The following is a 72,089-nucleotide window of genomic DNA, read 5'->3' as shown; positions in this document are numbered from 1 at the left end:
CCTCAGAGTAACACTCATCTACCGATCTCCTGGCTTACATCCACAATTCCGCTAAGCCATCAACATGTACATCTGCACGCACACACTCACCTCTACAGGGTACATGTGGCTGGGGGCCAGTAACTTCTTGCTGGAGGAAAACCACACCACCATCCTTCATTGGTCCATCAACATTTGAATCACATCTCCAACAAGCAACACACTGCCCCACACCCCGCTACCGATACCCCAAAGATGCTTGATGTAAGTCACCACAGACAAGCTGTGTGGGACACTCGAAACAACACCACAGCCACACCCTGCAACCTCACACACTGGATCAGCAACTGATCCAACAATCTTGCCACATTGACGGACTTTCCTGTGAAGCACAACAACAGTTAAGGCACCTAGGACAAGGCAGACCTACTGGACTCCTACAGACCTAGCCGGACTCTTGTGCAAACCTTGCAACACAAAGAGCCATCATTTACCTTACAGCCCTGGAAAACACCACACACAGCCATCACCATATCATCAGCAAGGACAAGTTGAGATCATTCAGATAGTGCCGAGACACCTACACACAGGACATCAAGGAGCTCATCAGCATTGTGAGTGAACTGACAGAAGATCTCCATCCAAGACACCCCACCCTTGCAAGGCAGATCACATCCCTTGCAACTTTGTACCACTGCAAGCTCATGGCCATACACGACAGCCTTGGCACACAGAGGCAGACAGCACTATTATCCGCAGGACAAACCCCCCTCAGGTTCTGGACTCCCGTCAGCAGCAAGTACACAACCTGGGTCATGTGCACCATCCACTCTGGCTCTCCATCAGGCCTCTTCCCACACAACATCTCAACCACATCATTCCCCACCCTTGAAGCCCACGTCCAGCGCGTCATGAATGTCTCCTTTGAGTTTGCCACATTCCATGGGTGCTGGAGGCATGCAGAGACCCAGGCCCTTCTTAAACAACGTACGGCAGTACCGCAGGATTTCCTGGAACATCACTCTGCTTCCCTACCCAGCAAATGTCATCACAAAGACACTCAACAAGCAAATTACAAATTTCCTCCACACAAACTGCTCCAGGCAACCGGCACCAGACCATCTTCCACAGTAATCAGCACTGCAACCGTCATCATTGCCACCACCGACGACAACTTTGCCCTGCTCAACAATGGTGAGCCCACCCCCCTTGACCTCTCAACGGCATTCTACACCATGTGCTACCACACTGTCAGCTCACACATCTCCAACACTGGTATCCAGAGGAGGGCCCAGGATGAAATCAGAAAGTAGCTCACCAGCAAGGCCCAGGGAGTCTGCCTCCACCCTGCAGCATGTAGTACACTGGGGTCATCTGGCCCATGCCCCAGGGCTCTTCTCTCAGCGTGACGATCTACAATGTCTCCATGACCCCCCTCTCCAGCATCACATGCGCACACGACCTCATCATCATCTCGTATGCCATTGACACCCAGCTGCTCCTCAAACTCACCAAAGACCCAGCCATTGCCAGATCCAAACTTCAAGAAGGCATGAGATCCGTTGACGAATGGCTGAACATCAGCCAAGTGAGGCTGGACTTGGACAGGACTGAGGTCATCATCTGAGGATTGTCCCCTTACAGCTGGGTCAACTCCTTGTGTCTCACCGGCCTGGGCACCGCACCAGCACCCAGTGGCCACGCACGCAAGTTGGTGTTCATCATGGACCCATCGCTCACAATTACCATGCAACTCACCACCATCTGTACCTCATGCTGCAACACCCTCCACATGCTGCAAATGATCCACAGATAGATCCACTCCAAGGCAAGACAGACCGTCCCCCAGGTCCACGACACCAGCCGGCTCAACTACAGCACCGGCCTCTACGGAGAACAACAGCAAAACTACAGGAGAACTTGTCCACATCCAGGGTGCATCCGCACACCTCATCTTCAACATCCCCTGCCCCAGCCACATCACCGTCCACCTGAGATAGCTACAATGGCTCACTGTCTGCTGCTGGATCACCTTCAGACTCCTCAACCACACTCAGGAGGCAGTCCACAACCCCAGACCCAAAACCGACCTTGGACGTCTGTCATCCAACACCCAGTTGGCCCAACTCCATGCAGCCCACCTTGCCCTGGCCACCATTCATCACATCCACATAAAAACTGCATGCAGGAGATAGTTCTCCCACCTTGCCAAACAGACCTGGGACTCCCACCCCAGGCACATCAACATGACCCATGACCTCTACACCTTCATGATACTCTTCCAAATTGGTCTGTCTGAGCAGTATTGCAAGCCCCGCCTCAGCAGCTTGAGGCCACCACTGGTTGGGCTCCATGTCTGTATTTGGTGATACATTGCGACTCATGTGTGTCCTCGACCGGACTCAGATCCAAGTGTATGGATGGCTGGAGTTAGTTCCACACTCAGGCATACTTTGACATATCCCCACACGTATATTGTGGACTCATGCTAAATGACTGCAACATAACATTTCAAGTATTAATTTTTTTATTCTAGCTCTGGGACGTGATTTGTGCACAGAAAAAGGTGCAATGCCGGGACCATAGGATCCAAAGTTCACAGGGGGAGATGGGATCCTTGGCATTTGAAGTCATCAGAGTCCAGACCACAGTGTTTGGCATCATTGGTCAGACTGTGACCAGCAGGTCCATGTGGCAGATGATGTCAGTCAATGAGGTGAAGCTGTCGTACATGAAGGCCAGGTGCCAGGCCAGGTGACCTGGAAGATGTGGATGGGCCGCTGCCTCTCACGGTCTTTTCTGTGGACGACCCACCTTCCTCGCGGGACCCTCAGATGCAGGCCTTGATGATGCTTGGGACGCTCCGTTGGACGAATCCTCCTCCTCCCTCCCTGTGGCTGGTGGTGGTCTGCGCCTGGTGGCACAGGGAGGGTTGCCCATGTTGTCGGCGATCCGACGGAGTGAATGGCTTATGTCCCTTTGCACCGCCAGGAGCTCAACCAGTCTTGCCTCCATCCGTCCTTGGTGTTCTTGTTGACTGGCGTGTTGCTCGGCCTGCTGGTTCTTGATCTCTGTGAGGGTCACCACTACCTGGCTGAACTCCCTGGTGTCACGCCGGTATGCATCCATGATGTTGTGTATGTGTGACATATCGGTCCCTTCAGCTGGCTGGTCAGGTTCTCGCCTCCGCCTGCCTTCACTCCCACCACCCTGCCCACACGAGCCTGGCCTGCTGTTGAGGGCACATCAGGTCTACGGGACCCCTGAGGGATGGCAGTGGCGGTGTTGTCTGCCTCCTCCTGGGTGCCCGCCGCACCTTGCCCCTCCTGGTCAGACTGGCTCTGTTGTTCACTGCGGGCAGGACTCCTCGGTGTCTCCTGGGATGTGGCAGGAATGGGGGTGGTGGTTGGCACAGATGTTCCTGAACCAGGTGCTGCAGGGGCTTGGACACCAGAGGGTCCAGGTCGGTCGGGGTCATCCACGGTGTGTTGAGAGGCATCGCTGCCGGTGGGATCAGGTTCCTCCCGAGCCTGGGACTGTGATTCTTCCCCCCCATTATTTGGGGGAGATTCATCACGTTGCCCTGTGTGTGAGAGACAGACAATGTTAATGCTGTTTCATGCAACATGCATGTTTCATGCACATTCAAGTTGGCACTGTTCCTCCAGGTAGTTGTATGTGCCTAGCATTCTCCTCAATGTTCACTTGTGTATGGGTATATTGCGGGGGACAGATTGATATGTTCTCCTGAGTCTTTGACATGTAGATTTTTGGCTTGGATGCTTCTTCGGCTATGTATTGGTCTTGTTGTGTTACATGTCCATTGTGACAGTGGGTAAATCCATTGCCTGTCCCGGGGCTGTCTGCTTGTGTAAAGGGTGTGTGTGACAGGGCCTGCTGGTGTGTGTAGTGTGATTTGGCCCTGGGTCTCCCAGGTGATGTAGCTGTCCCCCCATGGAGCATGCTGCCATGACAGTGAGTGTGAGTTCCTGTCCTAGATATCTGACCTTGTTGTCTTGGTGTTTGTGTTTTCACTGGTCACAGGAGGGCCTTGTGCTGCCTACACCAGGGCCGAGTGTGAGCTATCTTGTCAGTACTTTCCCAATCCCTGTGCATTGCGCATGGTGCATGGGTATGTAGCTGGGCCATATGGGATGAGGGCAATTGTGTCTGATTTGGAGTTGACCAATGCGTTTTGTGACACCCACCCTCCCAGCATACCGGACATCCATTCTTGGGTTGGTGCTTCATGTAGCATGGGACATAGCATGGCCTTGCTTTCTCAATGGGGCATACACATGTTATTGGCATTAGCGTTGTTTTTGACTGTGGTTCTGGCCTGTGAGGGCTTGGGGGTAGTTGCATGCATTTGGTGTAGTTGTGGTGTGAATGCCATTACCCTCATGTTACGTAAGTTGTTTCTGTACTCACCAGGCTCTGGAACTCCTTGTAGTCCATGTACTCCCACCGGCGGAAGCATGCCCATCACCTTCTCCTCCCAGGGATGGAAATGTACTGGTCTGCGGGGCGCACCACCTCCAGTGATGTTGCTCTGGGCTTACTCGTCATTCATTTTTCTCTTGGCCGCCCTCCGCAGATCGTACCACCTGGCTTGGCATTCGGTCCTGGTCCTTCTGATGGGTGCAACAGCATTCACCCTATCGACAATCCTCTGCCACTGGCGTGATTTTTCGGTTATGCGGGACTGTCTGACCAATGTTCCAAACAGCTATGGCTTGACTCTGATGACTTCATTGACAAGGATCTCCAGCTCCTCCCTTGTGAACTTTGGATTCTTGTCTGTGGGCATGGTGTGGGGTGAGGGTGTGGATAATTGTGGGTGTGTGGGTCTGAATGTGACGGTGTGGGTCTGAATGTGAAGAGGGGGTATGTGTGAAGGAGGTTGTGTGAAGGTGTATATGTTAAGGTGGATGGGTGCAGTTTGTTGGTGTGTGCACTCTAGTTGCAGTGAGTCTGTTGCAAAGGCTCATGGTTTGTGTGTGTGGGCCATTGTTATTGGTCCATTTGTGGGTGGGGCTCAGTTTGAATTTTTGGTGGGTGTGTTATAAGGGGTGGCTGTGAGTTTGCCCCTCTGTTTGCCTGTTTGGATGTGTCCAGGTCAGTCCTTTCCATTTTTTGTGCAGTGTAGACGTGTTTTGTGGTGTTGTGTGAGTCGAATGGACCCTCCTTGTGCTATTTTACAGTGTCTGTGGTTCAGTAGGTACATGGGTACGAGTCGTACAGGCACACACCCCCATGCGTTGTGTATGTACGGTGCGTACGCGGATATTGCTATGTATGGTGCGAACAACGCCATTGCTTATGTTTGGTGCGTACACCGACATTGCTATGTACGGTGCGTACACCGCCATTGCTATGTACGGTGCGTACACCGCCATTGCTATGCACTGTACGTACACCCCATTGCTTATGTACGGTGCGTACACCGACATTGCTTATGTACGGTGCGTACACCGACATTGCTATGTACGGTGCGTAGTACGGTGTGTACACCGCTGTCAGGGTTGTCAAATCTAATCAAGTAAAAGGGCTCAGGGTAAACATAATAGACCTTAGAGCTAGATTCAAAAGAAAGAAAGGCAGAACGTACGCTAAGCAAATGCACAACACGTACCAAAACCAAGATGGCGGCCAGAAATTCGTAACTCGAGCAATTGGTTGGCGCTATAGCGCTGGGCCGCAATCATCAAGATCCAGGTGTCGTGCCGGAGCTGTGGCGCACTTCACCGAACTTTGACGGTTGGAAGGAGGTGTTCAGGCAAGCGTCGCGAAGTTAGTCAGGGAATGTTTAACTTCGTCACGCTTGAGCATTCGTCAGAGTTGGAGTTTGGGAACACGCTGTGCAGACCTATCCAAGTAAGACTGTTCCGGTTAAGTGAGAGAGCATGCGCTATGCAGAGACAGAACTGAAGTATTCTTTTGAGAGCATGCGTATGGAGTTGAATCCTGGAGGAAACTCCCACAGGTTATAGCGGGTAGAGTCTGCACAAGTATCCGAGTTTTAGTTTACCCTTGAGAAAAGTAGTGGGAGACTTGAGAAGATAAATACGAGTTTAGTTGAAGTGAAGTAACTTCCATGCTAGACAAGTAATAATTCACTGGGTATCTCCTAGGACCATTATGAGGAAATTAACAAGGCAGAAGGAACATTGTAAATAGATTACTCACCATTTAAAATAGGTTTAACATCACAGCTGTGCACGCATCAAGGTGAGGAACCTGCAAGAGATTAGAGAGATTACATAGGTGTAAACTGAGGACAGAGAATAATAAGAATTGATTTTTAGTTCACAGCACACTGAAGCAAATCACTAAAGAACAATAGAAGAGGAGCATAGTGTGAGACCGGCCTCACGGCGTATGCCCTCCCGATCATTCAGCCAACCTGCAACCACCCCCAAGACACGGCCTCTCCGACTCCGGCCGCCCCAGCCACACAGACCCAAGGGCCGGCCAGAGCCCCCGACAGACTCGACACCCTATCACGCATGTCCGACCGAGGGAGCGGGAACCCCCGAGCCAGACCCAGAGGCGCCAGCCCAGTCACACCTCGGGTCGCCTTCCCCCGGGAGGACTCGATCGGCTACCAGGCCCCTGGGGAGCAGGCGCCTCGCCTGCCGAGCGTCTGGGGTCCCTCCCAGACGCACCTGAAAAGACCAAAGAAACGAGCAGCAGGAAATCCCGCCGAACCCCCGCAGTCTCCCAAGGCCCCTCTCTGCGAGGACCCCGGACTTCAAAGGGCAGGGGGAGTATAATAAGGGGTGCCGGAGGAATGAGTGGCAGAGAAGACCTGGAACCATCGAAGCCTGCTGACGCTGTCACGGCTCCCGAACACCGAACCACCTGAGCCTGCTGAGTGACTCGCGGCCCCCAGCCATTGAACCATCTGAGCCCTGCTGACGAGGTCACGGCTCCCGAACTCTGAACCACCTGGGCCTGCTGAGTGACTCGCGGCCCCCAGCCATTGAACCATCTGAGCCCTGCTGATAAGATCGCGGCTCCCAAACTCCGACTACCTGTGCCTGCTGAGTGACTCGCGGCTCTCCCCTCGAGGACAGATTGGCAAGAGATCGCCCAGAGAAACAACACCCTCCAGCTCGAGGATTGTGAGCTATCCGCAGGGTACTTCGCAGAGACACTACCACCAAAGACTGTTCCGCTACCCCCATTCCCCTACCACCGATTTGTAGACTCTTGTGCCGCTGATGTACTCCTTACGCTTTGGATCATAAAGATCCCTTGAAACCTTCGATAAAAGAACCTATCGTCCTACAAAGAATACGTGTGGTGTCACTCTGTTCGTAGTGTAAGCTCAGGGTGTGCGCGCCTGGTTCGGCCTACTTGGGAGAGGTGGGTCAAAGGGGTGGGCAAGACGTGCATCGAACCCCCCTCCGGCGAACGCCTTTCCAACATTTGGTGGCAGACGACGGGATCCGAGCCGACACCAGAAGAGAGCGTGCAGTGAACGACTGACGCACTACCAAACAGAGATGGAAGGAGAAACCTCCCTGGGTGCCGCAGGTACCGAAATGAGCTTGACGTTCCGAAAGGATCAATTGGACTATTATACGCATAGAGAATTAAAACAATTTTGCAAAGACCTTGGAATCGCTACCACCGGATTAAGCACAAATGAAGACTTCCAAAAAGTATTGAAGACCTGGGTCGAGACGGGGGCGCCCCCGGCCCAAACGGAAGGAGACTCCGCCCATGAACCACAAAGCATCCCGGTGAGAAACAGCGGGCCAGAGGGGAACCTGTCCCCCGAGGAACTAGCAGACCGAGAGAGAGGCCGCAACCACGAACTTGAACTGGCCAAGCTGAAAATCGAGGGGGAACTAAAACTGGCCGAGAAAAAGCTAGCCGTCGAGCAGTTACGGCTCCAATGGGAACTCGAGGAAAAGAGACGCCAAAGAGAGCACGACGAAAAGAAACTCCAGCTGGAACATGAACGCAGCCTGAAAGAGATCGAGTTGAGGGCTAAAAGCGAAGAGTCACGACCTTCCGGGAATCTACCATCCGCTTCCACCGTGGAAGCCAAAGTCCACATCCCCAAGGATGTAGTAAAGGAGTATTACAAAAACGACGATATCCAGCAGTGGTTTAAGGCCTACGAAGTCGCCATGACCTCTCACCGAGTCCCGCAGAAGGATTGGGGGGCTGGGCTATGGGGCCGGTTCTTAAGCGAAGGAAGAGATACCCTGCTGGATCTGCCCTCCACGGTCATGAACTCCTACAGCCACATGAAAGAAGCCCTCGTGGGCCGGTATGGACTCACTCCCGAGATGTACCGGCAACGGTTCCGAGATTGCAAAAAGATACCGGGCACCACATGGGTAGAATACGTGAACTTTTACAGCCGGGCCTTGGACGGGTGGATCAAGGGCAGCAAGGTCTCCACCTTCGAAGAGCTGTTTGATCTGATCGCCTGGGAACATTTAGCGGCCAATTGCTTTGTAGAACTGCGCCAACATCTCCTGGACAGTAAACTCACCGACCCTCGGAAGCTGGCCGCCGAGGCTGACCGTTGGGTGAACACCCGGGCCACCCGAGGCCCCGTGGGAGACTACGGTCACCACAGTCAAGGACCCCCCTGCCAGAGGGGCGGAGGAAACCACGGCCGACCGAGAGACTTCCCAGGGGGGCCCCCGCACAGCCCTCCCAGCAGCCCACCAGCGGCAGGTCCAGCTCCGCCCCCAGCCAGCACCGGAGCCCAGGGGCGGCTAGGGCCACGAACCAGGATCACCTGCTTCCGCTGCCAACAGCCCGGACACTACGCCAATGACCCCCAGTGTCCCCAGTATCAACGAACCGCAACGACCAACCCCCGGCCCGGCAGATGGCCTCCGTGGCCCTAGGGGAAGAGATCGAGGACTCCGAAGAGTGGGAACCAGCTGCCATGGCCCTGGTCTCCCTTGGTGATCGAGAGATGGTCCCCGGGACACCCTTGCCCGCCAACACGAAGAAGTACCGACAGCAGGTGACCATCAACGGCCACCGAGTCGAGGGCCTCCGCGATACCGGGGCAAGTGTCACCGCGGTCCACCGCAACCTAATCTCGGAAGACCAAATCCTACCCGATGCCCTCTGTCCGGTCATATCCTCCGACAACTTCGAGAGCCTCTGCCAGATGGCTCTGGTGCCCTTCGAGTGGGGAGGAGTCTCCGGAGTATTGAAGGTAGCCGTCCGAACGTCACAGCCCGTAGACTGCCTCCTGGGCAACGACCTTGAGAGTTCCCCGTGGGGGCAAGTGGAACGAAGAGCCCATCTCGAGATGATGGGCCTACCCGAATGGGTCTGTGCCACCACGCGCTCCATGACCGCACGATTGCCCCTCTCCGAGGGCGGTGAGGCCCTCCCACCGAACACTGACCCCGAGAACCGGGGCACCCTGCCAGAAACGGACAACCCTCCTTCGGAAGGAGAAGAAGACACTAACCGGGAGAAGGGCCGGAACCTTCCGCCCCTGAGGCGCTGACGGAGCTCGGAGAACTGCCCGAGATGGCCCAGTGGCGCTGTGAGGGAGGTCCCTCCCGTGAAGAGTTCTGCCAGGAACAGGCCACCTGCCCTTCCCTCGTGGGACTCCGACAACAAGCAGAAGCACAGACCGCCGGTGACCGGACCGGAACCCACTGGGTCTATTGGGACAATGGCCTCCTATACAGTGAACAAAAGTCAGCCGAGCTAGGCGCAGCCCGAGTACTGGTAGTACCCCTGCGCTTCCGAAGCCTCCTCCTGGGCCTGGCCCACGATGTACCCTTGGCAGGACACTTAGGCCAAGACAAGACATATCAGCGATTAGTTACCCACTTCTATTGGCCCAAGATGCGAGCAAATGTAGAAGTCCACTGTAAATCCTGCCTCACGTGCCAGGGCAGTGGGAAAAGTGGCGGAAAGCGCAAGGCTCCATTACAACCCTTTCCCATTGTGAGTACCCCGTTTGAGCGGGTCGGCATCGACATCGTGGGACCCCTGGATCCGAAGACCGCCCAGGGCCACAGATTCATCCTCGTCCTGGTGGACCATGCCACCCGCTACCCCGAGGCCATTCCCCTCCGCACCGTGACGGCTCCCGTGGTGGGCCGGGCTCTCATGGGGATCTTCTCCCGTGTCGGATTCCCTCGCGAGGTTGTGAGTGATCGCGGCACTAACTTCATATCCCGCTACATGAAGTCCCTGTGGCAGCAGTGCGGAGTAACATATAAGTTCACGACCCCCTACCACCCCCAGGGCAACGGCCTGGTGGAACGCTTCAACCGAACCCTGAAGGGGATGATCCTGGGCCTCGAGGAGCCCCTACGCCGAAGATGGGACGTCCTCCTCCCTTGCCTCCTGTTCGCGTACCGGGTAGTTCCCCAAAAGTCACTGGGGCTCAGCCCATTCGAACTACTATACGGACACCCCGTCCGGGGGCCCCTGAGCCTGGTCAAGGAGGGCTGGGAGACAAGCCCCCGGGGGACCCCTCCTGATGTGTTCCGCTACATCCTGGCGCTCCGCAACCAGACCCGGAAGTTCCGAGAACTGGCAGAGGCTAACCTCGAGGCCAGCCAAGAAGAAATGAAGCGCTGGTATGACCAGAACGCAACTCTGGTCGAGTTCCAGCCGGGCCAGCAGGTTTGGGTCATGGCCCCGGTGAAACCCTGCGCCCTACAGGACAAATGGACTGGCCCCTTCAAGGTGATCGAGCGAAAGAGTCAGGTCACGTACCTGATCGATGTACAGTCCCCACGGAACCCCCTCCGGGTTCTCCACGTGAACCGTCTCAAGCCCCACTTTGTGAGAACGGAGTTGAGTTTGCTACTGGCCACCGATGATGGGGCGGAAGAAGACACGGAACCCCTGCCCGACCCCCTGTGCGCTAAAGAACTGGATGGTTCCGTGGAGGGAGTGAAACTGTCGACCACCCTCACTCTCCAACAGTCCGATGACTGTCGCCAGCTGCTCAGACATTTCGCAGACCTCTTCTCCCTCATCCCAAGAGTCACCGACTGGTGTGTCCACGACGTGGACACCGGCGACAGCCCACCTGTGAGACACCGAGCCAACCGGGTGCCTGACCGGGTCCGCACCTGCATCAAGACCGAAGTACAGAAGATGTTAACCCTTGGAGTGATCAAACCCTCCGATAGCCCCTGGGCCAGCCCGGTAGTCCTGGTCCCAAAAGCGGCCGCCCCTGGGGTCGCCCCCGAACTAAGATTCTGTGTGGACTACCGGGGGCTCAATGCGGTCACCCGAGCGGACGCTCATCCGATCCCCCGCGCCAACGAGCTCATCGACCGCCTTGGGGCCGCTCGTTTCCTCAGCACCTTCGACCTGACCTGCGGTTACTGGCAGATTGCACTCACGGAGGGAGCAAAAGAACGCTCCGCCTTCTCCACACCCGATGGACACTACCGCTTCAGGGTCATGCCGTTCGGGATGAAAAATGCCCCGGCCACTTTCCAGCGGTTGGTAAACAAGGTCCTGGCCGGACTCGAGGAGTTCAGCGCAGCGTACCTTGACGATATAGCCGTATTCAGCTCTCAATGGCACGAGCATCTCCAGCACCTCCGGCAAGTACTGCTGGCCCTGCGCCAAGCCGGCCTAACAGTGAAGGCCAGCAAATGCCAGCTCGGGCAAGGCTCCGTGGTCTACCTGGGGCATCAGGTGGGCAGCGGGCAGGTCGCCCCCCTCCAACCAAAGATCGACGCCATCAAGTCCTGGGAGCCCCCCACCACTCAGACGGAAGTCCGGGCCTTCCTGGGCCTCACAGGATACTACCGGAGGTTCATTAAAAACTATGGTAGCCTCGCAAGGCCTCTCACGGAGTTGACCTCCAAAAAAACTCCCGAAGAAGGTGCAGTGGACCCCCCCGTGCCAACAGGCGTTCGACGCCTTGAAAACCGCCATGTGCACCGCACCAGTACTCAAGGCCCCCGACTACTCCCAAGAGTTTGTGGTCCAGACCGACGCATCCGAACACGGCATCGGAGCCGTCCTCTCGCAGTTCAACGACAAAGGCATAGATCAGCCCATAGCCTTCATCAGCCGAAGGCTGCTGCCTCGCGAACAGCGTTGGAGTACCATAGAACGAGAGACCTTCGCCGTAGTCTGGGCCCTCAAGAAACTACGGCCCTACTTGTTCGGAACCCACTTCCGAGTGCAGACGGACCACCGGCCCTTGCGGTGGCTGATGCAGATGCGGGGAGAGAACCCCAAGCTATTACGATGGTCCATCTCCCTCCAAGGGATGGACTTCACTGTCGAGCATAGCCTCGGAACGGATCATGCCAACGCCGACGGCCTGTCCCGGTTCTTCCGCTTCGGCGAGGAGAACCCCCCAGTGGATGGGTAGTTCTCCATGCCTTTCAGCTGGGGGGGACGCGTGTGAGACCGGCCTCACGGCGTATGCCCTCCCGATCATTCAGCCAACCTGCAACCACCCCCAAGACACGGCATCTCCGACTCCGGCCGCCCCAGCCACACAGACCCAAGGGCCGGCCAGAGCCCCCGACAGACTCGACACCCTATCACGCATGTCCGACCGAGGGAGCGGGAACCCCCGAGCCAGACCCAGAGGCGCCAGCCCAGTCACACCTCGGGTCGCCTTCCCCCGGGAGGACTCGATCGGCCACCAGGCCCCTGGGGAGCAGGCGCCTCACCTGCCGAGCGTCTGGGGTCCCTCCCAGACCCACCTGAAAAGACCAAAGAAACGAGCGGCAGGAAATCCCGCCGAACCCCCGCAGTCTCCCAAGGCCCCTCTCTGCGAGGACCCCGGACTTCAAAGGGCAGGGGGAGTATAATAAGGGGTGCCGGAGGAATGAGTGGCAGAGAAGACCTGGAACCATCGAAGCCTGCTGACGCTGTCGCGGCTCCAGAACACCGAACCACCTGGGCCTGCTGAGTGACTCGCGGCCCCCAGCCATTGAACCATCTGAGCCCTGCTGACGAGGTCGCGGCTCCCGAACTCTGAACCACCTGGGCCTGCTGAGTGACTCGCGGCCCCCAGCCATTGAACCATCTGAGCCCTGCTGATAAGATCGCGGCTCCCGAACTCCGACTACCTGTGCCTGCTGAGTGACTCGTGGCTCTCCCCTCGAGGACAAATTGGCAAGAGATCGCCCAGAGAAACAACACCCTCCAGCTCGAGGATTGTGAGCTATCCGCAGGGTACTTCGCAGAGACACTACCACCAAAGACTGTCCCGCTACCCCCATTCCCCTACCACCGATTTGTAGACTCTTGTGCCGCTGATGTACTCCTTACGCTTTGGATCATAAAGATCCCTTGAAACCTTCGATAAAAGAACCTATCGTCCTACAAAGAATACGTGTGGTGTCACTCTGTTCGTAGTGTAAGCTCAGGGTGTGCGCGCCTGGTTCGGCCTACTTGGGAGAGGTGGGTCAAAGGGGTGGGCAAGACGTGCATCGAACCCCCCTCCGGCGAACGCCTTTCCAACACATAGGCCACTTAATATCAGGGTAGGTGAAACAGTACTTTGTTGCTTAAGGAAGATAGATTAGAAAATTGCATGTAAACTAAATACTGTGTGGATTTTCCTTATAGTTGCATACATACCTGATAAGCAAGAAAAGAAATCACGAAGAAAGAAGACAGTGAAGCAGTGAAAGAAAGAAGCAAGCAGTGTGGCTGTCTCTTCTCTGTCCATTCCCCTTTCCCCTGTGAGATTATATTTACTGATACGCTGTCAATTGCGTTAGGTGGAGTGATCTTAGTGGGGCATTGGGAAACTTGCGGCATTCTGCTCCTGCACCTTCTGAATAGGGTTACGCACCTGACAACCGCCATTGCTTATGTACGGTGGGTACACCGACATTGCTTATGTACGGTGCGTACACCGACATTGCTATGTACGGTGCGTAGTACGGTGCGTACACCGCCATTGCTTATGTACGGCGTGTACACTGACATTGCTTATGTACGGTGCGTACACTGACATTGCTATGTACAGTGCGTACACCGACATTGCTTATGTACGGTACGTACACCGCCATTACTTATTTACGGTGCGTACACCGCCATTGCTTATGTACGGTGCGTACACCAACATTGCATATGTACAAGTGATTCCCCGTGTACGGGACGTTTTCCGTACAATTCGTAATTCGGTAAGCCGGTCCGGATCGTACTTGTACGATAGGACTGTATTTTTAGGCTTCACATGGAGAAGTGTCCGGGCCCGTCTCGTATAACTTTTCCCGATCTGAATCGTACGGATAGGGCAGATCCGTATGTATTTTTCACATATGAATCGTACTTCATGGGTCGGACGGGACTTGTACGATTCGTATGGAAAAATCGGCCCCTAAATAGAGGAATCGTTCTGAATTGATTTACGTGCTAGACGTGAATTCACAATCTTCACAGTTATGGTTCCATTTATAAGTCAAACCAAATAATTCATTAATATTCATATCTTCTTCCTCTATTAGTCCTAGCATCACCATTAAAAATTCTTGAGCATCCTGCTGAAGATTTTGAGAAAACACTGCTGATACAGTACAGGCATCTGTTATTGTTCCTATTCCAGTAGCAGAATGTTTAATACTTCTGTCACTTCATAATTCTTCAAGTAAACTACATAGCTGTGAAGACATTATTTTATCTACTTTTTCTTTAATAGAATTCGTAACATGAGGCAAATGATACAGTCCATTTAACACAAACATTTGCATAACAATTCACTCCAGATTTATTATCTAAATGATAGCCTTCCATTTCCTCATTGTGCTGTAGTTTTCTTTCCTTAGGTCCTTGTCGATTTTCTATTTGTTCATTTTTCTGTTCACATCTGATAGACTGCTTTGATATTTTCTGCTTTGAACACATTATCAGTTTTTCAAACACTGGATGCTAGCCTAAATGAGGAGCATATTGACCTTCTTAACCAATTATACTCTCTTACACAGTTCACATAAGCTCTTACTTTCCTTTTTTTTCTTTATTTTTTTTAGAGTTTTATCAGTGGCGGTGTGCCCATTGGGGGCGTTGGGGCATAGCCCCCCCACCCGTAGCTCCCTTGGCGTTTCTAAACTTAAGTAAACTGAATCAGTTTACTTAAAGTTCAAAGACGCCGAGGGAGAACCGACTGACAATCATGTCAGTCAGCATGACGTCGGACCGCCCACCCCCTTCAGAGTCTGAAGGGGGTGTGCGGTCCGGCGTCATGTTGACTGACATGATTGTCAGACCAGGGGCAACAGGCAGCAGCACAAGTGCGCATGAGTGGGGAAGGTGAGCGAATTTTCCCCCGTGCCCAGTCATGCGCACTTGTGTTCGCACTGGCTTGCGCATTCCCATTAGGAGCCCCTCGGTCTCCTAATGGGCAGGCGGCGGGCGTAGCATAAGCTGTGCCCTCAGCCAATCCTGGCGCTTCTGGCAGTGCCAGGATTGGCTGAGAGGGGTTGGCAGGCCCCTCCAGTGCCGTTCGTGAAGGCGGCAAGGCGCCCAGGGTAGCAGAGGTCTGTGAGGTGGCGTGGACCGGCTGTGAGGTAAGTTTTTTGTGTAATATTTCTTGTCTCTTGTTTCTGGAGACTTTTTTGTTTGTGGGGTTCTCTCTTGATTGTTTTTGTTCTGGAGTTTGATCGTGTTATCAGTGCCATTTTATGTCATTGTGCTTGCTAATGTTTGTTGAGTTTTTTTATAAAGCCTTTTTTAAAATTAATATTTAATTTCCAACCGGGTGCTTGGACTGGCAGCCTTTTCTCTCTCAATTGGCCCGCAGAATAAGATACTAGATAGATGTGTCATCGTCCTACTTTAGTCGAGCCAGCTACCAACGGAAGAGAGAGACATGCTGTCTGGGAAGTGCCGAATAACCGCAGCCGTTAACAGCACTGGGTTGCGCTTACAGGGACACCTGGCTAGACCTCGAAGTGCGGCTGAAACATGAATATGATTAAAGTACTGGTTTACGGAAAAGCCTGTAACCAGACCTCGGAATTTTGTTGACGTGACCGGCTCTGATTAGGGAAGTGGCGGATTGGGGGGGGGGGGGTGCAAATACTGCTGAGCACAATTGGAATTGTCCAAAATGAATACCGCGCTAGTCGAGAAAGATCAAGATACCGCTCTAATAGGACACATCCTGGGGAGGGCCGAGAGTACTGCTGAGAAAACGCGGCTCCATGGGGCAGAGGGTCGTGTACTGTTACACCTGCTGATCAGGCCTGGGAGTATTGCAGCAGCGGCTATTTATGAAAAGCCGATATTACAGCAGGTCTGAACGGGCGGGCACGTAGGAGCAGCTCAGTGAGGCAGGAGTATGCAGTGCAAAGGAGGCAGTGAGCAGTAAATATTCAATAACCGTAGGCCCCTAGACAAGAGGTAGGGAAGCCATCAAATTAAGAGTCGAGCCAAGGGTAAGGGTTGGCTGTAAGAGTCAAAACACAAGCCAAGTCATCAATGTATTTGGCATGTAAATTATGCAACAAACGCCGTATGCAATATGAGAAAGGCACTTAAAATGTGTTTCTTTAAAACATTGGAATTGTTCACTTTAGTGACAATTGGAAGTGATAGCTTCTAAAGATGAACTTAGAGACATTCATGAGATATCCTGGCCCTGATGATGAAGCTATTAGTGACCCTAGAAAGAGGTCAGTTGTCCTGTGGCCCCTGCATGCACCCTATGTTGTTGTTATAGATGGAACAACATTATAATACATTGCATGCATGCATCCACCACCACCAATCCACCCATCCACAACTGGGAAATTACTGATTTCTGAGCAATGAATGCATAAAACATTAAGGTATTCCATGTCAGTGATATAGTTTTTGTTTATGTTTCACATGTTTTACTTAATCTTGCATTCCTTAAGAGTGCCCACTATTTCCAGGATGCTGTATTTCTGTATTTTGTTGTGTAGCATATTTCTTGTACAGTGCATTCTTTGAACTGAGTTGCATTCAGGCATTTTTAATGGGCCACCATTGAGAGCTTTAGATCAAAGGCTGAAGGCTGTGTCAATTTCTCACAGTTCCTGTCAGTGGGTCAAAAAGGTGTTTAGAAAACTTAGCCATCCAACCCCTGGCCTCTCTGCTGACAATCAAAGCAAAGGTCACTTATTTAAGTTGCGATTGTGATTCTGTGCAACTGTGTGTGAAGGAGGTACACAGTTGCCAAAATATTGAGAAGGCAATTGTAAAGGAAAATACAGTGCTTACAAGTGAGTCAGTGCGTTGTGTTTTTGGGGGTTGATTAATGTTGGACTTTGAAATTTTGTGCTGTTTTTGGGGGTTGAAAAGTGAAGTTCTCTGATTATACTGAACAAGCGGCTGGCTACCTACGTCAAATCTCTACTATTGATTTCATAACACTTTCGCAAGTGCTTTATCAACCTTCCTGCTTTCTCAAATTTGCTTGAAAGTGCTCCATTTATCCACTCTTTTTCTTTTTTGAAACCCCGGTAGGTTTTCGGCCTCGCTCGCTACGCTCGCTCGCCTCAGTGCAGTACCACGATATCTTTCCGCCTCACCACTTTCAAATGTCACCAGCCGCCACTGAGTTTTATATAGCGCAAACTAGACCCAAGACATTGGGTACCAGAGCGCATTACATGAGCACCAGTTTGTTTACAGAAGGACACATTCATTTTTTTTGGCATGGGAAGATTAAGTGATTTGCCCAGAATCGCAGGATGTTGAGCGTCATTGCCAAGACTCTAACCCGGTTCCCCAGCTTTGAGGGTGACCGCTCTAGCCATAAGGCTACATCTTCTCCCCAAAGTCAATCAGAAATAAACCAGACAATGTTGAATTTGGTAAACAGTCTAAATATCAAGTTTTTTATGTCGACTTGCACTAATATCGAGTGCAGAATATCGTGATACAAAAATATTGACTGTCCGAATATTGTGGTCAAGAATATCGAGTCTAAGGTCAGTAATATCAATTTTAACAATATCGAAGTCATTAATATTGTTTGCAAAAATATAGTTGTTAAAAATATCTTTTTTTTTAGTTAGTGTTATGCATTTTAGGATGTATTTTAAATTTATGAGTTCTATTTTGAATTCTGAATTTTATTTTAAGTAAATTTTGCGTTTTAGTTCCGTAGCGAGTTGTGGGTTATTAGGGGAATAGGGTGGGAAGTAATTTAATCATAATTAATTTATTAATAATTTTTAGTAGTTATTAATTTTATTTTAATTAAATGTTGCCTTTAATTCTGTAGCGGGTTGTGGATTTATAGGGGAATAGAGTGGGAAGTAATTTAATTATAAATAATTAATACATTTTTGTCATTAATTAATATTTATGTATTTAATATTTTATATTGTGAATTGTGGGAATTAATTTATTATTAATGATTTATTAATTGTTTGTTAATCATTAATGATTAATTAATAATTATGTTAATTGTGTCATTTTTTTAGGAGTGTGTTGTGGGTTGATTGGGGAGTAGGGTGGGAATTAATTTAATTTTAATACATTTTTAAATATTTATAATATAATTTATATGTAATTTTATTTTATAGAGTTAATTGTGTGAATTAATTTATTATTAAGTGTTTTTATTTTGCTGCTTGATTGATATTAAATAATTAATTAATTGTTTGTAAATTATGTTAATTTTGTCATGTTTTTCGACATTGGTGGTGTCATTTATAGGAGAATGTGGTGGGAGTAAAATATTTATATTAATTAATTATTGGTTAATGATTGCTAATTAACTAATTAAATATTAAATATGCTAATTGTGGAATACATTTGATGTGTGAGTTGTGGCATTTATAGTTTTATATGTTGGGAAGGAATTTTTTTAAATCAATTAATGATTTGCTGTTCATTCTTATTAATTTATTAATGTAAAATAAGTTATGGAAATTGTGTAAATATTTTTAGGTGTGTGTTTTTGAGTTTATTGGGAGTAGAGGGTTGAAAGTAATATACTTTAAATAAAATAATTATTAGTTTGTCAATCAATATTCATTTAATAATTGATAAATATTGTTAGTAATTGTTTTGTTTATATTTTGTTTGGGGTTTTAAATTGAATAGCTGTAATGTTTTGTTTTATCCCCTCCGCTATACAACACTTTCCCTACTGTTGCACCCATTGGAGTGGGAATAGTAATTCATTCCCCTCCACTATCCAACACTTTCCCTACTGTTGCACTCCCTGGAGTGGGAATAGTAATTTTTACCTTTACGCTATCCAACACTTTCCCTACTGTTCCTCTCCCTGGAGTGAGAATACACATTTTATCCACCACGCTATCCAACACTTTCCCTACTGTTGCACTTGCTGGAGTGGGAATAGTGATTTTTACCCCTATGCTATCCAACACTTTCCCTACTGTTGCACTCGCTGGAGTGGGAATAGTAATTTTTACCCTTACGCTATCGAACTCTTTGCCTACTGTTGCACAAGCTGGAGTGGCAATAGACATTTTTATGTCTCCGCTATCCAACACTTTCCCTACTGTTGCACTTGCTGGAGTGGGCACAGTAAAAAAATTTCTTTGCTATCCAACACTTTCCTCACTGTGGCACTCATTGGAGTGGGAATAGTAAATTATTCCCCTCTGCTATCCAACACTTTCCCTACTGTTGCACTCGCTGGAGTGGGAATAGTAATCTTTACCTCTACGCTATCCAACACTTTCCCTACTGTTGCAATCACTGGAGTGGGAATAGTAATTATTTCTCCTCTGCTAATCAACATTTTTCTACTGTTGCACTCATTGGAGTGGGAATAGTAAATGATTCCCCTCCGCTAGCCAACACTTTCCCTACTGTTGCATTCATTGGAGTGGGAAAAGTAAATTATTCCCTTCCACTATCCAACACTTTCCCTACTGTTTCCCTTGCCAATGTGGGAATAGTAATTTTTTACCCCTATGCTTTCCAACACATTGCCTACTGTTGCATTAGCTGGAGTGGGAATATTAATTTTTAGCCCTCTGTTATCCAACAATTTCCCTACTCATGCACTCCCTGGAGTGGGAATAGTAATTTTATCCCCTACGCTATCCAACACTTTCCCTACTGTTGCACTTATTGGAGTGGGAATAGTAATTTTTACCTCTATGCTATCCAACACTTTCCCTACTGTTGCACTCGCCGGAGTGGGAATAGAACGTTTTTCCCCTTCGCTATTCAACACTTTCCCTACTGTTGCACTCATTGGAGTGGGAATAGTAAATCATTCCCCTCCACTATCCAATACTTTCCCTACTGTTGCATGTACTGGAGTGGGAATAGTAAATCATTCCCCTCCGCTACCCAACAATTTCTTTACTTTTGCACTCGCAGGAGTGGGAATAGTAATTTTTACCCCTCCGTTATCCAACACTTTCCCTATTGTTGCACTCGCTGGAGTGGGAATAATAAATTATTCCTCTCTGCTATCCAACACTTTTCCTACTGTTGCACATGCTGGAGTGGGAATAGTAATTTATTCACCTCCGCTATCCAACACTTTCCCTACTGTTGTACTAAATGAAGTATACAATGTAGTTTTAAAAAATAATACATATTTTAATATTTTAATTCATAACATATATATATATATATATATATATATGAAACAGTCTCGTCTCACCAAGTTTCTCCAAACAACAAACGAGAGTGGACCCAAGTTAAGTGCTGGTTTTCTATTTTATTTCTTTAGTATGTCGCCATGACGCGTTTCGACAGCTCCCTGCCTTGATCACATGACAGCATTACTTCGTGTGCTCAATCTATTTAAAGTGACAGTGTCCAATCAAACAATTCATAGACATAAAAGACATAATTTGCATGATGTTTGCGAAAGTTTGAATGATAATCGCATGAATGCTTAAACAAGTGCTGTAGCTAACAATCATATAATGTAAATATATAAATACAAATAATACTAAGTTAGCAACACACTATTGTACAAAAACATAATCGGAATTTAATAGTTTGCATAAATGCTTGGTTCCTGAATTATGTATTGTAAGACATTTGCCAGTCCCATTATATTGTTGAATATTTTTTCAGAATAGTTTGCTTAAATGCAATAGAGGGCCGGTATAGCCTAATGCTTATTATGTTGAATGGACCACTTATTCAAGTGCCTAAAATGTGAGAAAATTAATAATTTTAAAAAAATCCCCATATTACCAACAGCTATATTTTACCCTTATTTTTCCGATGTTTTAAAGTGCCCGTGCCATATTTAATAAAATATTGTCATATTACCTTTACCTCATCTGACTCTGATTAATATCTTGTACACAATTAAATTTTTAGGAGGTAATAAAGGGTATTTGACGTACAAGTGTATAGACCAGGGTTCAAAAAAAAGAGGAATTTATGGATGTATTTTAGAGCAATTGATTCCCACTATTGTACTTTAAAATTAATATAAATATGTATATAAATATTAAATACATAAAATGTTAATAAATACAATTCAATTACTAAAATCCACTCCATAAAATCTTTCCAACTTTACAATATAAAAGCAGCATAAAAGGAAGAAAATACATAGAGGATAAAAGGTCACAAAACTCAGTAAACGTTTAATCAAAAACCATGGGTATAAAATGTATATGTTTGTTTTGTTTGTTATAGATAATGCCAATGATATCATTCTTAATCTAAATAAGTGTGCAAATCCTCACTGGTGTTGAGGCCCCCCGGCTGCTTTGTATCCATTTCTAAAATGTATTTAGTTTCAAGGCGCCTTAGCTTGTGTTCCCGATCACCTCCTCTCTTTAGAGGAGGGATAGCATCAATGACAAAATATTTCAAATATTTAAGATTACTATCATGATGCAATTTAAAGTGCCTCGCTACCGGGTAACTTGGGTCATTGTTAACGATGGCCCTTGTGTGTTGCAGAATGCGTTTGTGGACAGATAACTTGGTGCTGCCTATATATGATAGATTGCAGCTGCATTGCAAAACATAGATTGCAAATTCCGTCCGACATGTCAAATGTTGTTTTATATCAGAGACTTTACTACTGAACGCAGTGTTGTATGAGGTTTTATTTATGCCATACTGACATGCTTTACAGCTAGAGCATTTGAAGAAACCATTCCTGGCCACTAACCATCCTGTCTGCTGTTGCTCCTCAGGGTTTTTCCGAACCAGAGCATTGGCCATTGATAATGATTTTCTGTAAGTTATAGCCGGATGCTTAGGGAGCATTGCTCCAATTACTGGGTCATCCCGGACTATAGGCCAATTCCTTCTAATAATGGTTCGCAGCTGTTGTTCCTGCCTGGAGTAAGTTAGTATCAATCTAGTTGGTTCCTTATCCGTCTTCCCTTTACTTCTGCTCGCTATCTGTGATTCGCTCTCTACCTTAAGTAAATCATGTCTAGAGCGTTTCCTAGACTTGACTATAGCATTGTCAATAGATGCACTCCTGTATCCTCTTTCTAGGAATCGCTTTTTACTTTCTAGCTGTTTCTCATGCAAGTCGTGATCCTCGCTGCAAACCCTACGAATATGCAGCATTTCTCCGTATGGGATGCTTTGTATTAAATGTGGAGGGTGTGCACTGGATGCATGCAACATAGTGTTCCCTGCCGTATCCTTGCGATATAGGGATGTTGTCATGTTGTCATTTACTATGTTAATTTGTACATCCAAAAAAGTTATATTTGTCTTGCTAACATTGGAGGTAAATTGCAAATTCACATCGTTATTATTCAAAGATGCCACAAATTCATGTGCCTCATTTTCCGATCCACTCCATATGACAAACAAATCATCTATGAATCTAAGCCAAGAGACAACATTATCCATAAATACAATTTCATGCTTTCTCATGAGGACCAGCTCCTCCCACCACCCCATGAATAAACAGGCATAACTGGGGGAAAAGCTGGCCCCCATGGCTACACCCTGTATTTGTTGAAACATTTGATTTTTAAACATGAATAGGTTATTTTCCAAACAAAATGCCAGCATGTCCAACAACATTGTATTGTGTCGTGCAAATTTAAGAGGTCTATTAGCTAAAAAATATTCCACGGCTTTAAGACCGTCTGCATTTTTTATGCACGTGTATAAGGAGGAAACATCAAGAGCTATTAAGAGCCAACCCTTTTGCCATTTTATATCAGCCACTTTTCTAATAAAATCACTGGTGTCTTGTACAAATGACTTTAAATTTTTAACGTGATCCTGTAAAAAGTAGTCAATATACCGAGACACATTTTCCAAAAGTCCATCACAGGCCGATATTATGGGCCTTCCTGGTGGTTTGTTGATGTTCTTATGTATTTTTGGGATAAAATACAATGACGGCGTTATGGGATACCCTTTCTTCAAATACTTGTACTCCTCCATGTTCAATAAACCCATGCTTTTCCATGCTAATAATTTAGAGAAAAGAAGATTCTGCACAGATTTATATTTCATTGGAGTGCTCCTTCGGTAACAGTTAGTGTCATTTAACTGGGAATATGCTTCCTCCAAATATTGCTTTAATGGCCATAACACAATGTTCCCTCCTTTGTCAGAATTTCTAATAACGACCTGGCTCTCCTTCTTCAATTTCTCGATAAGTTGATTGTATTTTCTCTCATGATTTGTTATTTTTCTTTTGGCCTTGTTAACATTCAAATGCAGTTTTTTCACCTGTGCCACAACCTGCTCGTTAAAAACATCAACAGAATCTCTTGGCATAATGGGAGTGAATTTTGATTGTCTTTTAAAGGGTGTGTCCGGCTTGGACCCAGTACCCATTCCTGGTGATTGCCCGGTTTCATTGTTCGTTTCCATACAACCTTCATCAAATTCATTCATGTTGCTGTTAGCCTCCTGTGCCAATTCCTGTATTGTTCTTAGTGTATCAAGGTCAGCAACCATTAAATCAGACATATTGTTATTGTCATTATTGGGGATAGCCCCGATTTCTGTTCCGGATATTTGGGGGCGTAAAGCATGGAACTTTTTTAGCTTTAATTTACGGATGAATTTGTAAATATCAGCCCGAGTCTGAGGATAATCAAAATTCGACTCAGGACAGAATGAGAGACCCAAAGAGAGCAATTGTTCCTCTGCCCGTGTCAGATCTATCTGGGCCAGGTTAATTATGGTCATGGTCTGAGGTTCCCCGGGTGTGGTCTTCGTTAAACTTTTTAGCTTTATTTCTTCCTCCATCCACCCCGACCTCGCCCCCGAGTTTGGCGCCTGTTTGCGGCGTTCTCGGGCTGCTTTCCTCCGTTGTTTTCGGCTCTCAGTTCTTCGTTTTTTGCCGGTTGGTTACGGGGGCGCAGCGTTTCCTTTCTGCTTCTCCTTAGATAATCCAGTTCTTCCCCCAATGTAGGTTTGATTGCACAGTTTGCTCTACCCTCCGTGTCTGATCCACTTTCTACTGCGGAACTCAGGTCCGATGTTGAGGGAGTGTCCACTACCATTAAATTACTGGATGAACTTTGCCCCTGCTTATTTATTGTTGCTGACCTATAGGCATCGAATTTACGTGCAAATGTAAAAATCTGGCCGCTTGCATAATCATCCTTATCTCTGCGAAATTTAAAAGTCTTTCTTTGCTTGATTTTTTCCTCCTCCTTACTGAGTCTTGACACCATATCCTCGTGTAACTTCGTCCTCTGCTGGGAATCACTGATAGTTTTTATTTCAGCGTCTAGGGCATCTATTTTTGTTTGGAGCTCACCACGATCGATATCCGCATATTTCACCAATATCTGGACCAATTTACGCGATGACTCCAGATTCGTCTCCACCCACTCGGCCATCATTCGGAGGTTTGGGGTGTCGTAACTTGGGGCAATCATTATTCTCAGCCCCCTAGGTATCCTCCCCACATCTAGATACCGCTGCAAAGATTTCGACTCCCACCATTTAGCCTGTTCCTGATGCATTAATTTCTCCAAAATGCGATATTTCTCCTTTAGACCCTGTTCTCCACTTAATTCCTTGTTAATACCTTTGTCAATAAGCTGCGTTGTTACCGGAGAGTCTGAAAACATCTCCTCTGCGGCTGTTTCTCGATTCCGTAACGCTGCGGCAGACATTTCAAAAGAAAATAATAATATTCAAATCAGTTCCATAAGGACGCCTTACCGAAAAATGCAATGATCCTGGCGGTAGGCTCCTCGGATGCACACCTCCCCTCCTGTTGCTTTGTTTGCTTTTCAATTACTCTCCGGGTTTGCGAGATGAACAGTGCGCTGCCGCCCCCTCGCTGAGCACCACTCCTCCGAGTATACCCAATTCGAAGAGCTCGACTCCACGCTTGTCGCCTCCTTCCCGGATAGAATTCCGCATCAGCAGTGGGCTCCGCGTTTCCGTTGCCGGTTCCTTTTATGGTCGCTTCCGGGACGCCGGTTTACTCGAGGCCTCGAGGTCCGCCGGATTCCACCAAGCAGTGACTTTACCAACCGCAGAGCCAACTTCACGGGGAGGGGGTCCACAACACCGGGGAAAGCCAAGCCGGTGAATATATGAAACAGTCTCGTCTCACCAAGTTTCTCCAAACAACAAACGAGAGTGGACCCAAGTTAAGTGCTGGTTTTCTATTTTATTTCTTTAGTATGTCGCCATGACGCGTTTCGACAGCTCCCTGCCTTGATCACATGACAGCATTACTTCGTGTGCTCAATCTATTTAAAGTGACAGTGTCCAATCAAACAATTCATAGACATAAAAGACATAATTTGCATGATGTTTGCGAAAGTTTGAATGATAATCGCATGAATGCTTAAACAAGTGCTGTAGCTAACAATCATATAATGTAAATATATAAATACAAATAATACTAAGTTAGCAACACACTATTGTACAAAAACATAATCGGAATTTATTAGTTTGCATATATATATATACATTTTTATGTCACATGTATATGTATATATATATATATATATGTGTGTCTTTATAATTTTTAATATATTTCTAACATTTTATAAATCATTAAAATAATTATTTCTTAATTATTATTAAGTAAATATATATATTACATTTTATATATGTATGTTTAATTTATTTTTACATTACATTTATTACTTATAATTGGTAACATTTTCTAATAATTCTAAATATTTATTTAAGTTGAATTTATTATTTAATTCATTTTAGATTATTTTTTATACATTTAAAAAACGATATTTTTTATTCGATATTTTTAACAACGATATTTTTTCTCTCGATATTTTAGTACTTACCATTATAAATATAGGATGTCCATATTTTTGACATCAATATTTATGTCCCAATATTTTGGGAACATGATCTTCCGTCCCTCAATATTCTGTCAGTGATCAGTTAAATTTGTGACAAAGCTACATATGGCATTTCTTCTTTGAATACACTACTACCAATATTAACATGAACTCTATATACACTTAAACCTTGTGATTTGTGGATAGTTACAGCATACGCTAAAGATACTGGGAACTGCTTTCGCTGGACATATAAGTATTTCACTAGTAGGAAAAACGTGCAACGTAGCTACCAATCTGCTTCACCAGCACCATCAAATTGTATGGCTAAGTATTTCACATAATTTCTGTTTGGATAATTAATAAATGTTATAACTTTAGCCATTGTGCCATTTACTAGCCCTCCTTCAACATTTAAATTACAACGTAAGATTACACAATGATTTTTACAGATACGTAACTGTTTTTCAAATCCTGCAGTTTTTGACACTGACTTTCTAAACTGTCCAATGTTGATTGCAGTTTTTCTGTTAGTTGCACTATAACTCCTTGATGTGCCATTTTATCATTTGCTCTCATTTCAATGACCTCTTCCTTTTTCAGTTGCAATAATTGTTCATTGAATTTGCCACACTCCTCAAGAGTTGGCATCAAACAAACAATATACTTCTCTTCCTTAACAAAATTTTTACATTACTTCTGCAGCTGATACATTACTTGGAAACAAATTTTTGATAAGACGGGTTTTTAATACATATTTCCTTTTTTTGTGAGGACTCCCACTCTTATGTCCTTTAGTATGTCTCCATAATGCATATCTGATGCATGGCACATATTTTTGAGTACCTCTTTGTATTGAAGGTTTTCCCAAATGTTTACATTTTCAATACTTCCTGGTGAATTCATGTTTTCATTATGTAGTAGTTTCTTGAATACAGGTTGTCCTTTTACTAGAGGTAGTTGTAGCAGGTCTCCAAAGACTATTAAGGGGCCGATTCCGATCCGTTAAAAATTTCCCCCGTACGAATCATATCCGGTTTTTTTACCGTACGAATCGTACAAGTCCCGTACAAACTGGCAAGTACGATTCGTGTGTTAAAAAATCTATACGAATCGCATTGGGAAAATACCACGACACGTCCTCGGGTCGGAAAAAGTGTCCGACACGTCCCCGGACATTTTTACCTACAAATCGGGAAACTGAAGTCCGAGCACGCAAGTACGATCCGTCCGTCCGAATGCACAACCGTATGTAAAAAACACCGTACGGTGCGAACTCCCATAGCAACTATGGAGACGTCCAAATAGTTGCCCGCATATGCGCCGAACACCCCCCAGCACACCCCCCACGTACGCGTTGTAGCCCAGCACCCCCCCATGTCTGCGCCGTACCCCCACCCCACCCCGTAGGTACGGAGCGTACCACCACCCCCGTAGGTACGGAGCGTACCACCACCCCATAAGTACGGAGCGTACCCCCACCCCGTAGGTACAAGGCATACCCCCACCCCCCCTATGTGCGGTGCGTTACGCGCTGGGGGGTCCACAGCGTACCTACGGGGGTGGTGTTACGCTCCGTACCTAGGGGGGGGAGATGGGGGTACGCTCCGTCCATAGGAGGGGCTGGGGGTACGGAGCGTACATACGGGGGGTGGGTGTACGGCGCGTACATACAGGGGCTGGGGGTACGCACCATCCATACGGGGGTGGGGGCACACACCGTACCCCCAGCACCCCGTATGTACGCCCGTACCCCCAGCCCCCCCATGTACGCGTCGTACCCTGGGTTCACGTATGTACGGCATGTACCCCCAGGCCCCCACACCCTGCCCGTGCCTGTACGCACTCTACCCGAGGCCCCTACACCAGCACCCTCACCCAGCCGTGCACATATACAAGTCGTACCAAGCCATAGCAAATGTGAGCACTGTACAACAACATGGCCGACGTACGCACCGCACAGACGCGAAAAACACACGTTCTGAACCAGGACACTGCCAAACTCCACAAGGAGAGTCGATTCGAATCGCACAACACCACAAAACACGTCCAACAAGCCCAAATACACCCAATACACTGACCTGCAACAGCCAAACAGGTAAACAGAGGCCCAAAACACAACTACCCCTTATAACACACCCACCCAAAGTTCAAACACAGCCACACCCACAAATGGACCAATAAAAAGGGCCCACACACACAACCCATGAGCCTTTGAACAGACCCACTGCTGCCAGACCCCACAGACAACACACAGCACCAGACTTGAACCTTAACTACACCTTACACTTGCACACCTTCATACAACCAACTTCACAAACACCCCCTCATCACATTCACACACACACATTCACAACCACACACACACACCCACAACCATCCACACCCACACCCCACACCATGCCCACAGACAGGAATCCAAAGTTCACAACAGCGGAGCTGGAGATCCTTGTCAACGAAATCATCAGAGTCGAGCCACAGCTCTTTGGAACATTGGTCAGAAACAGCAGCGTATCAGAAAAATCAGCCATGTGGCAGAGGATCATCGAGAGGGTGAATGCTGTTGCGCCCATCCGAAGGACCAGGCATGAATGCCAAGCCAGGTGGTACGATCTGCGGAGGACGGTCCGCCGCAAAATGACCGACGAACACAACCAGGCCAACATCACTGGAGGTGGGCCGGCCCGCAGACCGGCACACTACCATCCCTGGGAGGAGAAGGTGATGCGCACGCTGCCGCCGGTGGGAGTACACGGACTTGAAGGACTCGCCGAGCCTGGTGAGTACACATACAAATCACGCCACATGGGGGGAACCGCATCCACAACCCAACTCCCGATAATGCACGCAACTACCCCAAAGCCATCAACGGACGCAACCACATTCCAACAACACGCACATGCCACTATCGGCTCCATGCCCCATGCACCAAGCAAGGCCATGCCAAGTCACAGGCCACACAAAACACCAACACAAGACAGGATGTCCGTGATGCCGGGAGGGGGGGCCGCCAAAATCACATTGTGCAACTCAGAAGCAGACACCAATGCCCTCAGCCCATATGGCCTAGGGCAGAGCTATACAAACAGTGTGTCCCGACACTGTACTGTGTCGCCTGCAAATGGCGGCCGCGTTTCAGGATGACATGGGTATGAAGGCCCAATTCGCACATAACAGCCGCTAATGAAGAGGCAACACTGTGAAAGAGTGTCAGCACACACCGCCGCTGCAGCGCAGACTCAGAGACACTCTGCCCAATGGGGTCCGGGAGATTCTATACAAAGCCACATGAACAAGCCAATGGCCTTTGAAAGACCTGCAAAGTGTGTGTGCCCAGGAAGCTGGGGTGAGGTGACAGAGGGTGACAGACAGACGGAGGGAGAGGGAGAGAGACAGAGGGCGACAGAGGGCGACAGAGGGTGACAGATAGACGGAGGGAGAGGGAGAGAGAGGGAGGGAGACAGAGGGCGACAGAGGGAGACAGACAGAGGGAGGGGGAGGGAGGGAGAGAGAGGGAGGGAGACAGAGGGCGACAGAGTGCGACAGAGGGTGACAGACAGACGGAGGGAGAGGGAGAGAGAGGGAGGGAGAGGGAGTGAGAGGGAGGGAGACAGAGTGCGACAGAGTGCGACAGAGGGTGACAGACAGACGGAGGGAGAGAGAGGGAGGGCGACAGAGGGCGACAGAGGGTGACAGACAGAGGTAGGGGGAGGGAGAAAGAGGGAGGGAGACAGAGGGCGACAGAGGGCGACAGAGGGTGACAGACAGACGGAGGGAGAGGGAGAGAGAGGGAGGGCGTCAGAGGGCGACAGAGGGTGACAGACAGACGGAGGGAGAGGGAGAGAGAGGTAGGGCGACAGAGGGCGACAGAGGGCGACAGAGGGTGACAGACAGAGGGAGGGGGAGGGAGAAAGAGGGAGGGAGACAGAGGGTGACAGAGGGCGACAGAGGGTGACAGACAGACGGAGGGAGAGGGAGAGAGAGGGAGGGAGACAGAGGGCGACAGAGGCTGACAGAGGGCGACAGAGGGTGACAGACAGATGGAGGGAGAGGGAGAGAGAGGGAGGGCGACAGAGGGCGACAGAGGGCGACAGAGGGTGACAGACAGACGGAGGGAGAGCGAGAGAGAGGGAGGGAGACAGAGGGCGACAGAGGGCGACAGAGGGCGACAGAGGGCGACAGAGGGTGACAGACAGACGGAGGGAGAGGGAGAGAGAGGGAGGGAGACAGAGGGAGACAGAGGGCGACAGAGGGTGACAGACAGACGGAGGGAGAGGGAGAGAGAGAGGGAGGGCGACAGAGGGCGACAGAGGGTGACAGACAGACAGAGGGAGAGAGAGGGAGGGAGACAGAGGGCGACAGAGGGTGACAGACAGACAGAGGGAGAGGGAGGGAGAGGGAGAGAGAGGGAGGGAGACAGAGGGAGACAGAGGGAGACAAAATCACCCTTGGGTGATGTGGGCATGTCCGCCCATCAGCAGGTGGACTGTGTGCATGTTGACAAGGTCTGGCAGTGCGTGAAACACCCCTCGTTCGTTTGGAAAGCACTGGCCCATGTGTCAAACTGTGCACGAGTCAATCCTTGCTGCAGGCACAAACCTAACCTCACAACCAGTATACCCACTCACTGTGTTTGTTAGAACCCAGTCACAAATGCATTATTTTCCTACCTGCATTCTCCAATAGACATGACAAAGCAACATTTGGCCGCGTACAGTGCAACACGTAAGTCGGTCCTGCAGCACTCGCTACGTACGCTTGCTACACTGCTCCCTGCGTTCAAAACTGATGCAACAACAAAGAGTGTGTCACACATAGGAAAAGTGTTGACAGCCGTGGCCAAGGGACACACCCATGCACCATGCACAATGCACAGGGACTTGCCAAGTACAGACAAGGTAGAGGACACTCGGCCCTGCTGTAGACAGCACAAGGCAAACCTGTGACCACTGTACACTCAAACACCAACTCCACATGCCACCTACCTACCACAGGAACTCACATTCACTGTCATACCAGCAGGCACCATGAGGGGATAGACACATCACCTGGTGGACCCAATGACAAATCACACCACACCCAACAGCATGCCCGGTCACACACACCCCCCCTTACACAAGCACACACCCCCGGGGCAACCAACACAAATTGGCACTACCACAATGGATATGTGACACAACAAGACCAATCCATAGCCAAATAAGCATCCCAACACTCATTAGACAGGCCAAATAACCAGGAGTACATATCAATCTGACCCCTGCAACATACCCATCCACAAGTGCACTGTGAGAGGAATGCTAGACATATCCAACTACCCAGAGCAACTGTGCCAACTTGAATATGTATGAAACATGGATGACGCATGTAACACCATTAACATTGTCTCTCTCTCACACACAGGGCAACGTCGTCGATCTCCCCCCAACACTGGGGGGGAAGACACACAGGACCAGGCTCGGCTTGAGGATGATCCCACCGGCAGCGACGACTCTCACCACACCGTGGATGACCCCGACCAACCTGGCCCCTCTGGTGCCCAAGCACCTGCAGCACCTGCATCAGGTACAACTGTGCCAACCACCACCCCCATTCCTGCCACATCCCAGGATACACACAGGAGCCCTGCTCGCACACAACGCAGCCAGTCTGACCAGGAGGGACCCCGGGCACCCAGGAGGAGGCAGGCGACCCCGCAAATGCCATCCCTCAGGGGTCCCGGAGACCCGACGTGCCCACAAGGGCAGGCCAGGCTCAAGTGGGCAGGGGTGGTGGGAGTGGAGGACGGCGGAGGCGCAAGCCTGACCAGCCAGCAGAGGAACCGGTTTTGTCACACGTCCGCAACATCCTGGACACATACCGGCGTGACACCAGAAGCATCGACCAGGTCGTGTCAAGACTCTCCGAGATGCAGGGGACCCTCGATGAGATTAAGAACCTGCAGGTCGAGCATCATGCCAGTCATCAACAACAACAAGGACGGATGGAGGCAAGACTGGCAGAGCTCCTGGCGGTGCACAGGGACGTGAGCCAATTACTCCGTCAGATCGCCCAAAGCCTGGCAAACCCTCCCTGTGCCACCAGGCGTTGACCAGCACCAGACACAGGGAGGAAGGAGGAGGAGGATTCATCTGACGGAGCGTCCCCAGCATCGTCAAGGCCTTCCATCTGAGGGTCCCCGGAGGAAGGTGGGTCGTCCACGCAAAAGACCGTGAGAGTCAGCGGACCATCACCATCTCCCAGGTCACCTGGCCTGGCACCTGGCCCTCTGGAGCAACAGCAGCACCTCATCCAATGACATTCTCTGCCACATGGACTTGCTGGTCACTGTCTGACCAATGTTGACAAAGACTGTGGCATGGACTCTGATGACTTCCAATGGCAAGGATACCATCTCCCCCTGTGAACTTTGGATTCCATACCCCCGGTACAGCACCTAATTGCATCCCCCCAAACACGTACCCCACCACCAATAAAAATATTAGAAATCACGAGATGATGCCGTCATTTAGCATTATTCCATTACATGTGTGTGTTGGCAAGTCAAACCATGCTTGAGTTTTGAAGTAACTCCAACCATGCATACCCTGGGGTCTGAGTCTGGCACAGGACACACATGGGTCACAATGTATCATCCAATACAGACATGGAGCAACATACTCACCCGTGATGGGCCCAACCAGCTGAGGGGGTGCCTGCACAACTGTGCGGACAGACCTATTTCGAAGAGCAACAGTCATGCGCAGAGGTCAGGGATCATGTGGAGTGTCCTGGGGTGGGAGTCCCAGGTATGTGTAGCCAGGTGGGAGAACTATGTCCTGCAAGCAGGAGTCAGGTGGATGTGGACAATGGTGGCCAGGCCAAGGTTGGATGCATGGAGATGGCACAATGGGGTCTTGGATGACAGTGCCACATGGTTGTGTTGGGGGCGTGGTTGTGGGCTGCATCCTGAGTGTGGCCGTGGATTGTGAAGGTTATCCTGCAGATGACAGTGATCCATTGCCGCTATCCCTGATGGACGGTGATGTGGCTGGGTTGCCGGATGTTGAAGCAGAACTGTGCAGATGCACCCTGGATGTGGACAAGTGTCATGGGAGTTGTAAGGTACTTCTCCCGAGAGTGCAGGGTAGGATTGGACATGGATGTCGAAGTTGGCCTGGGGGATGGTCTGTCTTGCCTTGAGGTGGATCGAACAGTGGACCGTGTGCATAATGCAGAGTGTTCTGAGGCCTGAGGTACAGATGCTGGTGATCAGCATAACACATGTGAGCAAGCATTCCATGATGCACACCAGCTCGTGTGCGTGGACACAGGGTGCCTGTGCAGGGCCCTTGCGGGTGGGACACAAGCAGTTGACCCAGCTGTAAGGGGACAATCCGCAGATGAACACCTCAGTCGTGTACAAGTCCAGCATCAGGTGGCCAACGTGCAGCCATCTGCCAATGGATACCATGCATTATTCAATATGGGAACTGGCAAGGACTGCGTCTTTGGGGAGGGTGAGGAGCACCTGCCTGTCAATGGGACACCAGATGATGATGAGATGCAGTGCGCATGTCATGGTGTGGAGGGGTATCCTGGACACATTGTAGACTGACACGCTGAGACATGATACCTGTGCCATGTGTACCACAACGACAACATACTACATGCAGAGGCCTGGAGTACCACTCACATGGCCATGTTGGGGTACAGAGCCGGTGGGGAGTAGGAGGGACATGACCTGGTTGGTGTGACAGGGCCTGGAAGGCGTGCCAGCGCTGTGTAGGCAGTTGGAGTTGCACACTCATTATGCAAAGGTGTTGTGTGGGCGATGAGTGCATGCCTGAGTGCATGCAACAGATGTATTGGATGGACATTGCTTGGTGGGTGGCCTCAACATCATGGTGTAGCGTGATGTGGCACATGCAAGGACATGAGGCACGTGCAATGTGCACGTAGCATGTGCAGACGGTCCAGCCTTTGCCACCGCAACTGTGTCACACACAAGCAGATTACACCAAAATGAATGGGTGGAGGGAGGAAGGGGGGTGCGTCTTAGAGGCGTGTGTGTGAGGGCAAATCTAGAAACTCTGTGTGCCCTTGCTGCAGGGCCTGCAGCAGCAGGCGCCATGTCCTGGAAACCATGCCACAAGTTGCACACTAACACAAGCATGTCAGAAAGGACTACTGCATAAGGTGTATGAGAAGGGAGGAGTGTCTGGTTCAACATGGCACACACACAGACAATGGATGCACATGCAGCAAAGTGTCCGTTGCGGGGACTGAGATGGCAAAATACCTACACAGCCATGTACATCATGCACAATACATATCATAATCCCTGACAAACAGCTTGCATCTTGCTACTCTACACATAGACTCATATGCACAATCTGTGACAACTATGCCAGACATGCCGCATGCACAGTGGCAAGAGACCTGCATTGACAGAGATGAGGCACCTTGGAGGCTGAGGGACACCTTTATTAGTCATGTTTGCCAGAAGGCAAATGCATCTATATTAACAGATGCACAGGTCATGTGGATGAACATGTGGAACCTACACTGGCACCCCCCTTTGCACCACAGATGCAGGAAACCCATAGAACTGGCACATAAGTGACAGGTTTGAGGCAAACACCCCGTGCTGCTCACGGAGAGGCTGCAATTCACCATTGAACCACTAATGGGGATGTCCCACACTATGTCAACCCGGTGCATCCCGTATGTTTCCGAGGGCAGTGTTACACACATTGATGCCTTCATCACAATCCACAATCACATTACAGATGACTGTCACCAAGTGTGACTATCAATTCAGGTGAATCCAGCTCCATGTCATGTGACACATGGTGATTCTACATGTATGCTAAGTAACAAAACATGAACAGGAGCAGTGCACACACATTGCAAACACATAGCACACCCAAAAAGCCGTGGTGCATCCCTTACCCTAAGGTGATTTTTCGACATGTCCGTGCATGTTACGCTGATTCAGCACACGTTGCTGTATTCATGAGGAATAGCAGGAGCACAACAATGCCACCAGCAGACAGCATGCGCAAATACCTGGGGATGAGAGACACACAAGAAGTGAGCCAAAAGAAGCATATCCGCATGCATGGGCATGTACTCGACACGTATAAGGTTGTCAACATGCTAGGTGAAAATAGTGTCTCAGGTAAGACATACTGTTATTACACCATCACTCGAGTGACACATCCAAACACACCTCTGACTCACTTGCCAGACATGCAAATGGACCCACACATTGCAACACATGCCACACAAGGCTCAATGCGTGCACACTCAGACACTGCAACTCACCACTAAGCAAAGAAGTTGCGTATGAGCCGACTCCGGATGTCCTCTTCCTCCTCCTCCTCAAAATCACTTGCCCCTCGTCCTCCACGGGTGGATGTTCCTGCTCATCCGGATCCAGGATGAGTGGCACAGCTTTCTTCACTGCCATGTTGTGCAACATGCAGCACACAAGGAAGATTTTGCAGACCTTCACCGGTGCATATGGGAGTGCGCCGCCGGTCTTGTCGAGGCACCGGAATCGGCTCTTCAGGAGGCCAAAGGTCCTCTCTATCACTCGCCTGGTCTGCCCATGGGCGTTGTTGTACCGGTGATCGGCAGCCGTTCTGGGGTTGCGGAGAGGTGTGATCAGCCATGGCATGTTTGGATAGCCAGAGTCCCCTACATGGAAACATCATGGACAGAAGTGGGTCAGGAGAAGCAGTAAGACAGAAAGATGACGCTAAATACAGGAGTAACAGCGTATACCCACCAACAAGACATGCTCGTTCGTTGCGCAGCTGCAGCATCATTTCAGGCACCCTGCTACGCCTCATGATGTAGGCATCGTGTGCTGATCCTGGAAAACGAGCACAGACATGGGAAATCACCATGTTAGCAAGACACACCACAAGGGCATTAATGGAGTGGTAATGTTTCCTGTTCCTATAGGGTACCTCCTGTGCCTGTGGTGGTACCAAAGCCACATGTGTCCCATCAATAGACCCAATGACACGGGGCATCCCTCCCAGGGCATAGAAGTCACCCTTGACACCTGTCAACTGCTCAGGAGTTGGGAAATGTATAAACTCATCCAGGCGAAGCAACATGGCCTCTAAAAAATCATGCAGGACACGGCTGAACATGGTCTGGGACATGCCACCCACATGAGCAATGGTATGTTGGAACGTACCTGTGGCAAAGAAATGTAGGGCTGCCATCACCTTCATCTTGGGTGTCAGTGCAGTAGGATACCTGTGTAGCAGTTGGAGGTGTGGTGCCAGCCTTGCTGTCAAGTTCAGAATCAACCGTTGGGTGAAGCGGTAGCGGCGTTTACAGTTCCCTCTGGGCAGCCAAGTCTGGGATTGGTCGGGGGAGAGGCGGAGCCCTGCAGTAATTTGGAAGGGACAATGAAGAGTGAGTACAGTACAACAACACTGTCAATGTACTGAGCACATGTTGAACAGCCAATACACATATGCTACATGCAGAGTCAGGTCTGTGCAATATATCCTGGACATGTATGCCAGGCAGGTGACACTCCTACCAAGAGCCATCTACAAACGTGTATTCACAAGCTCAACATGACATGGCATGAGACTAGCTGTGGGCCAGTGTAAGTGAACAGGCAGACGCATTACAGGAGTGACAGACATCCACATGTGTGCAGGAGAAGGATGTTTATCATACAGACAGGTTGCGGAACACTAGAGGCACAGGTCACATGTCCCTGAAAAAATGACAGACCACACACCTTGCCATGAAGGGGTACATGTCAAAACTGATCACACAGACATTGAAACTACGCAGATATGTCCTTGTCTCGCAAGTCCATGTTCGATGAATACATACACATGTTACGTCTGATTCCACATGTGTCCTGGTGTGCATAATAGTGTGCCATGCCCATCCACACACATGCATATGTTGGATGCAGCAACTGCAGATGCATTAGACGGTACACCAACAGCAAGCTTTTGGGAACACATGACACACACATGACATACTCACATCGTGCAAAGCCGGTAGTCACATGTCAGGTGTCATTATCCGTGTACGTGGCATCAGGGGACAGTTGCGGGTGTTGGCGACTGTGCCATGCCAGTGACGCAGTGGTCAACAAGTCTGTACTACATGCACACATGTCAAAGGTGTGAAGGGGATGTGTGGCACATAGTGCAGCTTGACACATGACATGTGTACACAGCTCATCACACATCTACTGGGTTCAAACATGAGGAGATTTGTGCTACATCACAGCCTGACACACCTAGGCCCGAGACATGTAGGACTGCCCTAACAATGACTTGATGTCCAGCCTCGGCCAAGTATGACAGCTCAATTCCTTTCTGTGTGCCGCCTGTCACCAGTGTAAGGTGTGAAACGCACCGTACACATGCTCTGAGGGCGTGTGTAGGGTCCGTACCACTATGGTTGTGTCGCCGTAGGCGTACGCCATGGTGATACGGTCCGTACACGCGTGTGTAGGGTCCGTACCACTATGGTTGTGTTGCCGTAGGCGTACGCCATAGGGATACGGTCCGTACACGGGTGTGTAGGGTCCGTACCACTATGGTTGTGTTGCCGTAGGCGTACGCCATGGTGATACGGTCCGTACACGCGTGTGCAAGGTCCGTATCACCATGGCGTACGCGTACGGCAACACTACCATAGTGGTACGGACCCCACACACGTGTACGGACCGTATCACTGGAGTAGTGGTGCCCTAGTGGTACCTGTGTGTGTATAGTGAAATTACATAGGGGACACATGAGGGACAATTATAAGGGCCTAAATGCATGCTGGTTGTCATGGAGACCCAGTTTCAAGTTCAAATTTTTTCATCAGGTGGCCAGCAGAAGTTGGTTGGAGACAATATACAAAGTTGCAAAGTGGTTGTTGACTTGACATCATGCTCATTTTTTATAACATGCAAAGGCACCCACTGGGGTAGGTTTAAAGGGATTGGAGGAAGCGTAGGATGCAAATGAGATTGACTAATCACTCTGTACTCCTGTAAATGAAACAGGCCAGCAAGGCAAATATAAGGCAGCCAGGCCCCATTAGAGAGCACTTGCCTGCACAACCTTTCATTCCACACCACTGCTGCTGCTCGTGATTCCTCTGGCACTATGTCCAGGTCTGTGGAGAGGGCCCAGCCATTCACCCAAGAGGAGAAACAGGCCCTGCTAGACGTGATCCTCCCACAGTACCCTTGCCTGTATGGGAGACCAGGGGAGCAGGTGAGTGCTGACTCCATTAGCTCTGACTGTGCCCCTGGTTTGTGACTGTCACTTCTGGCATTGTTTCCAGGTGTGACAGACATGCAATGTTCTTCAGAGTGGGTCCCAGGGGGGGAATGCCTCATGTCTCCCATGCAGAGCATGCTGTAGTGCATGTCTGCACTCCTTACTTGCATGGTGCTTACTATGACAATCACTGCATGGTGCATGCCACATTCAGCCCGGCTAATACTCTTGGGAATGTTGTTTCTACAGTCCTGATGTGATTCTGTGGTCCCCCCAGTGTGACAGGTGACTGTACCCACAGATGTGTGTGAGTTGAGTGTACCTGTGGTGAGAGTGTCCAAATGATGTGTTTGTCCCCTGGACATTGGTGTGTGTGTAAGTCCCCTGTCATGTGGGTGAGTGTGTATGTGGAGTGTTGCACCCCAGCTGCATGAGGGATGCATATACCCTACCCATCTGATGTGAGCAGGGAGCAGTACTGTGTGTCTGACATGCTGAGCCTGCCCCACACCTGGACACCCTCCGGTCTAGTGCCACATGTGCAGAGTGATGTTTGTACCCGCAGTTGCCAATGGCAGGTGATTGTCCTGTGCCTGTGTGTGTCTGTGTACCCTGCTGAGATTGCGACAGTGGCCTGGGGCATGTGACTGCTTTGAGGTGCTGTACATAATCGTGGTGTAGCTTGTGATGCACAGTGTGAGCCAGGATCAGTGATTGTGTAGCACCCCTCATTCCACCTGTGTACTTTCAATGCCACGTCATGCATTTGGCCTTCCCCAGAGGACAATGTCCCTATGATGAAGGTGCAATGATTTTGCTGCATACTATGCCCTGTTGAAACCAGCCAAATTGTTCAAATGTGTGTCTCTGTGACATGTAGCAGGTGTATTGATGTTGTCTCACTTTGTCATCCTCACAGGTAGGCGTCCATGCCAAGGGGGAGATCTGGAGGCAACCCGTCAGTGCCGTGAGGTCGGTGGAGGGTCGGAGGCAGCGCCTGCCCCAGGTGAGGAAACGCTGGCAGGATATCCGGTGCTGGACCAGGAGGATCGCCTGGGTCCTGCTGGGGGACTCACCTGAGAGCCACAAGAACCGTGGGCACCGGCGCCTGACCCACCAGATGAAGCGTGTGCTGGCGGTGGTCTTCCCTGACTTGGATAGGCGCCTAGCGGAGAAGCAGCAGCAGGAAGGGGGTAGGTACATGTGTGTTTGTTGTGTATCACCAGCTTTTGGAAGTGCGCAGTTGCATGGATACACTGCCAGGATTCATATGTGCAGTACATATCCTGTTCCCCAAAGTAAACCGGTGCTGTTCTTCCTCCCTTCCCCTCCTTGACACGTGTTCCCTGGTCTGTGTGTAGTCACTCTTGCACGAGGTCATCTAGGCTGCCAGTTAATCCAAGTGCCCAATGCTTGCAGCATCATGTGTGGGGGTTGTGTGTAACATGTGGTGGGACCTTGCCTGTGCCCTGGCCAGTTCAGTCAATGTGGGGTCCATGTTAGTTGGCACTGATGCTGAGTCCCGACATAGGAGTGTGTCTGAAAAGTGTACTGCCTTACAGCATGCATGACCAATGTTGTGGCCTCAGACATGATGTGCATGAGTGGGAGATATGCATAGTGCAGGGACTTTTGCTTCTGTTGCAGTCATATCCATCCCGGACCATGGAGGAGTATGGCCACGACTAGGCCTGGGCGAAGCACTACGCTACGCTCGCGTAGTTTGCGAAGTTCGCGCTGCTTCGCACTACGCGAACTGCACGCAGCACAGTGCGAACACACGTAGCGTAGTGTTGCGTAGTGCTGCGGTCATTTTTTGCTTGCTCGCGGTCCTCAAAGTCAAGTTGGCGACCGCGAGCAAGCAAAATGACATCCTGGCGAGACTTTTTCCTTGTTCGCGATCGCGAGCATGGAAAATAAACCTCCCGGCGAGATTCCCAACGCGAGGAGGTCAGGTTTCTCATTGCGAGGGGTCGCGTATGCTCGCGACCGCTCGCGATGAGAAACTACCAGTTCGCGTTGAGAAAGCTGCAGCTCGAGTAAAAATCTACTCGAGCAGCAGAAAACTACAGCTCGCACTGTGCAAGATGCCATTTTCAATGATTGCACAGTGCCGGTTGCTTGTCCGCACTGTGCAATCATTGAAAACAACATCTTGCACAGTGCGAACATGTTACTACGCAGTTCGCGAAGTGCTACGCGTAGCTCGCGTAGTGCGAAATTCACTTTGCGTAGCTTCGCGAAGTGCTACTTCGCGAACTACGCCCACCCTTAGCCACGACAGTCCCCTGGGGCACCTTTTCCTAGGTATCATGTGTGTCATCCAACAATGTGGACATTCACTGTGTCTTCAGCATAGGTTGGGCTCTGTGGCATTGTACCCTGGCCTAATGTGTATATACGTAAAGTGTGCTACATGTGTCCACTGTACAGGGTGACCCAATTTTGCTTGTGCATACTCACAGTGGCCGGTGCCAGTGTGTTTTGGTACAACTATCTGATGATGGTTGTTTGTCAATTTTATGTGTGGACAGGCGCACGAGGGTTAGTTCGTGTACATTCAGGATTAATTGAAGGGCATTTTAGTAATCCCTGAGTAAGAGGTGTAACTACTTCCTCTGTGTCACTTACATTGTCTCAGGTAGGGGGGGGTTTGTGCGGGAAAGGCCTACATGTCCAAACAGTATGTGTCCTAAAGCAGCATGTGCCAAAAGTTACAGGACATGGTTCCTGCTCATCCCTTTTTTGGCTACGGTGTGTGGTCCAGATGCTGTACTCGACTGTCCCCAGAGACTAGCTCCTCTGTCTAATTTGATATCAAGTTCTATGCTGTTGTGTCCTGCTCTCCATTGTTTCTCAGTGGCATGGTGGGTCAACCAACTGTGTGGTGCAGGGCCTACATATGTGTGTAGTATTGTAGATGTTACTCATGTTGCTTTTCATGCTATGCACTGTGACCTATGTCGTTTTAGAATCATGTGTCATATGTATACAGGTGTCTGATTATTTCCTGTCTCTTCACCTTGCCCACAGCATCGTCGGGGGAAACCGAGGGAGACACTGGCACGGAAATTGAGGAGGGATCCGGCAGCGGTGCCACCAGTGCTGGCGAGTCTGGTTCAGCGAGTGGCACGGAGGCGGAGGGGAGTGCGGCGGAGGACCTGTCCAGTCCCACCACCACCACCGACTATGACGCTGACGGGTCCGAGGCTGAGCTCCCTGAGAGGGCGGACGCTGCTCCCAGAGCTGAGAGCAGCACTCCATCTGTCGCCGCCCCCTCCATTCCCATCACCTGCCTCCCACCTGCTCGGGTCACTTCCCACCGTGCTAGGCGCCAACAGGTCTCCTTCGTGCCAGGCAATGCACCCCCTGCCCCTGTCTCCCCTGCTGCCGCCAATGTCGAGTCTGTGGACATTCAGCAGCAGTTGCAGGTTGGTCAGGCATCGATGCTTAATGTCCTCCATGGCCGCACCAGACTGCTGACACAGATGGTGGCGTACATGGAGGGCATGTCAGCAGCGATGTCTGATCAACGGATGTTGCTGAAGTCCATAGACTCCTCACTGACTGCAGCAGTGGATCTCCAGTGGCGCTCCGTCCCCCCCTACCCCTGCACCATCCACACTTCCTACTCCCATGCCTGTCCCACGCACACCCAGACGTCCCCATGCACGCACCCCACCAGACACAGGCAGCACACCACCAGGGAAGGCAAAGCGCACTCCTCCAGTCATGCACACACAGGGGGAAGTAGGCACACCCACTGGGTCTGGGGGCAAACGGCAGGCACACAGCCAGAGTGGGAGTCCACATTCCTCAAGACCCACTTCCTCCAAGACCACTCCCCTTAGCTCTCCTGGCCAACTGTCACCGAATGAGTCCTTGGTGGCCAGTGTGTCCCTCAGCCCCAGTGTGGCACCACCCCGCAAGCGGTGCAGGCAGTGCCCGGCCACGGGAGTAGAGTCCCCCCTGTCCACACCCTCCCCCGGGAGCGCTGTAACCCATCCCTCCGCCCCCCCCCTCCTTGGGGCCTGTGGTTCATTCGGGTACAGGGGAGACGCTGGGCGACCTGGCAGTAGTGTGTAGCGCCGTGCTGGAATCCACCTTTGGCCCACCCCCTGTGGTGGAGTCGTCCGTCCCTGCACCCACAACACCTACCCTTGCCCCTCCTGTCCCTGCGGTGCCTGGTCCTTCCCCCCACATGATGCCCCCCCTTCTGTGGATGAAATGGACATGTGAACTGTGCAGGCAAGCTAGGGGACACGCGTCCCGATGTGTACCCCCCCAGGACTTTGCTGATGGCTTGGCCCATGGGCCTTGTAAATAGAGGACATTTAAAACAATTTATTTTGAATGCTGAATAAAGCATTTTGTTTTTCTTTTGCACACTAATGCTTTCCTGGACTTGCTGTTGGTGGTGCTGCTCCATGATTTGGGGTGGTGATAATGTGTTAGGTGTCTGGGAAATGTTGTAGTGTGCTGCTCAAGGGGTGGACCCTGGTATCTGTGTGCCATCACAAGGGCTCTGCAAATAATCTTTGGTCATGTGTGCTCTTACTGTATGGTGATATTGTCCCAAGGTGTGTTCCTTCCTCTGTGGACCCTGACATCTTCCCTGCAGGCTCTTTCCCAATTGTTGTGCTGAGCTGTGTCTACATATCCTGGGTGTGTGACGGATCCCTTCGATTTTGGCCATGCCTGCTCAGCAATGTCTCCACCTGCATCATTTGTGGCATCCTTGGTGGTCACTGTACTAGTGTATGGAGTATATTGACATGACTTCATGTGGACATGTTCCCTTTTACGCCCTATGCATGTGTGTACTCCCAGCCTCGCACACATGTGTTACGTGTTCTGCATGGTCTTTGGTCACCTGACTGACAATTGTGGGCATTGTATCTGTGGGTACTCCACCCTTTTCCTTCCATGGGAGGCACCAACTTGTTGGCTGCCCCAGCACCTGTACATTCCTATCAGTCCTGGAATGTGCGTGACAGTGTGTGTTCCCTTTGGGTCTCTTAGTTTAGTAGGGTGGCACATGAGTATACAGTCTTGTTGCATGCTCTCATTGTGTGTATTGTGCTGCCAGCACCAGGGGTGGGTATGCATGTGACATATGTCTGGGCACTGCTGGGAGGACTCTGCACCCACCCCTCCTATGTCTGGGCACTGCTGGGGGGACTCTGCACCCACCCCTCCTATGTCTGGGCACTGCTGGGAGTGATAGGCACACACCCCTCCTATGTCTGGGCACTGCTGGGGGGGGGACTCTGCACCCACCCCTCCTATGTCTGGGCACTGCTGGGAGGACTCTGCACCCACCCCTCCTATGTCTGGGCACTGCTGGGGGGACTCTGCACCCACCCCTCCTATGTCTGGGCACTGCTGGGAGTGATAGGCACCCACCCCTCCTATGTCTGGGCACTGCTGGGAGTGATAGGCACACACCCCTCCTATGTCTGGGCACTGCTGGGGGGACTCTGCACCCACCCCTCCTATGTCTGAGCACTGCTGGGGGGACTCTGCACCCACCCCTCCTATGTCTGGGCACTGCTGGGGGGACTCTGCACCCACCCATCCTATGTCTGGGCACTGCTGGGGGGACTCTGCACCCACCCCTCCTATGTCTGGGCACTGCTGGGAGTGATAGGCACCCACCCCTCCTATGTCTGGGCACTGCTGGGGGGACTCTGCACCCACCCCTCCTATGTCTTGGCACTGTTGGGAGGACTCTGCACCCACCCCTCCTATGTCTGGGGACTGCTGGGAGGACTCTGCACCCACCCCTCCTATGTCTGGGCACTGCTGGGGGGACTCTGCACCCACCCCTCCTATGTCTGGGCACTGCTGGGGCTGATGGCCACACACCCCTATGTGTCTGTCCACTGGCGTGGTATGACCCGAACCAACGTCCCACAGGCATGGGTACGGCCCGTACCACCATTGCAGTGGTGATGTGGGGGTACGCTTGGTACGAGCCGTACCCACATCCTGGAGGCATGGGTACGGGTCGTACCCCCATTGTTGGGGTGCCGTAGGGGTACGTACCGTACCCATGCCTTTAGGACGTGGGTACGGCTCGTACCAAGCGTACCCCTACATCACCACTGCAATGGTGGTACGGGCTGTACCCATGCCTGTGGGACGTGGGTACGGGCCGTACTGCCATTGTGGCGGTGACGTAGGGGTACGCGTGGTACGGGCCGTACCCACGCTCTGGGGGCGTGGGTACGGGCCGTACCACCATTGTTGGGGTGCTGTAGGGGTACGCACCGTAGCCATGCCTTTAGGAGGTGGGTACGGCTCATACCAAGCGTACCCTTACATCACCACTGTAATGATGGTACGGGCCGTACCCATGCCTGTGGGACGTGGGTACGGGCCGTACCGCCATAGTGGCGGTGACGAAGGGGTACCCGTGGTACGGGCCGTACCCACGCTCTGGGGGCGTGGGTATGGGCCGTACCACCATTGTTGGGGTGCTGTATGGGTACGGGTCGTACCACGCCCACCCCTACGTCACCCCAAGAATGGCGGTACGGCCCGTACCCATGCCTTTGGGACGTGGGTACGGGCCATACCACCATTGTTGGGGTGACGTAGGGGTGGGCGTGGTACGACCCGTACCCACGCTCTTAAGGCGTGGGTACGGTGCGTACCACAATTGTTGTGTTGCCGGTTCGCGTCCATGTTGACTTCCGTTGTGGCGGACGCAGGCCTTGGTGGAGACGCTCCCACCCCCGAAGTGACCAGGCCCTGGGGGTCAGGTATGTACAGAGCATGTTTGATTTTGGACTTGGGTGGGGGTTATGTTTCCTGCCCCTGCCCCCCCCCTTTGACCCTGGGTGTTGTTCTTACCTTCTGCGGCATCTGCGTCGGTTCCTGTACACCAGGTGGACTGCAATGAGGGCCGCGATGACACGTAGGTTGGGCTCCATGGCTGTCCGTCGCGTACAGGTGCTCCTTGTGCGCGTCGTCCTGATTTCCCGGCACTTGCTGGTTCGTGAAACGCTGCCTGACTCCGTCCGGACGTCACGTCCGCGTTGTCCCGGATCAGAATTGTGGGTATTTTTAGTTCGGTCGGTGTTTTTTACGATTCGTACGCAAATGGTGTTTGCTTACGAATCGTACTTGCATGTTTGTAAGGTATTTCTACCGGGTACGAGTCGGACGGGGAAAACGCTCCGTCCGACGGTTCGTACCTGGTTTATCCGGGATCGGAATCAGCCCCAGAGTGTTTTCCTCCAAAAAACATGCTGTTGTCAGTTTTTAATATTTGCTGCATTCTTAAATATATAAAAGCTAGCTTTAGGTTAGACACCAAGCTGACTTCATCAATAATTAGTACCTTTGATTTCTTTACTACTCTTGCCACTTCATGACAAGCATCACCAGATCATTTGTTGTATTATAATTTGTTGTCATGTTCAACAGGCAGCATTAATAATTGATGAAGGGTAACTCCTTTATATTATGTGCAGCTAAGCTTGTTGGTGTAGCAACTACACATGACAAATTGGAATTGGTTGTCTTCTGTAGATATCTTGCTGGCTTTCTACATCTCTATAGTGAACATTATTCCAGATATAACGTTGCTTTTTAACTTTGGTAACATCTATTAACTCCTGCCATATCTTTTTGTACTTAGTAGGCACACCATTTACATGAATTACAAGTCCTACTTCTAAGTCTCTATCTACCCCTACGGTCTAACTAATTTTCTTGAAATCTAATGGCAAACACACTACTCTACCATTTAGACCTTTCCGCAGCTCTGTTGGTGGTAACTTGCCTGTCTTTGGCTCCATACGGACTATAGCTTGAAATGGATGTATACTTTGGATAAGAATGAACTCATAAATACTTAAACCTTGAAGTGTTTCTGAAATATAAACCATTTCTAACTTGTTATGCACAGCTCTAACAGGCATTTTATTATCTTCTAATTTATTGTAACAGTACTTACATATAATTTGCCGTATAGAGAAGTCAAAGAATTCCTCTACAAATGAGTACACAGCTAACTTTTGCCAGTTATCATTATTTTTGTTTTCACTTTTTAACCCCTTCCCCGCTCATGACGGAACCGCTCCGTCATGAGCCACGGTTGCCGTGTGCTCATGACGGAGCGGTTCCATCATGCCACGACCGTTGGCGGCCGCTCCGCCTACGCGGCGCTGTGTCCCCGCCTGTGCGGGGGGACAACGCAACTGGGCGGAGTCATGACGGAACCGCTCCGTCATGAGCACAGCTCAACCGTGGCTCATGACGGAGTGGCTCCGTCATGAGCACAGCGCCACCGCGCTGCCCCCCCCGCACCCCCAGCGCTGCGGCGGAATTCCCGCCGCAGCGAAGGGGTTAAATACAAGTCACCAGTTTGTTTTTGAATCTTGTTATGAGTGAGTCGACAACATATACAAACACACTCTGTTTTTTTTAAAGTACACTGTGTTAAATTTTATAATCTCTTCTTCAAAACGATCAACTGTCATACCTGTGTCCTGTTCTGCAACTCCTTCTATTAATAACTCTTCATTTTCCCTAGACTCCTGCTCAGGACCAAAGAAACACAACTGCACATCATCACAAACCTTTTCTATTTCTGCCACAGTACCATGCAAAAGTGCTTTATTCGTTTCTCCTAAACACAAAACAGGAGTTTTAATATATTACAGCCTCCTAACTAAAGTTCACATTGTCAAGTGATGTACAGCTAACATCCTGAAATGAGGAAAGTTGCTTTGGCACACTTTCTTTGAAAAACAAGCTAGTGAGTGTCCCAGCAAATGTGTATACTCTCTAACCCGACAAGGATTCAATCCTTGTAAACTACTTATTTTGGTGCCGATTACGATCCTGTAAAAACCGGGTACAAACCGTCGGACGGAGCATATTCTCCGTCCGACGCGTACCCAGTCGTACAAAAATACAAACATGGAATTACGATTCGCACGGGAACACCATTTCCGTACGAATCGTAAAAAACCCCGACCGAACAAAATAAACATACAAATGCGAACCGGGAAAGCGCCGACCTGACGTCGGGACGCACGCAGCCTGCCATTCACGAACCAGGAATTACGATTCGCACCGACGTCATCCCGCACGGTGAATATTTTCCGGCAGCCAAAAACTGCCGGGAAATCAGGACGACGCGAACAAGGACTACCAGTACGCGAAGGACAGACAGGACGACGCAAACAAGGAGGACCAGTACGCGACGGACAGACAGGATGACGCGAACAAGGAGGACCAGTACGCGACAGGACGACGCGAACAAGGAGTACCAGTACGCGACGGACAGACAGGACGACGCGAACAAGGAGGACCAGTACGCGACAGGACGACGCGAACAAGGAGGACCAGTACGCGACGGACAGATATGGACCCGAACCTACGAGTCATCCCGGCCCTCATAGCAGTCGACCTCCTCTACAGGTTCCGACGCAGACGCCGCAGAAGGTCAGAACAACTAAGGGAGGGGGGAAAGTGGGGTGGGGTGGGGGTGGCAGGACCAGGGCAGGCCACAAACCCCCCACCAAAGTCACACAGCACACATGCCCTGGACATACCTGACTCCCATGCCCTGGTCACTACGAGGGGGTGGGGGCATGTCCAGATAAGCCAGCGAACGCCACAACGGAAGTCCGTCACGACGCGAACAGGCAACACAACCAGACAGGTACGTCCCGTACCCACGCCTGAAGAGCGTGGGTACGAGTCGAACCACGCCCACACCCACGTCACTCCAACAATGGCGGGACGGCTCGTACCCACGTGGCAAAGGCATGGGTACGGCCCGCACAAGCATCACATAGCGTGGGGACGGATATGTACGGACCCTACCCCCACCCGTATGCATGGAGTGTACCCCAACCCCAACAGTGTAAGTACGACCCGTACCCACCCACGTACGTATGGAGCGTACCCCCACCCCAACAGCGTAAGTACGACCCGTACCCACACCCGCGTACGTATGGAGCATACCCCCACCCCAACAGCGTAAGTACGACCCGTACCCACACCCGCGTACGTATGGAGCGTACCCCCACCCCAACAGTGTAAGTACGACCCGTACCCACACCCGCGTACGTATGGAGCGTACCCCCACCCCAACAGTGTAAGTACGACCCGTACACACACCCGCGTACGTATGGAGCGTACCCCCACCCCAACAGTGTAAGTACGACCCGTACCCACACCCGCGTACGTATGGAGCGTACCCCCACCCCAACAGTGTAAGTACGACCCGTACCCACACCCGCGTACGTATGGAGCATACCCCCACCCTAACAGTGTAAGTACGACCCGTACCCACCCGCGTACGTATGGAGCGTACCCCCACCCCAACAGTGTAAGTACGACCCGTACCCACCCGCGTACGTATGGAGCGTACCCCCACCCCAACAGTGTAAGTACGACACGTACCCCCACCTCGAATGCATGGAGCGTAGCCCCACCCCAACAGTGTAAGTAAGACACGTACCCTCACCTCGAATGCATGGAGCGTACCCACATCCGTGTATGTCATGAGCGTACATATTGTGAAATTGGAGAGGTGGGTGCAGAGTCCTCCCAGCAGTGCCCTGAGACAGGAGGGGTGTGTGCAGAGTCCTCCCAGCAGTGCCCAGACACAGAAGGGGTGTGTGCAGAGTCCTCCCAGCAGTGCCCTGAGACAGGAGGGGTGTGTGCAGAGTCCTCCCAGCAGTGCCCAGACACAGGAGGGGTGGGTGCAGAGTCCTCCCAGCAGTGCCCTGAGACAGGAGGGGTGGGTGCCTATCACTCCCAGCAGTGCCCTGAGACAGGAGGGGTGTGTGCAGAGTCCTCCCAGCAGTGCCCTGAGACAGGAGGGGTGTGTGCAGAGTCCTCCCAGCAGTGCCCAGACACAGGAGGGGTGGGTGCAGAGTCCTCCCAGCAGTGCCCTGAGACAGGAGGGGTGGGTGCCTATCACTCCCAGCAGTGCCCATGGAACGCAAAGGGTGGAGTAGTCACAGATACCATGCCCACAAATGTCAGTCAGGTGCACAAAGACCCTGCAGTACATGTGCCACATGTGTTCGAGGCTGGGAGTATACGCATGCATAGCGCAGAAAAGAAAACATGTACACATGAAGTCATGTCAATAGGCCACATACACAAGTACAATGACTACCAAGGATGCCACGAATGACGCAGGTGGAGACATCGCTCAGCATGCATGTGCAAAGGTGAAGGACTACGTCACACACCCAGCTAATGGACACACAGCTCTGTGCCAAAGTCAGGGGACACCCTGCAGGGAAGAAGTCAGGGTACACAGAGGAAGGAATACACCTTGGCACAATTGCAACATGCAGCAACTGCATACATGAATGGAGAAAGGTAGCTAACACCGTGTGATGGCACACAGATCCCAGGGTCCCCCCTATGAGCAGCACACTACTACATTTCCCACACACCCAACACATGACCAACACCCACAACCATGTAGCAGCCCCACCAACAGCAAGGCCAGCAATGCAGGAGTGTTCCAAGGGCAAAAATAAATAGCTTTATTCAGCATGAGAAAAAAACTAGTATGACGTGAGTCCAATTTCAACAAAGGCCATAGGGCAGTCCAGGAGTCCCAACTGGATGGGGGACACAGTGGGATGCGTGCCCCCTAGCTTGCCTGCACAGTTACAATCCGTCGTCTTCCACAGGGGTCAGGGCATCATGTGGGGGGGAAGAAACAGGCACCGCAGGGACAGGAGGGTGAAGGGTAGGTGTCGTGGGTGCAGGGATGGAGGACTCCACCACAGGGGTGGGGCAGGGCCAAAGGCGGAGGCCAGGATCTCGCTGCACACCTTAGCAAGGTCCTCCAGGGACTCCCCTGCACCCGAAGGAACCACAGGCCCCAAGGAGGGGGGGGGTCAGAGGGATGGGTCGCAGCGCCACTGTGGGAGGGTGTGGACAGGGGGGGGGAATCAAGCACCATGACCGGGGACCTCCTTGACCGCTTGCGGGGTGGTGTCACTGTGGGGCTCAGGGACAGAGCGGCCATGAAGGAGTCTTTGGGGGAGATGTGGCCAGGAGAGCTGAGGGGAGGGGATTTGGAGGGAGTGGATTGGGTGGAATGCGGTCTCCCACTCTGGCTGCGTGTCACACGTTTGCCCCCCGACCCAGTGGGTGTGCCTACTGCACCCTGTGTGTGCGTGTCAGGAGGTGTGCGGCGGACCTTCCCTGCTGGTGTGGTGCCTGTGTCTGTTGTGGTGGTTGCATGCTTACGTCTGGGTGTATGTTGGACAGGCATGGGAGTGGGAAGTGTGGAAGGAGCAGGGGTAGGGGGTGGGACGTAGCGCTGCAGGAGACCCACTGCTGCAGTCAGTGTGGAGTCTATGGACCTCAGCAAGTTGCGTTGGTCAGCCTGCGATGAATGAATGCCCTCCAAGTATGCCTCCATGTTGTTGAGGACCTGGCTGTGGGCATGGAGGACATTAAGGATCGCAGTCTGACCAATCTGCAACTGCCGCTGGATGTCCACAGACTCAGCATTGGCGGCAGCAGTGGAGACAGGGGCAGGGGGTGCGGTGCCTGGCAGGAAGGAGACATGTGGTGACCGGGCACGTTGGGAAGGGACACGAGCACGTGGGAGGTGGCTGATGCCAATGGAGGGGGCAGTGCCAGATGTAGGGCTGCTGTCAGATGGTGGTGCAGCCACCGCCCACTCGGAGTGATCATCCTCGGACCCGTCCGCTTCATAGTCTGTTGTGCCAGTCGACAGGTCCCCGGGGTCACTCTCCACCGCCTCTGTCCCACTCGAAGTGCCAGCCCCGATGTCACCGCTGGCACTGGTGCTCAGTCCCTCCGCGCCGTCTGTGTCCATGTCTCCCACCGTGTCCCCCGACGATGCTGTGGGCAGGGTGAAGAGACAGAAAGTAATCATACACCTGTATACATATGTCACATGAGTACAATCTACGTAGGTTACAGTGCATAGCCTGAAACAAAGGATGAGTTACAACTACAAAACAAGGTACATACGTAGGCCCTGCAAGACACAGTTGTGTGACCCACCATGGCATGGAAAAACTATGGAGAGCATGACACAATAGCAAATGAGATGACATGGCATTCTGACTGAGGAGCAAGGCCCTGGGGACAATACAGCACTGCATCTGCACCACACAGCGTGGCAGGAAATTGGGATGAGCGGGGACCAAATCCAGGAACTAGAGGCACATGCAGCATAGGTAATACTGAGAACATGCCCACCCTGACTGGCACGCTGCACCTTGAGTGTATGTCCAGACAAACATCACACACTGGCCAGTCCGAGCAAGGAGATGACAGGTCTTGACATGTAGGCCATGGCCGCCCCACCCACCCCCTACATGAGACACATCTGTGGAGACACAGGAAGCACTTACATCTCTTAGTCTGAGTGAAATACACATGGGATTCAATAATTCAAGATTGCACACCAAATACCCAAGGTGCGGCTGTCCAAAGAATCATGTACAAATGGCCATCATCAGATGATTGCTACAAGACACACAGGCAATGGCCACCGTGAGTATGAACTTGGAAAATCATGTCAGGCTGGACAGTGGACACTTGTAATACATCTCACGTCAATAAACATGGTGCCAGGGGACAATGGCACAGAGCACAAGCGATGCTGTAGACACAGAGATTGTCGACATTCTCGGATTACACACATGATACCTAGGAAAAGATGCCCCTGGGGACAGTAGTGGCCACACAACTCCATGCTCCTGAATGGAAATGACTGCAACACACGCTAACATCCCTGCACTATGCGTAACGCACACTCATGCACATCATGTCACAGGCCACCACATGGGACATGCCTGCTGGAAGGCCTCGCACTCAAGAGATCAACTCCCATGTCTGAAATCAGCATTAGTGCCAACTGACATGGAACCCACAAGTCCAGAACTGGCAGGTCACTAAACCTCTTACACACCACCCCCACACATGACGCTGCAGGCATTGTACACTTGGAGAAGGTGTCAGGCTACATTACTTTGTGATGGAGTGACTACACAGAGACCAGGGAACACATTGCAAGGTTGGGAAGGGAGGCAGGTGAGGCCTGCAACACTGTGGGTAACAGGATCGTCACAACACCATAAACCCTGGAAGTGTATCCATGGAACAGTGCACTTACAAATGCTGGTGAAACACAACAAACACACACATGTACCTACCCCCTTCCGGCTGCTGCATGTCCTGTAGACGCCTGTCCAAGTCAGGAAAGACCACCGCCAGCACACGTTTCTGGATGTGGGAGAGACGGCGGCGCCCGCGGTTCTTGTGGCTCTCAGGTGAGTCCCCCAGCAGGAGCCGTGCGATCCTCCGCGTCCAGCACCGGATATCCTGCCAGCGTTTCCTCACCTGGGACAGGTGCCGCCTCTGACCATCCGCACTCCTCACGGCGCTGACGGCGTCCAGCCATATCTGCTCCCTGGCAGAGGCGTCTATCTGTGAGGATGAACAAGTGACACTACATCAATACACCTTGCACATGTCACGGGGACACAGATTAGAACACATTTGCAGTTTACAACAAGGCATAATATGCATCCAATGCATTGCAACTTTGTCATAGGGACATGATCCTGTGGGGGAAGGCCAAAAGCAGTACGTGCCATTGGAAGGACACAGGTGGAATGAGGGCAACTACACAATCAATGATCCTGGCTCACACTGTGCATCACACCCACCCCTCCTGTCTCAGGGCACTGCTGGGAGGACTCTGCACACACCCCTCCTGTCTCAGGGCACTGCTGGGAGGACTCTGCACACACCCCTCCTGTCTCAGGGCACTGCTGGGAGGACTCTGCACACACCCCTCCTGTCTCAGGGCACTACTGGGAGACATCAGGCATTCCCCCCCCTGGGACCCCCCCTGCAGTACAAAGCATGTGTGTCACACCTGGACACAATGGCAGAAGTCACAGTCACTAAAAAGGGACACAGTCTGTGCCAGTGGACACTGAACTCACCTGATAACCTGGTCGCCCATACAGCATGGGGTACCGTGGGAGGATCACATCCACCAAAGCCATGTTCTCCTCCAGGGTGAATGGCTGTGACCTCTCCACGGCCCTTGACATGGTTCCAGGGAATCAGTAGCAGCAGCTGGGTCATGGAATACAGAGATGTGCAGGCAAGTGCTCCCTCATGGGACCTGGCTGCCTTATATCTGCCTTGCTGGCCCATCTCATGCACAGGAGTACAGAGTGATTGGTCACTCACATTTGCATCCTATGTTTCCTCCAATCCCTTCAAACCTAGTAGTCTGTGGGTTCTCTATCGGTTTCATTCTCCTGCATGATGTCAGCCCCACAAACACATTGCAACAAAGTAGAAGAATTCCAACTGACTACTGCTGTGCACCTTCCAGAACACATTCAAATTTTGAACTTGGTCTCCATCACAACCAGCATGCATGTAGGCCTTAATACTTGTCCCTCATGTGTCCCCTATGTAATTTGGAGCTCCACACACAGGTACGGTGCGTTCCGGGGCCCTAGGGCACCCCAAATGCATTGCAACGGACCGTACACGCGTGCCTACGTTCACTATCACTATGGGTGTCCTCGCGTATGCGTAGTCGTAGTGGTACGGGCCGTACACACGCCTGTACGCTCCCTATCACTACGAGTACGCATACGCGAGGCCACCCATAGTGATAGGGAGCGTACAGGCGTGTGTACGGCCCGTACCACTATGGGTGTTCTTGCTTATGCGTACACGTAGTGGTACGGGCCGTACACACGCCTGTACGCTCCCTATCACTATGGGTGGCCTCGCGTATGCGTACACGTAGTGATAGGGAGCGTACAGGCGTGTGTACGGTCCGTACCACTACGACTACGCATACGCAAGGACACCCATAGTGATAGGGAGCGTACAGGCGTGTGTACAGCCCGTACCACTACGAGTACGCATACGCGAGGCCACCCATAGTGATAGGGAGCGTACAGGCGTGTGTACGGCCCGTACCACTATGGGTGTTCTTGTGTATGCCTACTCGTAGTGGTACGGGCCGTACACATGCCTGTACGCTCGCCATCACGATGGGTACACATACGGCAGCACTCCCATAGTGATATGGGAACGTACACAGGCCCTCTTCGCAGCAGTACAGCGGTTTTCACACATCACAGTGGTGACAGGCGGCACACAGGTAGGGATAGGGCGGACATACTTGTCCATGGATGGACATACTTGTCCATGGATGGACATACTTGTCCATGAATGGACATACTTGTCCATTAATTGACATCAAGGCATCGTCTGTGCATTACTACATGTGTGGGGCACAGGTGTGACGGCCTGTGATGTGGAACATTACTCCTGAGTCGAGAAGGCACCAGATGTATGATGAGATGTGTACAGATGTACTGTGTGATGGTGCAATGTGTGCCAGGCATGCCCTTGACTCCTTTGACATGTGTGCATGTCGTACTGCACACTTGGGGTGAGCGTCACTGGCATGGCACGGACACCAACACACGGAAGTGTCCCCTGATGCCCGGTACAGGGGTTATCACACCTGACTTGTCACTACCCACGGTGCACAATGTGACTATGTCATGTATGTGTGGGGGCTTCCCATCAGGTTGATGTTGGAGCACCCTCAAAAGCTGCAGCCGTTGCAGCAACCAACATGTGTCTGTGTGTAGATTGTCATTGCACACTGTTCCGCACACCATGCCACATGTGGTATCGGATGTGAGCCGCACATGTATGCATGGGACACGGAGTAGCGTGACAAGGACATGACAGCATCCTCACAAGGAATGTGTGGTGAGTCATGACATGTGCACCTTCATGGCAAGGTGTGTGGGCTGTCCTAGTGTAATGTCATGTGACCTGTGGCTTCAGTGTTCCGCTACCAGTCTCTGCAATCGGCATCCTACTGCTGCTGATGTGTGGGCGTATGTCACTCCTGTCTTGCGTCTGGCTGTTCACTTGCACTGGGACACAGCTATTCCCATGGCGTGGCATGGGGAGGTTCTCAATCTCCGTGTGTAGCTGGGTCTTGGTAGGAGTGTCACCTTGCATCCATACGTGTCCTGGGCATGTAGCACATACCTGACTCCCTATGTAGCATATGTGTATTGACAGATTAACATGTGCTCAGTACACATGATTTGTTGTCGTAGTGCACTCACTCTTCCTTGTCACTTCCAAATTACTGCAGAGCGCCGCCTCTTGCCCGACCAATTCCGGACTTGGCTGCCATGCAGGAGAAGGACAGCATCCGGCTCTACCGCTTCACCCAACCGTTGATTCTGGAGTTGACGGCGAGACTGGCACCACACCTGCAACCGCAGCACAGGTATCCTACGGCACTGACACCCCAGCTGAAGGTAATGGCTGCCCTACATTTTCTTGCCACGGGTACCTTTCAATATACCATAGCTCATGTTGGTGGCATATCCCAGAGCATGTTCTGCCGTGTGCTGCATGATTTCTTAGAGGCCATGTGGATTCACCTGGATGACTTCATCAAGTTCCCAACCCCTGAACAGATGACTGCGGTCAAGCGTGGATTCTATGCCCTGGGAGGGATGCCCCATGTCATTGGGTCCATAGATGGGACACATGTAGCTTTGGTACCACCACACGCACGGGAGGTGGCGTACCGCAATCGAAAGCACTACCACTCCATCAATGCCCTTGTGGTGTGTCAGTCCAACATGGTGATTTCACATGTCTGTGCTTGTTTTCCAGGATCAGCACAGGATGCCTACATCATGAGGCGTAGCGGGATGCCTGAAATGATGATGCAGCTGCGCAACGAACGGGCATGTGTTGTTGGTGGGTACAGTCTGTCTGTCCTGTATTTTGCATAGCCTACCAGCACGACCGCTTCACCACTTCTAACGATGTCCATGTGCTTCCCATGTAGGGGACGCTCGCTATCCCAACATGCCTTGGCTGCTCACACCTCTCCGCAACCCCATCACGCCGGCCCAGCTCTGCTACAACACCGCCCACGGCCGGACAAGGCGAGTGATAGAGAGGACGTTTGGCCTGCTGAAGAGCCGATTCAGGTGCCTACACAAGACCGGTGGCGCACTCCCATATGCCCCGGCGAAGGTCTGCAAGATCTTCATGGTCTGCTGCATGCTGCACAACATGGCAGTTGAAAGAGCTGTGCCACTCATCCTGGATCAACATGACGAGGACCATCCACCCGTGGAGGACGAAGGGCTTGGCAATGGGGCTAGTGATGTGGAGGATGTGGAGCCGCAAGAGGACATCCGGACTCGGCTCATACGCGACTTCTTTGCTTAGTGGTGAGTACCAGTGTCTGAGTGTGCACGCATTGGTCCCCGTGTGGCATGTGTTGTGATGTGTGTCTCCACCTGCATGTATGGCATGTGAGTCAGAGGTGTGTGTGGGTGTGTCACTGGAGTGATGGTGGCAGTGATGGTTGTATTTCCCCAGTCATAATTGTGACCTAGCATGTTGTCATCCATACATGTGTCGAGTAAATGCACATGCAAGTGGCTGTGCTTTTTGTGGCTGACTTCTTGTGTGTCTCTCTTCCCCAGGTACTTGCGCATGCCGTCTGCTGCTTGCATTGTTGTGGCACTGCTATTCCTCATGGACATGACATCGTGGGCTGACTCAGCGTTACAGGCACGGACACGTTTGGAAGTCTCCATAGGGTAAGGGATGCATCTGGGGTGTATTGGGTGTGGCAGTTGTTCACGATGTATGCACACTGCCCCTGTCGATGTTTGGTTCCTCTGCAGCCATGTAGCATCACCATGGGACACGACATGCAGCTGTGTACACCTGAATAGATGGTCTGCCTGGTTGACAGTCATCAGTGATGGGATAGGGGATTGTGATGATGGCATCAATGTGTGTGACACTGCCCTCAGACACATACGGTTAGCATTGGCTTGACATGGTGTGGGACTTCCACATCAGCGGATCTATGGTGTATGGCAGGCTCTCCGTGAGCAGCTGTGGGTGTTTAGCTGTTAGCCGACGCTTGTGTGCCAGTTCCATGGCGAACACGCATTTGTGCTGCAGAAGGGGGGTGCCAGTGTTGGACCCACATGTTACTCCACATGATGTGTTCATGTGTACTTCAAGTTGCCTCTGCAATCCCGAAAACATGACTAATAAAGGTGTCCCTATGCCTCCAAGGTGCCTCTTCTCAGTCAATGCTGGTGTGTTGCCACGGTGCATCCAGCATGTCTGGCATGGTATTCCCTGATTGTGGCTATGTGTCAATGTGTCGAGTAGCAAGATGCAAGCTGTGTGTGTGGGCTGAGACTGTGTATTGGGCATGATGTCCATGACTGTGTGGGTATTGTGACATGTGCCATCCCCATGCATCCAACGTTGTCCAGGACCCCATTCTCTGCATCCACCGGACTCAAGCTTGCAGGACATGGTTCTGCCACCTGTCTACACATACCTGGGTGCCCCCCAGGACACTGGACTGGATATCTGACCTCTGCGCATGACTGTTGCTGTACTCAATGTGTCTGTCAGCACGGTTGTTCGGCCACCCCCTCAGCTGGTTGGGCCCATCACGGGTGTGTATGGTGCTCCATGTCTGTCTTGCCTAATACACTGTGACCCATGTGTCCTGTGCCAGACTCAGGCCCCAGGGTGTGGATGGTTGAAGACAAAAGATGACTCAGGCATGTTTAGACTTTGCAAGACACATGTTAGGTAATAATGCAACCAGCAGGCATCTACTCTTCATAGTGTGATTTATTATTGGGGGGGGGGGGACAAAGTGAGGGGCTTTCTGGGATTTTGGAATCCAAAGTTCAGTAGGGGAGTTACGACCACCCAAGGCGTGAAACATGTCGACCTCTTTTTTTAAAAGTTATCTAGACACATTACGACTCTATTGATAACGACCTGCCTACGGGCTTTTTTAACCATACCAAGAGTACCTTTTTATTAAATCATCACATGTCCGGTACTCCTTAGGTATATTTTAACACACTTCACTCACATTACCTAGCACCGACCACTCTGGGACTTCCACACACCCGCATGCACCCATCGGCTGCTCTCTTAAAGATCTCCGCCAAAGAGACCCTTCGGGGGACCCGTAGGGCATTGCACCGCCGGCCCGACGAGGAGCATAGCCCGATGATGAAGCATGACATCCTTCGGGGTGTGTGAGGGCAACAAGAGACAATATTGTGTCTCCCCCGCAACCCAGAACACTTTATCCCTGACCTAAACTGCCTCTACCCTTTCTTTTTTCTTACGTGAATCTGGGTCACTCCTTGACTTGATTCGCTCGGGAACAGTGCCTCCTTTTGTATATACCTGATCGATTCTTTTGGAGCATAGGCACTGGACCCGTATCAAGCTCCTGGTCCCCCCCTCTTTTTTTGATATAGTAGTAAGCACGGCGGCTCAGCCGAGGGACCCTCTGTCTCCTATTTTCCCCTTCTCTTCTTTCTTCTCTCTTTCTTTTGTGACTCCTACCCCTCCTTTCCCCCAACATGTCACTATCCACGATGGGGGACAACCTAGGCCTGAGTTTTGGTGAGGATCTAGTGGCAGAGATCCTCAGAACTCCGTCACTTTTAGATGGTGACGGCAACACGGCCAGCACGAGCGCACAGGGAGATTGGAACTCACTAGCATCCCTTAAAAAACTACAGGTCAAAATCGCCCTCCATGGATCGGTCATGACCGAATATCTGAGGGCCAATGCAGCGCCTAACGGACTACTGGTACGGACGGCACCAAGAATTTTCTTGGAAGACCTTGTCTTCAGACGGGAATGGAGCCAAATAGCGTGGAAGTGCACCCGCGATTGGATCGTCCTGATCATCAGTACCGCTAAACGCCTCTCCGAGGCTCTGGTGATTAAGATTAACATTGCAGAGAATGGCCTAAAAACTGGTATTAGTCTCTCGGCATACAAGACCCGCCTGGCAGAAATTAACTCTGAAATTTCGGACCATCGTGACTATCTTCTCAACCAGAAGATAACTAAACTACAAAAGGATCTCAAAAGATTTGACAGGGAAAAGATCTACCCATACACTAAAGAGGACTATGTACCTACAGAAAGTGACACAATCTCTGACGATGGTTCATCTACATCTAACCAATCAGGCCGGTCCTCGGGTAGCAATTCGAGCAACCAGAGCTGGGGCCGACGCTCTAACCAACAAGGTCTATTACCTCCACCAGGGATGCCACCATTCTATGGGTTCCAAGCCCAGCCTTTTCCACAACCAGGACCAATGTGGTATCCCCCCTACGGCCTACCCCAACCGGGATTCCAACAACCCTTCTTCCATACCCCTCCACCTCCTTTTCAGAACAGAGGCAGGGGTAGAGGCAGAGGAAGAAGAAGAGGCAACAAGCAAGTGCAATGGCGAGACCTGGAAAACCAACAGAGGACAACCAGGAGCATGGCACAGCAAAAAAACTGATTGTCAACTTATCATCCAGAACACTCAATCCGGATGAGACTGCGGCCTTGGAACTTGGACTAGGTTTTGTCCCAACCCCAAAAGAGGACAACTTCAGACTCAATGAAGAGATCCACCAACTCTTTCGCAAAGTGAGACTGAGGGCATTCTTTAAGGACACCGAAACACCAGTACAGGATGACACAGGGCTGAGACCCCCCTCGAGGTTCACTCCTACCATCGGGATGGTTCCATCCGAGGTCCTTACCTTTGAAAAGGCAGTCCTGAAGGAAATTAATCTTCTGGAATCGCCCACCCCTTTCAATAACCTCTCTAACAAACTACGAGACGCGGTGAGATCCCTTAAGAACGACGACACCATTGTGATTAAACCAGCAGACAAGGGGGGTGCAACGGTCATCCTCAATGCACAGGACTACGACCATGAATGCTGTCGCCAACTGAGCAACACGGAGTATTACGAAACCCTAGAAACCGACCCCACGGCGGCGTTACTGGGACAGATCCGTGTGATGGTCAATGAGGCCTTCGCAGAAGGATGGATTACACCAAAAGAAGCGGCTTTCCTGGTGAATCTGACACCCAGGATGCCCTACTTTTACATCCTACCTAAGATCCACAAAGGGGTCTCCCCCTGTCCAGGTCGCCCCATCGTTTCGGGGATCGGGTCACTGCTGGAGCCCCTCAGCCAATTTTGCGATTTCTTTCTCCGCCCTCTGGTTCAAGTAACACCCGCGTACCTGAAGGACACCCGGGATGTTCTAAACCTGGTTCAGGCCATCAATGAGGAGAATACCGAGAACATAGACCTACTGCTCACACTCGATGTCGAAGCACTGTATACTAATATACCACAGGATGCAACCATCGAGGTGATTAGCAATCTCCTACAAGAATCTGACTTACCCACCAACACCACGGCGGCCTTCATTTCAGGCCTGATTGCACTAGCACTTACCAATAACTTCTTTATGTATAAGACGACCATTTACCATCAGGTACAAGGTACCAGCATGGGCAGCACCTTCGCGCCGAGCCTGGCGGGACTTTACATGTCCCATTTTGAAGCAACTCACATCTTCACGGATACTAACCCCTTCCACCAACACCTGGTGACCTGGAAAAGGTACATTGATGACATTCTAGTCTTATGGAGGGGTCCCGTAACGTTGACAAAGGACTTTCACGAATGGATTAACAACCAAGAGCCTCACCTCCGCTTCACCATGACAACCAGCCAGGAAAGGATCGCCTTCTTGGATTTATCCATTAACCTTGAGGATGGAGTATTACACACCAACACCTACAAAAAGGAGACGGATTGCAATAGCCTCCTGAGCTTCAAAAGCCATCACCCCAAAGCCCTTAGGGAAAATCTACCCTATGGACAGTTTTTAAGGATTAGGCGTAACTGCAGCAAGACACAAGACTTTGAACTGCAAGCCAACTCCTTGGCAGAAAATCTGAAAGAGAGGCACTACCCTCAACACGTGATCAAGCAGGCCAAGAAACGGGCCAGAAATAATACCCGCGACGGTCTTCTGGAAACAAGGGAGCCTAAAACCAACGATCTAATCACATGTGTAACCACCTTCACTCCGCTCTCGAACCAACTGAAGAAAATCATCAATCGCAACTGGCGGATTTTGAACACTGATACCTTGAATATCCCAGCACCTCGTTTTGCCTTCAAAAGGACGGAGAACTTGAGGGACCAACTTGTCAACACAAGACCCCGACCCACAAAGATGACCAGGGAAAACACCCTCTGGAATCTTCCAGCTGTTAGAGGCCACTATCCTTGTGGTTCATGTAGCGCATGCGCCTCCACCCAACACACCAAAGCGTTACAACTGGGCGATATTAGATGGGAACAACGCAAGCACACCAATTGTAACACCTCGAACTGTGTATATTTGATCTCATGCCCATGTACCCTCTACTATGTAGGGATGACGACCAGAGCAGTCAAGGTAAGGATTAGTGAGCATAAAAGTACGATCAGACGAGCACGTTCAGCCACAAAGTTGACCAATCACTTTTTGGAAAAAGGCCATACATGTCAAACAATTCAATGGACCATCCTGGAAGCTAACCCCCACTGGAGTAACGACTCCCTCTTCAGACGAGAACAACGCTGGGTCCATCGCCTACATACCAACACACTTGGCCTCAACGATGACATTCCTTGGATAGAACTATAGGGGTGGTCCAGGGGACTTGCAGCCTATGTAGGACCAGTCCCATTTGCTCTTGCCGCTGTCTGTTCAAGTGGCTACCCGCATCTCTCCTAACAAACCATTTGTATGGAACACCTACATACCAATCGAGACCCTATTGTTGCTTCGGGGGGGAATTAACTATGCGATCCCACCTCCCTACACCTCCACTACTACGAGCCTCACTCTACAACCGTTTTGGGCTATAGAACAATCTGTCACCAACTACTAACTTCGTTAGTTATACCGCACTCGACAGACACTGTATCCCCATTTTTCCCTGCACATTCGCACTGCAGTGCATGTACCTCGATAGTCTGTATTTTTTCACGTAGGAGTGGTGACACCGCTCTGTGTCCAAACTACTAACACCCAACTTCGGCTCTCCACGCATGCGCAGATCCAGTCCACTTACTCTCACGCATGCGCGGGCCCAAGAGGGGCTTGGCCCACTCACGACGCATGGGCTAATCGCTCATCTGTGACGCTGCACCCCGCGACTCCACCGGAAGCAGGCACCTCCCCTCCTTCAGGCCCTGCCCCCTTATATACAATGAGTGTGGATGCTTCAATCCACCTACGAGCAGGTGTCTGGACCGGGCAGGTTTCCAGTGCCGTCACCTGAGCAACCCGTGAGTATTCTTCAGGTTCACCACCCGCAACCGTCATCGAAAGTAAGTTGCGAGACTACGAATGCTGGCATGTTGGAACATTGACTAATGCTATATTTTTAATCTGCTTCCTCCATCACGTGGGCTCCGCTGCTCTGGGGCCCTTTACTTGTCCACCTCTAGCCCTAGAAGGTGTGGGCATCCAACGCCATTAGCCGCATGGAGTAATACAGACTCCATTGCTAGGTAAGCACGCACTTATAACTTGTCCGATAGGCTCCATTGTTTGCTTGAACGGTTCCTTCTGATGCTTGCAGACCCGCGCACTGACGAGTGTCCTCTCAAGCCAGTGTTGGAGTGACTGTGTGTATGACTGTGGTGTGTATGAGCGATCTCTGGTACAAAGCCATCCTGGCTTGGGTCTCAAAGCCCCCGCCTCACCCGGGCATACCCTCTAACAGCCGCCGTATTGGGGTATGAATGCAAACTCTAGACGCCCCTAGAATCTGTGAATCGCTGGCTATTTCGATAATTGGTGCTAGCAATGGAGACTATTATGCTCCGCGGTCACAATCACTAGAGCAGACACCGCTGCAACTGCGATGTTGGAACCTGGAGAGGGGTTGGTTGGACTTTGCTGCATAGCCACCCCAGCTTGGGTCTAGGAGCTCTTACCTTCTACTGGCACACATCCTGACCGCCAGCATGTTGATACCGGAGTGTGAACGACATACGCCACATAAATAAATGTGTGAACTGCCTGCTCTTTTGGCCAACTGTTGCTTGATACGGAGATAATTCCGCTCCGCTGTCGCAACCGAAAGAGATGGCTTTGTTTTAACTTCTGTTTTTTCCTCACTGTGCTTCTCTCCATTTTAGGTCAGCTACAAAGGGGGCTTAACTTACTCCTTCACTCACTCACTACTTATAAAGGAGATAGATACAAAATTTCTCGCCCCTTCTAATAGCGAATGGGATAATTTTTACCCTCCGCTATATTTCTGTCTGTGCACCACTTTCACTTCACCTTCACCCCTGGTCCTGAAGAAACGCCAAGGATCATTACGACCACCCAAGGCGTGAAACATGTCGACCTCTTTTTTAAAAGTTATCTAGACACATTACGACTCTATTGATAACGACCTGCCTACGGGCTTTTTTAACCATACCAAGAGTACCTTTTTATTAAATCATCACATGTCCGGTACTCCTTAGGTATATTTTAACACACTTCACTCACATTACCTAGCACCGACCACTCTGGGACTTCCACACACCCGCATGCACCCATCGGCTGCTCTCTTAAAGATCTCCGCCAAAGAGACCCTTCGGGGGACCCGTAGGGCATTGCACCGCCGGCCCGACGAGGAGCATAGCCCGATGATGAAGCATGACATCCTTCGGGGTGTGTGAGGGCAACAAGAGACAATATTGTGTCTCCCCCGCAACCCAGAACACTTTATCCCTGACCTAAACTGCCTCTACCCTTTCTTTTTTCTTACGTGAATCTGGGTCACTCCTTGACTTGATTCGCTCGGGAACAGTGCCTCCTTTTGTATATACCTGAGTTGGTGTCCTTGCCATTTGAAATCCTCAGAGTCCATGCCACAGTCTTTGTCAACATTGGTCAGCCAGTGACCAGCAGGGCCATGTGGCAGAGAATGTCTCTTGATGCTGTGATGCTGTTGCTCCAGTGGGCCAGGTGCCAGGCCAGGTGTCCTGGGAGATGGTGATGTAGCGCCGACCCTCACGGTCCTTTCCGTGGACGACCCGGCCTCCTGCGGGGACCCTCAGCAGCAGGCCGTGACGACGTCTGGGATGCTCCATCGGATGTTTCCTCCTCCTCCTCCTGATCCCTCCCTGTGGGTGGTGATGTTCTCCGCCTTCTGGCACAGGGAGGGTCGGCCATGTTGTCGGCCATCCGACGGAGTGTATCGTGAATCCCCTGGAACGCCGTCACTTGCTCAGCCTGTCTGTCCTCCATCCTCCGTTGGTGTCGCAGTAGACAGGCATGTTGCTCCGCATGTTGCTGGGCCTGCTGGGTCTTTATCTCATCGAGGGTCCCCTTGATCTCATTGAGGGTGGACACAACCTGGGCCATGCCCGTGGTGTCCTGCCGGTATGTGTCCATGATGTTTCGGACATGGGCAAATACCGGTTCCCCAGCCAACTGGTCAGGCTCGCGCCTCCGCCGTCCTCCACTCCCACCACCCCTGCCCACTTGCACCTGGCCTGCCCTTGGGGGTACATCGGGTCTCCGGGACCCCTGAGGGGTGGCATTGGCGTTGTCACCTGCCTCTTCCTGGGTGCCCGGGACACCGTGTCCCTCCTGGGCAGCCTGGCTGCATTGTGGTGTTGGGGCAGGGATCCTGGGTGTCTCCTGGGATGTGGCAGGAGTGGGGGTGGTGGTTGGCACAGTTGTACCTGACGCAGGTGCTGCAGGTGGTTGGATACCAGAGGGGCCAGGTCGGTCGGGGTCGTCCACAGAGTGGTGAGAGTGGTCGCTGCCGGTGGGATCGGGCTCCCGCAGATCCGGGTCCTGTGAGTCTTCCCCCGCCAGTGTTGGGGGGTGAACCACGACGTTGACCTGTGTGTGAGAGAGACAATGTTAATTTTGGTCCATGCAACATCCATGTTTCATCTGTTTCAAAGTTGGGACATTTCCTCTTGGAATTGGGATCTGTCTTGCATTCCACTCACAGTGCACTTGTGCATGGGTGTGTCCCTTGGGCACCACTTTGGCCCCTTTAACTATGTGTGGCACGGTCTTACTTGCTGCGTCAAGTGTGACTGCAGTCAGCAGTGGAGTGGGCAGGTGTGGCGAGCCATGCATTGGCGCCTTCCGTGTAGCACTGTACATGTGCACATGGAGTGGATCCACACACTTATATGATCCTGGTAGCTGTCGTTGTGCTCGTGAACAGGTTGTGACATGGCCCTGTGTTTTGCCATGGGGAAGAGGGGGGGTTCTGGGACTGGCCACCCTTGTCTACATGCACGCAGTCTACCTGCTGACGAGCAGACATTCGCACACGCCACACGGCTGATTTGCTCTCCCTGTGTCTCGCTCCCTCTCTGTCCCCCTCTCCCTCCCTCTGTGTGTCAGCCTCCTCCCTCTGTCCGTCTCCCTGTGTCTCCCTCCCTCTGTGTCCCCCTCTCCCTCCCTCTGTCCGTCTCCCTCCCTCTCTGTCCCCCTTTCCCTCCCTCCGTGTGTCAGCCTCCTCCCTCTGTCCGTGTGTCTCCCTCCCTCTGTGTCCCCCTCTCCCTCCATCTGTGTGTCAGCCTCCTCCCTCTGTCCGTCTCCCTCCCTCTCTGTCCCCCTTTCCCTCCCTCCGTGTGTCAGCCTCCTCCCTCTGTCCGTCTCTCTGTGTCTCCCTCCCTCTGTGTCCCCCTCTCCCTCCATCTGTGTGTCAGCCTCCTCCCTCTGTCCGTCTCCCTGTGTCTCCCTCCCTCTGTGTCCCCCTCTCCCTCCATCTGTGTGTCAGCCTCCTCCCTCTGTCCGTCTCCCTGTGTCTCCCTCCCTCTCTGTCCCCCTCTCCCTCCCTCCGTGTGTCAGCCTCCTCCCTCTGTCCGTCCCCCTCCCTCTCTGTCCCCCTCTCCCTCCCTCTCTGTCCCCCTCTCCCTCCCTCCGTGTGTCAGCCTCCTCCCTCTGTCCGTCTCCCTCCCTCTCTGTCCCCCTTTCCCTCCCTCCATGTGTCAGCCTCCTCCCTCTGTCCGTCTCCCTGTGTCTTCCTCCCTCTGTGTCCCCCTCTCCCTACATCTGTGTGTCAGCCTCCTCCCTCTGTCCGTGTCCCTGTGTCTCCCTCCCTCTCTGTCCCCCTCTCCCTCCCTCTCTGTCCCCCTCTCCCTCCCTCCGTGTGTCAGCCTCCTCCCTCTGTCCGTCTCCCTCCCTCTCTGTCCCCCTCTCCCTCCCTCTGTGTGTCACCCTCTGTCACCTCAGCCCAGCTTCCTGGGCACACACTGTTAGCAGAGCTTTGAGTGGCCCTTGGCTTGTTGATGTGAGTTTGTTTCTGATCTCCAGGCACCCATTGGGTGTGATGTGTGTCTGTGCGCTGCTGCTGTGGTGGTGTGTGCTGCCACTCTTTCACAATGTTGGCTGTTCATTAGCTGCTGTCATGTGCAAAACAGTGCCTTCACCCCCATGTGTTGATGCAAGGCGTCCGCCATTTGCTGGCAAGTCATTCCTGTGTTGGGACACACTGTTTGTCTGGCTGTGACCTAGGCCATATGGGCAGAGGGCATTGTTGTCTGCTTCGGAGTTGCACTATGTGATTTTTGGGGCCCAGCCTCCCGCCATCCGGGTTACCGTGTCATGTGTTGGTGTCTTCTGTGGCCTGTGACTTGACATTGTCCAGCTGGGTGCATGGGGCATGGTGGCAGCAGTGGCATGTGCGTGCTCATGGAGTGTGGTTGAGTCATGCGATGGCTTGGGGTGGTTGCGTGCCTGTTAGTGATTTTGGTTGTGGATGCCGTTCCCCCCATGTGAGGTGCGTTGTTTGTGTACTCACCCGGGTCTCGGAGTCCTTCTAATCCTTCGACTGCCTCCACCGGCAGTATGGCCATCACCCTCTCCTCCCAGGGCTGGTAGTGTACGGGTCTGCGGGAGGGCCCTCCTCCTGTGGCGTTGGCCCGGTTGTGTTCCTCCTGCCTCTTGGCTCGGACCCTCCTCCGCAGATCGTACCACCTGTTCTGGCATTCCTGCCTGGTCCTTCTGGTGTCCGCAACAGCATTCACAGCATCGACGATGGTCTGCCACATGGCTGTTTTTGCTGCAATGCTGGTCTGTCTGACCAATGTTCCAAAGAGCTGTGGCTCGACTCTGAGGATTTCATCGACAAGAACCTCCAACTCTCGGTTACTGAACTTTGGATTCTTGGTAGTGGGCATGGTGAGGGGTGTGGGTGTGGATGGTGGGGGGGAGGGTGTGGATGGTGGGGGGGGTGTGGATGGTTGTGGGTGTGTGGGTGTGGTTGTGCAGGTGTGTGTGTGAATGTGATGAGGGTGTGTTTGTGAAGGTGGTTGTGTGGAGGTGTGCAAGTGTAAGGTGTGGTGAAGCTTGTATTAAGGTGCTGTAAGTTGTCTGTGGTGTCTGGCAGCAGTGAGTCTGTTGCAAAGGCTCATGGTTTGTGTGTGTGTGCCCTTTTTATTGGTCCATTGGTGGGTGTGGCTGTGTTTGAACTTTGGGTGGGTGTGTTATAAGGAGTGGTGGTGTTTAGGGCCTCTGTTTGTTTTTGGCAGTTGCAGGTCAGTGAATGTGTGTTTTTTGAGTGTTTGTTGGCCATGTTTAGTGGCTTTGTGCCATTCGAATAGTGTATTCTTGTGTTGTATTGTTTTGTCCTGGTTGTGTACGTGCGTTTTGAGCGTGTGTACGGTGTGTAGATGGGCCATTTGGTTGTACGGTGCTGGAGAGTACGTTCAACCTTAAGCCATAAAGGGCAGGGGGACACGGGATCATGTAACCAGAGGGAAGCTTGGCGCAGTAAAAAGGCCTTCTGATATGCAGGAAAATCAGGAAAGTTGACACCACCTTCAGAAGCCGGACGTATGAGCCTAGCAAGAGACATTCTGGATTTTTTGGAGTTCCATAAAAACGAGGATAACGTAGAATTAATCTTGGTAAAGAATTTCGTTGGGATGGGGACTGGGATATTGGAAAGTGTGTATAGAACAATAGGAGAAATCATCATTTTAATAGTGTCAAGGCGGCCCCACCAGGAAAGATATAAAGGATTCCACCTTGCTGTGAGATCTGCAATCTTTTGTGAGCATTTGGACATACACAAAGAAATAGTGTCTGAAATTGAGGGGGTAATGTATAAACCGAGATATTTAATGTGGGAAGGACTCCAAGTAAACCGAGAGTCAATAAATTCTTGCTTGAAAGTAAATTTGGTCAGGGGAAGGATCTCACACTTATCATGATTAAGTTTATACCCAGAGATAGAGGAAAAAGTTCTGACTTCAGTCATGAAAGCAGGAATGGACTCTGCAGGTTTAGAAAGAAAGAGTAAAATATCATCTGCATAAGCAGCGAGTTTAATGTGCGAGTCCGCAATCTGGAAACCATGGATGGCAGGATTTTGACGCAGTCTGGAGAGAAAGGGCTCCAAGGCAAGGTTAAAAAGAAAAGGGGATAAAGGGCAGCCCTGGCGAACGCCTCTGCCTAGGTCGAAATAGGAAGAAATTTGACCATTCGCAAAGACTGCCGCTCTAGGATGGGAATATAACAGGGAAACTAAAGAGATAAATCTTGGGCCAAAACCAAACCAAGTGAGAGTGTGAAAGAGATAGCGCCATTCAACTCGGTCAAAAGCCTTTTCGGCATCAAGGGCAATCGCTGCAAGTGAATGCTGGCAACGGGAGGATTTTGACAGGATGTTGAATAAGAGTCTAGTGTTGTCCGTAATGTATCGGCCCTTAACAAACCCCGATTGCTCCTCGCCTAGAAGATCGGGGAGAAGGTGATCCAATCGGATCGCTAATGTTTTAGCGAAGAGTTTGTAGTCAATATTGACTAGGGATATGGGCCTGTAATTTTTGCAGTAATGTGCATCCTTCCCGGGTTTAGGTATGAGGCAGATATGGGCATCCGAAAACGTCCCTGAAGAGGCACCGCAGGAAATAAAAGTATGGAGTAGAGAGTGAAGTCGCGGGATCAACAATTTAGAAAAGTGAAGGTAGAATTCGACGGTAAAGCCGTCAGGACCAGGGGCTTTGTTGGGTTTGAGATGTTGCAATGCATTAAGTAATTCCTGTTGTGTGACGTCCGATTCTAAGGAGGAGAGATCTGGAGGGAAATCAGCTGGTGTATGAATGGTAGAGAAGAAACGAGCAAGGGAACTGGGAGTAGACTGGGTTTCAGAGGTATACAGGGTTTCATAGAAACGTGAAAATTCAGCGAGAATATCAACATCCATATGCTTTAAATTATCATCAGAGTCATAAACAGATTCAATATTTAACTTATTATGCTTAATCTTCAAATAATTAGCTAGGAGCTTCCCTGCCTTGTTCCTACCCACATAAAATTTAGCGGTAGACTTCAACAGGTACAAGGAGGCATCCTCCGTAGACTTCTCATTAAACTTCATTTTTGCTGCGATGAGAGCTGTCAGACTGTCAGCAGAGTGCGAGGTGAAATACGTATGTTCCAGTGTTTTAATGTCAGAAAGGAGATTTTTAGTGAACCGTCGGGCGCTCTTACGTTTGTTCGCAACGTAACTGATGATAAAGTCACGTGCTGCTGCCTTAAAAGCATCCCAAATAGTGTGGTCAGGGAGATTATCGTCAGCATTAAGGAGGAAAAATTCATCAAAAAAGGAAGTAAAGGAGGCTGTAAATTTGAGGTCTGCAAGGAGGGAATTGTTAAAACGCCATCTCCTGGGGCCAACATTTTTAGGAAGTACATCAACACTTGTAAGAACAGGAGCGTGGTCAGAGAGCAATATCGGGCCTATCTCAGAGTGTAAGAGTGATTGAGCGAGGTTGTGGGAAACAAAGATGTAGTCAAGTCGTGACTGGGAACGGTGACATGGAGAATAAAAAGTGTACTCCTGCAACTTTGGATTGCACAGGCGCCAGGAATCTACTAGTTTATGCTGTGAAATAGCATGGCTAAAGAGCTTGTGGGGCTTATTGGGAATATAGGGGGCTTTGGAGATCCTATCAATAAAGGGATCGAGAGGTTGATTACAATCCCCCGCCAAAATAAAGTTGTGGTCCATAAATTTAGTTAAAAGTGGAGAAAAATCAGCCCAAAAAGAAGGTTCGCCTGTGGTAGGACCATATACATTAAGAAGTGAGACTGGAAAGCCTCTAAGCGATAACTTAGCATAAACCCATCGACCAGAAGCATCCGACTCATGGGCAAGGAACTGGAAGGGAAGAGACTTGCGACAAAGGACTGCCACACCATTGCGTTTGCCATCACCTTGCGAGTAAAACAGTTCACCCACCCAACCACGTTTAAGCTTAACAGATTCAACCTTAGTTAAATGAGTTTCTTGGGGGAATGCAATGTCAACATTCAATTTGGCAAGGTGTGACAAAATCCGCTGACGCTTAATCGGAGAATTAATACCCTTCACATTCCATGACAATATATTCAATGACATGACAGTAACTTATCTGCAAAAAATGTGAATAACAGAACCAATAAAAGAAAAACCCATGCAAAGTAGAGAGGGCAGAAGGAAAAAAGAAGAGCTAGTAGAGACATATTGAAGTAAAAGAGAGAAAACAGGTGATCATAAGTGTAAGCCATATCAAGTAAAGGTGAATAAGATGCAACAGTGTCGGAAGTGACCCAGAGAACCAGAAATAAGGAAGAAGTAGAGAGAAAAATGGAGGCAGAAGGACAGGGAATGCAATTCTCATAAAAGACAGGAACACAAGCATTAACATAAAGCGGAGGGTGTAAGAGAGTAATAGAGAAACTGGAGTAGGAAGCCAGAAGGGGGAGAGACATTGAGAAACGAGTGTAGCAGGAAAAAAGGAGAATGCAATCCTCATAAGAACAAAGAGTTTCGATCAGCAATAATAAATCACCATGAAAATATGAAAACAATAACACAAACATGAGAAAGGATAAAAGGGAAGGGAAAGGGGAGAAACCAACAGGTGCACCAGGAAGGTAAATAAGGAAGTAGGGAAAAAACATACCTACGAAGGGAAGATACGAGAAAGGGTGGAGGGAGGAAGGAACCACAAGGGTGAGGCAGCACACCGAGGAGCAGCGAGGCAGGGGTCGGGAGACATCATCAAAACACGAGGACAAACTCCTGTAGGACGAAAAAAGGAGAACAAAGGATTAAAGCGTACCAGGAAGTCATGATGAAACCATGACTAAACAAGGAAAACAAGGAACAACCAACATGCCCAAACAATAAAAGAGACAGTAACGATGCCATCCGAAGGAACAGAGAAAATCAGGTGAGCTATAACCATGAAAAAGTTCTAAAGAGAAACAGCATAACATGCATGAGCCATAGGTAGTCATAAAAACACTATTCAGCCAAAAGCAGAGGATGATGGTCTGGAAGCATCCATAGCAGAAGATTTGTGCGCATTAATGAAACTTTGTAAGCGCACTGGATCTTCATAAGTTATAGTCTTGTTGTTGTGGGTAACTTTGAATAGACATGGGTGATAAAGGCCGTATCGCGCCCCCATCGCCCGCAAATCCGCTCTTAGGTTCAGAAAAGCCTTTCGCCAGGTGGCCGTAGCCTTAGCATAGTCCTGCGCGAAGAACAGGGGTGAGCCAGACCAGGTTAAATTCGGAGAGGCCTTGGCCGCCGCCAAAACCATCAAAAGGTCAGTGTATTCCAAAAAGTAGATGATGACCCCTCTGGGCCTCTGAGATGAAGAAGTAGAGGAGGGTGGTCGGCCCAGCCTGTGAGCTTGTTGAATGTTGAGGGATTTGTCGTGCGCCAGATGCAAGAGCTTGGGAAGG

The sequence above is a fragment of the Triturus cristatus genome, chromosome 1_2, assembly GCF_964204655.1.
Source record: "Triturus cristatus chromosome 1_2, aTriCri1.1, whole genome shotgun sequence".
NCBI classification, from domain to species: Eukaryota; Metazoa; Chordata; class Amphibia; order Caudata; family Salamandridae; genus Triturus; species Triturus cristatus.
This window is presented reverse-complemented; position numbering follows the sequence as displayed.